Genomic DNA, 64,734 nt, shown 5'->3' with positions numbered 1-64,734 from the left:
CCTAGGTCTACCCCTTGGTCTCTTCCCAGCTGGACGTGCCTGGAACACCTTCCTAGGGAGGCGCCCAGGTGGCATCCTAACTAGGTGCCCGAACCACCTCAACTGGCTCCTTTTGACACGAAGGAGCCAACTAAACTAAAGTTGCATCAAATCAAAAATTATGCATTTATTCATTTATTTAGTTATTTATTTATTCATTTAGTTCTTTATTTTAATATTTATAACATAACATAGGATTTCATAAAGTATTTTTAAAATAGTTTATACATTATTCGAATATAGGAATAGTAGATAGGATTACTTAAAATATAGTACCTTTTTATATTTCATCTTTTTTTCCTTTAGACCCTTGTGGTTTATTCTTAAAAACCCTTACCCTTACCCACCCCCCATTGTCCCTCTGCTGGTCTATGGCCTTGTAGAGGGTAACGGGGTACAGAGTCGCTTAGATAAGCGGGGGAGTGCATCTGACGAAGAGATAGGTTGTTGTGCTCCCTCTCTCTGTTTCTTATCCTATATCTTATAGAACTGCTCGGGTCTTGATAGATTGAGTGGGGAAGTTCATGAGATCTTTCTAGAGGGTTATCAAGAATAACTTGTATCCAATGACCTTTCCCCTCTCTGTCTGTGTCTGTGTCTTCTCTTGTTCCGATTAACCCAGCCAAATCTTTTTTCTTGTTTTGTATCTATATCCACGCCGGGATCCGGAGTCGAGGCTGATCCTCTTGCTGTAGTCCTGTGTCCTGGATCCTCTATCCTGAGTTCTGGATTAAGTCGTGGACTTCGGGTCGTGGCTGAACCTGTCTCTGCGGTCCTGCCTTGGGTCTCGTCATGCTGCTTCCCTGATGGCTTCCACAGGATTGTAGCTGACATCCTCGTGGATTCATCTTCTCATTACAGACACATGCATTTCCTAACATTCGGTCTATATGCTGTAAAATGTATTATCTCTTCGATTCACACACGGCATCTATTGCACGTCTGTCCGTCCTGGGAGAGGGATCCCTCCTCTGTTGTTCTCCCTGAGGTTTCTCCCATGTTCCCTTAAACTGTGGGTTTTCTCTGGAAGTGTTTCCTTGTACGATGTGAGGGTCTAAGGACAGAGGGTCTAAGGACAGAGGGTGTCGTTTTTCTCATACCGATATTCTGAACAATCTCTGTGTTAGGAACCTTGACTCAATAGCTTGGAGGACTGAAATGCACGACCCAGAGACAAAAAGGTTTTGAAGAAAAAATAGTCTTTACTTGCAAATAAACAAAATCACTCTTTTAGAGGAATGAACAAACTGACAAACGTAAAGCGCTCTCGTGGAGGGTAAAAGGCAAAACACTGACTTTCATTTAAACAATGGCTTAGATCTTACTTCTTGGAGCAATGAACAAGACGAACCGACAACTAACAAGGGGAGACAGGACAATATATACATGAGGTAAGTGGGCACAGGTGGAAACAATCAGGGGCGGGGCAGACACTGATGATGGCGGGAAAAGGAACCAGAGCAGGAAGTAAAGGGACCTGGAATGAGACAAGGTGAGTACAAAATAAAACAGGAAGTGGAACATAAACTAAACTAACATGACAAAACTTAACATAATTGACGGGACACAACACTGTGCTGTTGTATTTGCTGTAAAGTGTCTCTACTGTAGGCTATTTTTATTATATGTACAGCACTTTGGCTCGACCACAAATCGTTTATAAATGTGCTATATAAATAAAACTTGATTTGATTTAAAATATAATTTATATTTGATCTAATCGTCGAAATAGTAATACTATAACGATAATACATACTGTATCGTATAGTAATGAAACGTAACATAGCATTTAACTGTCGAGGTATTTTGCTGGTGAGAGATTTTAGTTGCATTAGCCTGCAAGCTAGTAAGCCTACTATTAGATTTGTTTTAGATAGGCACAGCATGTTTCATATGCAGACCTTGTGTTCCTGTTCCATGTTAAAATAAACCATTTTCAGTTGTACCGCTGAGAGAGTAATGTTTTTGGTCATGGAAAATTAGGTAAAGGTCATGGAAACGTCATTGAAAGTCATTGTTAAAAAGTGTATGAACCCTGTACAATAAATGACAACTTCTGACTTTAAAATGGTTGATACTACATTGTATTGCATTAAATGCTCATCCATTTGGTTCGTTACTCTCAGATTTCTGATATTTTTAGCATTCCTGCTGCTCTGTGGCCCCGATCCTGTTTTCATTATTTGAACTTCCCATCAAAGAAATACGGCGAGTTTTTTTTTACATCTAAGAACGAGATTCTATATATTCCTTAGGGCTTTCATATAGTTATATATAGGCGTAGAAACGGCCCTATTTACAATTCCTGATCATTGCTATATGCAGCAGCTTAGTTGATGGTTTTCGATAATGATCACACAACAGCCGCTCCTTCTCATTCTAGTGGATCAAAGCTCACCCATATCGTTCCTTATGAGAAAGTACTATACAATTTTCTTCTTTTGGCAGCATTGGATGCAAATTCATAGGCCGCACATTACCGCTAATCAGAGGTAAAACATGGCTATGGTACTTTAAGCATGTCCCTTTTCTGACTCTCTGGAGTTTAGTATGGAGAGGACGTTTATTTTTGGGTAAAGAGATGGTGGAGTCAGGCAGTTTATGAGCCTATTGGTCCAAAAAGAATCCCACAACATATACAAAGAAAAGAAGGCAGCGCCTGCAGAAACCTGGAGAGGGTCTGTTTCGGGTTTATAGTAAATATAGCACCGTATTTCAACCAATGTACAATATAGTGCTGTCTGTGGCAGGACATCAAGCTGATATGCTTACATTTAACCCTTTACAACAAATACAAATGTTTAACCAATTCTTATCAAAGCCTGCAAAACTGAATGGAGAAAATAAAACTTGCCACTCGTAAAAATAATGAAATTGTTAAATTAGACATCCAATTTTAGGCGAACCTTAGAGTAGACTCTTAATAATGACATTTCTGACCAACATATGATTCAACTGTTGTATTGAGTCAAACGAAATGTTTGTTTTTTTAACTTCTGATGACAAACATTTAATTACAGGTCTGAATCTGTTCAATCCAATTAACAAAAGCGACTGTATCGAGCCTTTCAGTCTATTTGTATTTATTTACATTTACACATACTTTACTATTTGTGTCACTTCATTCTAAAAGAATAGGTGATAGTGTTAAAGCCACTGATGATGCTTGGTTAATGTCTTACTACCAGATGTTCCCTGTCACTGTAACACTCAACGACTGCCACAGTAACGCTACAGTGACACACATGTTTTCATTTTAATGTCTACTTGGAGCATGTTTATGTTTAGTCTGCTACCTTGTCAACTCCAAGTGAGGTCCTGTTTCCATTTCTCTCCTAGCAGGTCTCTTGCAGCAGCAGAGTATTCAGAAGGTGTTGCTCGAATACATTATTGGACTTCTGTGTTGGCCTGACACTGATGATGCATTCAAAAAAACAATTAAGCTTGGAAGACACACTTCTAAAATAGCACACTGATTTCATAATAGTTGAGCAATTCAAACATCAATACTTGTAGTGTTAAAGAACAGTTTGCATTCATAAAACACTCGTTCAACCTTTCAAATTTGAGTACTTCAATTATGTATCTGACCTTATAGTAATTTAGCTGGTGTTGGAGCGGTGCCGTGTCACAGCTGAGTGTCTCATCATAAGAATGCTGTTGCTGCAAAGCCACTCAAATCTTTATCGCTGAGGGGCAGTAGATAAGACTTTGATTTAATAACTCCAATGTAAATGTAAAGAACAATTCTACAAGTTTTAAGAGTGGCAACCAGTCTGTTGCATGTGATTTGATCTATATAAATGATGTGAAAATAAGATTAATTTAATTACACATAATATGTTTAGCTTATCATATTGCAAGTCTGTTTTGTTCAAATCATATGCAAGTCACATAAGGCTAAGTAAATAGGAAATATATTGTCGGCCCTTCAAAATCTTTAGGGATATATTTTCTATGTTATGGAAAATAGCTACAGAACAAGTCTCTGTCTGTAATCTCATCAGAATATATTATATTTGTATATAATGTAAGGTAATAATTCCTTCACAGTTTCTATTGCTACTCAGCACTAAGAATGAATGATACTCGTCATGTAAATACCACAGAATGCAAACAAATCACCCCCCTTTCCCCTCAGAGACTCAGACCGAAATAGGGGGAATGGAGGGTGGTAGAAATAGTGGAGTCTATAGAGCATCAGGGGATAATTATGGTTAATTACTGCTCTCTGCATGTGGCGTCTGCATTCAAAGAAAGTGACTAACTATGGGCTTTGTGACTATAGAAACATTTAGAAGGCAGACGGCTGGCACAGGGGAAAGCTTTGAAATATAGGAGATGCTATTGAGTGTTTATGACAGGTAGGGATATGAAAGTGGCTTTGAAATTATGAAAGGAATGTCTCTTCTAAAGGAGGTTTGAAGTTTATGTGACAGTGGTTTGATATCTTCTCCGTGGCAAGAAGAATCCGGGGCTTGAAATTGAAAATGAAACCTTACTTGTCATAAATGTGTTGTTCATATTGTTTGTTAATCTTCAGGTTATCTCTTACTGACAAAAGCATGTTTCATACAGTGCAATAGGAACATATTGCGATAGCCTCATAATCCTGCTAATCCAATTCAGTACAATAATATGACTGTAAATAGTGCTTTTGTATAGCTTCTAATGTTCAGCTATTGTTGGGTCCCATATATCCTAGCCAAGAAAGATGCCAGATGATTTTCTGTAGAGTTTGGTTTGTCTATTTTGGCCTCTGTAGAAATATGACTCTGCTTTGTGTAGTGGTCATTCTAAACTACTAAAACACAACAATTCCTAGTTTCCGGTGATTATACACTGACAACAAAACATTGTTATGCAATATTATATTCCATTTCTGCCAACAGATCCCCCTAAAAGTTTAACTCCGGCTTAGTTACATTTAGTTCATTGTTAGTTAATCCAACTTTCAGTCTCCATCCTGCCTTTAAACAAGAACGACACTAGTATTAAAGTAGCATTTGCTAAAAAAACACCAAGCTCAACTGAAATCATTCAGCTTTTTTACCAGACAGTATATGTGTGGGTTGCTTTTAGATATGCATGCATAAAACAATCAGTAAGGTCCATGTTTCCATCTGCTTTTAACTTAACTCGACTTTTTTAACAAATCATTCCAGTATGTCTACTAAATGTAAAAAGAATAAATATAGGAGAGGAATGATTGATAGAAGTCTACTTGGGGTTGGCAAGCAAACGTTGATTACACACTACACACTGATTTACAAATGACTCTGTTTTTCTTGAGCCTTTCATATCTCTCTCTCTCTCTCTCACTCACACACACACACACACACACACACACACACACACACACACACACACACACACACACACACACACACTTGAGCTGATGTTGCAAAACAAGGCCACGTGGGACTGACCAATCAGGACGAGATGAAAGTTTCTCAGATTAGATGAAAGGGGCGTGGCGAGACGAGCGGACAGGCGCCTGATTGGCTGGCCGGACACTCACTCTTCTCTGCTGTTTCAGCGAGTTGAGCGATCCTGTCTTTTCTACCCGAACTCCCCTTCGTGGTTTATAAAACCGGCCTTTTCATGCCACAGATACTTAGAAAGAAACAAAAGAAGGAAATATAAAAGGTAAATGTTTTTTGTTCTGCAAGCCGTTTTTAGTGAATTGGGATTATTTAGACAGAGAGGAGAGAAGCGTTATGACTGACTGCTGTACATCCAATGATTACCATTAAACCACCAACTCACAGTTTAAAAGAAGGACGCAATTGTTGTTAGCGTGGGGTTGAAGTATTTGCATAGGCCTATCATTAAAAACGTTCTGTTCACACTCAGAGGCTCCTCCGTGCACGTATACGTACGTACGCCGAATGCAAAATTACGCACGCCCTTTCTCTCCCTCTCCTCCTTTGCCATTCACTCTCTCTCTCTCCACACACACACACACATACACACACACGTTCTCACTCTTCGTGAGAGTAAGTGTGTAAGTAAAGAAGGAAAATAGAGAGAAGGAGAGAGAGAGCGTGATTCCAGGTCTCTCTCTGCTGCTCTCTCCGCTTTGGGTACTCGTACCCAGTCTGACTCAATGGGGCTTTTTCACTAAGGGCTTACACGTTAAAAATAAAATATATTTTCACCCCAAACCCCATTTAGTGTTTAGGTTTCGTGCATGTAGATAGTCAGACATAGGTCACTCATTAAGGAAAGTCTCCGGGAGAGAGGCAGCGACGTCTCCAGAGGCGTGCCTTTTTGTCTGTCGCCTGGCAGAAGGTTCAGTCGGGTCCCTCTCGTCGGCTGGCTTTCTGTGAGAGGATAACTTCCACCATATCCTACATTTACAGCTCAACCAAGCCGGCAAACTACTGCAACACTATGGATACTGCAGATTGTCCCTTCCGGAAGAAACGGAGACCATGGTGCATGGACTTCTCATCCTTTGCCTTGGTAACCCTGGTGCTCGTTGTATGCCAAACGACCGTGGCCCGTGCAGGTAAGACAGTTTCTATTAGAAAGATGTTTATAATGTGTTCTTAAAGACTTGCTTACATTATTTGGCGACTTATAATGTTGTTTAACGTTCCAAACCTTGTCATTATTCGCTGTCTACTTGGATTTACCTTGCGTAATACCTCATCCATTATTGGCTATTTGCGCACCTGAACTGTTTCTTTTAATTGTTCCCGATAACTGTGGTAAACATTGGCCCAGAAGCAATGGCCCACAGTATTTCAGATATAGTTTGCATGTTAAGAAGTTTATTTCTTTTTCATGTTGGCACTGAATCAACTTCCTAAAGAAGTGTGACTTGTTTTCTTCACAGGTTCATAAAGGTTTGAATGGAAATTAGTTGAGACATAAGAATAAGTGATGCGAGGGACATCTAAGAGTTCAATAATGGGCCAATGGGCACTGCGTCTATCCCATTAAAACAAACGAAGACAAATAAGTATATGAAAATATGTTGCTCCTTGCAAATTAAGCTTTTCTTTTAGGGAATGGTGACGGAGAATGGTCGTTATAGAAACATGTTAATTGCGTTTCTCTGTAGGAAAACGTAAGTGCGTAATTATGGTTTGAATTAAGTTCTTTATTTGGAAATCATTTCCTCGGGCGTCTCCCCTTTCTGCGTGCAGAGCTGCTGACAGGTGTCATCGATTGTGCCCTCAGCTGATTTCTTTGGGTATCCAGGTGCTTTTTCTGTCATCTGTTGACTTTTCCTATTTATCTTCCTAAAACTCACTACTAAGAATCCCTTTCAGTTTTGAAATGACAGCTCATTGTACACCACACTGTGAATATGACGGTGCACATATTGCTTCGGTTGCATTATTAGAAGTTTGGTGAATTGAATATCCCGTAATGAAATCATATGTGTTTTGCAACTGAGTGTAAACGGGTCCACAGCAGCACCGTGTGAGGATGGCAGTGTTCACCAGCTCAGCCTGTGCACCAGTCCATCCACCACTGCCTGCCTCTGCTGCAGGGAGGAGGGATTTCTTCACCAAGTGTGTAGGATGGCTCAATAAGCCCATGGAAAGTTGAGCTGTTTGCCAACCTAGTAGAACAACATTTTCAGTTTGTATTCGAGTCATACCGAGTATGACTTTAAGGAATGATCTGTATGTGCTGCAGTTCCCTGACGGACTGTCTTTAGTTATTTTTACCACAGAGAATCCATTGATTCACCTGAGTCCAGACCAGTTCAGATCTGACAGGAGGCTTATAAAACGCAATGCCACACCAGCATGTCAAAGATGATTAAATAATGATCATGGGTGCAGCCACAGATATGTGAACATTTCGTGTTTGATTATAAGGTGTGACGTTTTTGTTAACCTTTTATTCATTAATATGACTCTTTTGAATATCTTACAGAAGGGGAACTAAACGATTTTAACACTTGTTATATGATAATAGCTGGTTAAGTAGAAGCAACGGATGACTGCCTTCGCTGATACCCATCATCCAGATTGTGAATAGAAACATGATGTCAGGTTTAACCGTTTAGTTTTGGAGAAGTACATTTGTTCAGAAGTTTCAGTGGACAGATGGATCAATGGCTCTTTATTCCTCTTGTGGAGAGCTTGCGGGGACAGCTTACGGACCAAGGGGGCTTTTGTAACATAAATTGCCCCGCTCCAGTGTATTCTTTGGCCCCGTTTCCAATTTCAGATTGCGAGAGGCGATTGCACCTTCCCGTCGTCTCCCGTGTGTATTTTGGAGGCGGAAGTCTGAGACATGTTTGCTTTTTATGAATAGGTTATTATGCGGCGGAGCACCTCGGTCACAGGGCTCTGGGAGTGAAAGCGTCCAGTGTCTCCGTGTCTATGTGCGCTTTGTACAGTTCTGTTTGTGCATACGCGTCTGTGAGCGATGGATGTTTTCCCAGTTCTGGGTGTGGAAATGTGAATGTGGCTCTGTGTCCAACACCTTGTGCAGGTTGTTCCCCATCTTAAAGGATGCCTCTAGAGGCGCTGTGCTCGTTTGCTTGGAGAAACATACTTTAAATCATCGGACCTTGTGATAATATCAGAGTGACACAAATACACTCACGTGCCGCGTTTTGCACAATAGTTCATGCGCATTGGCTAGACGGGCTGAACCACTGCGTCTGTGTGCGCGTTCCTGTGCGCGCAGTGCGGTGCGTGCGGCAGCCCAGATGTTAGTGTAAACTATAGCTGCGCCCCACCCTGCCAGTGAAAGACTGATTTAGAGAAGAAAGTGGATCGTTCCTGTTTATTCTGTTTTCGCTGGGAGAATGGGGAAGAGGGGAAAGGAGGAGGGACGCATGAAGCACCCAGAGAGCAGAAGGCCCAAAAGCCATGAAAGCAGAGTTGTGTTCAAAGGAGGAGAAAATCAGAGGGCAATATTGTCTTGACATGGATGTTCCTCAGCCTCATTTCAAAGCTGAGCCCTCCTCAAAGGGCAGTCTGTCTCAGTTGGCCAAACGTAACCCTGCTCAGGTTCTCTCTGCTGAATAGAGTGTCTATGCGTGTGGCGGGGGAGCAGGCGTTTGACAGCTCATTCCTACTGTATGGAAGTGTGTGGTATGTCAGGCTTCTGTTGGTCATGTGACCCAGTCTGGCAGCTTTAACCATGTCCCTCTTTATTTTCCCTTTGCTTTGTCATCATTTTCCCATGGGCCCTTGTGGCTCTGGTGATTCACCTCAATACTCTTCTCTTGCTTTTAGCACAGGCCCTGTTGTCCAAGGTAGTGTCCAGTTTGATCATGGTGTGTACATATTTATTTTATATTTGACTTTCCCCTTGAAAATTAAATGTAGCTGTTGCAAAAAGATCTTGCATAGCATTGTGTTGCCATCAGTTAAGTCTCCCGGGCAGAACTTACTCTCATTTGGCATTATAATTCTGCCTCCTTTTCCCAGATTGAGAAAAACCACAGCCATAGCTCAACCATAAAGTATCCATGTGTAATGTATTATGGCTACGTTGGAGGTGGACCTCCGCCAGGGAGAACAGGCTGCCTGGGACACTGAGTGCAGGGCAACATCTCCACCATCTGAAAATAGCTTGGTTTTTGTCTTAAAGTTGGTTAGCATGTCATTAATCTAATTCAGCTTAGCTACTATAAACAGCTGATGGTTTCAATGAATGTAAATGAATTAGAAAGAGTACTTTTATTTTCACAATAGAGACTTCTTCGTGTGAAAGCTGGTTTGAATTCCACACAAAAAAATACTTTTAGAGCCACTTGTTAAAACTGTTAAATGGTTCAGGTATCCTTTCTTGACTGTACACTACACTCGCAGTCTCTTAATGGCCTTCACCAAAGCTAAATGACACCATTTGCATATGAGACCCAGACTGTGGTGTTAAGATAAAACACACATAAGTCAAAGCTACACATACAAAACGTCTGAGGCCTCGGCTCTAAACCATGACATCCCCTCAAACTGGAAACTAGTTAAAAAAAACCTTCTCAGACAAAACCACGTTGGCACTGCAGACTTAACAAAGTGAGTTGAAGATAGCTCTTCCTTATTTTCATAGGTGATGATTTAGTGGTTGGTGGGTGTGTGTCCTTCCTCCAAGGCATACTGTTCTAGCAGAAGATGTACAAGGAGGGCAGGAGAGTGTGCCAGCTTTATAATGACAGGCTGTCTGCATAGGATGCTATTCCTAGTCACTGTTATTTCACCAGTGTAGGAGGGAGCAGCTGTGTGCCTTTACATGTAATGTTAACGTACAACTCTACCAGATCTTAATACAGTCTATCCATTTGAAAATAGTTTAAATGTAGGTAAAGATAGTTGTTTTCCTAGCATGGGATAAGGCGTAAGCATACTCTTCAGTCTATATTATCTAGATATATATATATAGATATAGAAGACAAAGGTAATTGATCACTGTAAAGCATGTACCTCTTTGCGCTATGTCATAACTTATGTGGGACTGTTCGAAGTGACCGTCTCCATACATTCCCAATTAACTAATAATATAAGTAGCATACAACGTTTTAGTGTTATTACCTGTTTCTTTCTGAATAAGCTCACAGAATGCGGCCTTTCCCAGCATGCATTAGAATTAGGGGTGTACCATGAACAGTGCCCTTACTCAACTTAAGATATGGATAAATCATGCAATATATGAGATGGGAATGAGTTAGTGCTGGAACAAAGACTCATATACATTACAAGGATAGCAGGATTTCTGTTATTAAATACCTGTGGGGTTTTTAAATTACACAATAAGACATTGGATTTCAATATCTAGAAAAACATTAGGTTCATATTAGTGTTGCACACACACACAACACATCACTCTGCTTTCAATCTTCTCAGACCTGATTGTCTCCAGCCAAATAGAATCTGTTGCTATGGACAGCGATGATGATTATTATGGGATGCTGACTCACTGCTCTCACTCTTGTCTTTATTATAAGTCTGACATCCCACTAGACTCTGAGATAAATGTATGTATACAAAAATATGTTGTCAATGCTAGTTAGATCTTTTATTTATGATAACATATGGTGTGCCGTACACTGTCAAATATTAGTTTGATTAACTGTTAGGATTGAACCAGTAGTTCGGTGCATGGACATCGAGTAGTATCTTTAAGGTTATTAAAACATGTTGTGAAAAGTTTATTTGACTAGTTCTAAGCTATGATCTATAAATGATGTTTATCATTAGCACTGCTTAGCTGTCCATTGGCACATTTACATTGTCTGAACTGTTATGCTGTACAGTATTCATGTTTTTAAAATCTCTACTTTTGGCAGTTTAAAATCCATTGTATTGGCAACAGTAACATTTAATACAAGTTGAATCTAAATAAAGTTACTATTTCTCTGTGAAATAATGCTTTTCCTTGAGAAAATCAAATGAATAATGTGTTCGTGTAAGGTTTTGTAACCTCATTGCAGTCGGAGCTCAGAGCCCTGCGGTCCCGTGCAGGGCCTTGTGGTGTCAGCATCCACCCTCAGGTCCAAACTGAGACTGTGGCCTCCATCCCTGAAACCACACCACCCCCAGAAGGATACACGTAGCACACAGACCACATCATGGAACACAGGGGACAGTAGAGGACTCACCAGGGAATATAGAAGTAAATACACAGTCTCTGAACTGAAGTGACTCATAAACCTTACTCTGGTCAATCAGCGCTGATGAAAGCAGGTGTCAGAACCTCACACAAGAAACAGAAGCCAAACCGGGAATCTCATGATAGATGATTGAATGTATATTTGGTGTTTGAACACTTGATGATGTGTGTCACACTGAGATTGAACTCACAGACATCCAGCAAGACTTCTTAAAGTGAGTGAAGCTCTCAGTTCCTTAAGAGAGCACACCTGTCACCTGCTTTTCAGATTGCTGCGTGGTGGAGGAGGTTGCTGTTAGAATTATTACAAATTGGGTGTTTGATCGTTTTTCCACTGACATGAAATTCTCTTAACTTCTTCTCAATTGCTTTTCCCAGGGCACGAGGCCTTCGCACAGCACACATCGGTGCTGTCACCATATGGTGCTCACTTCAACATCTTCACTTCTTTTACTTCATTCGTGAGGCTTTTGGCAACGCAGACATTTTATTTCTCATCGTAAACCAAAAACAGTTATTCTGTTTAAATACGTTGCAGCAAAAGCTGTGAATGAATGATGTGACTGACTGTGACTTCCCAGTTAGTTTTAGATTTATAAAATATCTTAAAATACTTCTGGTTTACATGCTGGTCTAAAACACCTGTGATGGCAGGATCTCCTGTAATGAATAGGTCAGGATTACCCTACAATAAATTCATAAATCATAAAAGATAGTTTGTATTTTCTTTCAGAGCAAGGCAAGTTTATTTATATAGCACTTTTCAACACAAGGCAATTCAAAGTGCTTTACAAAAAATGAAAGACATTAAGCATTAAAAAAGAAAAGTTAATAAAATAAACATTAAAAGAAAAAATACATAAAAGTTACAGTGCAGTTTAAGATATGAATAGTTCAATTAAAAGCAGCGACAAAAAGAGCAGATAGCCAGACACGGACATTGTGCGATACTTCTATGATAATTAACACCACAGTGACAAAGCAAACCCTCATGTTAATGCTTATAAATAATGTGAAGTCTAATAACCCATTTTTACTAGCATGGGTACTCATAATGGATTTTCTGTCTGTGTATGCGAGGCATTATAAATAAATCGTAACTACAGAGCACCATGTTGAAAATTACAACCTGCAGCAGCTCGTACGCCTATAGCAATCGTGGTCAGCTGGGAGGATGGGCACACAGCTGGCGAGTGAGGAGCAACTGGTGCTTCGTTTACGCTTTTCAGGTTTTAAATAAATCCAACTTTCTGAAATATATGACCCCAAACATCCTGCCATCTTTGTGTATTCTTCAAAATGCCAGGAGACTCAAATATTGACACACAAATGGGTGTTCAGATGAATTTGTGCTTCTGTGTGTGTTTGTGTGTGTGTTAATACGCAGGTCAATATTGCATGTCCCTCTTGCTCTGTGTGTCTAACAATGTGCTTGTTGTGTAGAGGTGAGAGGTGAGGGGTCAGCGTGTCAGCTGGAGTGTGTGTCTGGTATTTGGCACAGCTGTACCAAAAGAGGAAAGGACATATGTGCACACACATCAGTACATATCGTGCACACTGAAATTGTCCGTATGGCAGACAGTCTAGGGCCGAAAATACAGACTTTCTTCAAAAGTAAACTGAAAATCCCAAAGCTGCCCCCTCACACAGGTCCAGAGTGAGAGGTCTGAATGTGTGTGTAATTTATTCAAGTTTCAACATAGAACAAATTGCACAGTATTTTATTTGTAATACATCACAGAAGAGTGTATTTTTCAAGCTCAAGGAATAAGAATATATAACATATGTATTAAATATATATGGAATATCATAATTATATGCTACCTTTAATGTGAATACCCTTTTCTTATTATTAATGTGTTTTTTAAATTCTTCATGTGGTCTAAACGAGAAATGAAACAAGCTGAATAACCGTGTCAGCGTTATTGACCAGTTATTCTCATTGTTGAGTGTAATGTGTGTGTGTGTGTGTGTGTGTGTGTGTGTGTGTGTGTGTGTGTGTGTGTGTGTGTGTGTGTGTGTGTGTGTGTGTGTGTGTGTGTGTGTGTGTGTGTGTGTGTGTGTGTGTGTGTGTGTGTGTGTGTGTGTGTGTGTGTGCGCGCGTGCGTGTGTACGTGCGCGCGTGTGTGTGTCAAGCTGTTTGCATTCACACAGAAGAGGTGTGTGAGAGTTGCTTACCCTGTTAACTGACAGTATGTACAGCCTCTGCTTTATAGTCATTCATCCAGTAAGCATTTGCACCTCTCACTCATGTGAGTGTGTGACTTTGATTGCAATCACTTTTAGCTCCATCTAGTGGTGATAGAGGGAAACTACAATCATGCAAACGAAAAGTGTTGCAGTTTAAGCAGCACGAGCCCTTCTGCAGTGCGACTACCACCCGGGGTATCACATGTGTTTTCTATCAGCTTGTGTTAGGCCGGTGGTCTGCATGTTTGCTCACTTGTGGCCTTGTGCTTCTGAGTGGGTTAGAGTGTAACAATGATTGGATTGTTTCAGACCTGAGACACCTGTTGAAAACATGCAGTACAGTGCACCATTATACACCAACGGCATATCATTATTTTTGATTATATTCATACCACATTTAGTGGTTTGCATACTACCTCAATGAGAGAATCAAACACTAAGAACATTTTTACTTTATTCAGCATGTACGAAAGCCACCCCTGGTGTTTCTGAGTTCCTTGAAATGTTGGTAAATTGTAGATATGAGCTATATATTGACCATAAGCATTGATTTGAGCTTTTAAATACTGCAAAGAGTTTTTCAAACTTTCAAAATATACTGACGCGATTTCAAATGTGTATGCCGGCACATCTCATCTCACAATCCCTCTTTTCAATTTTGAGGATGTAGTTTAGTTTAGCTGTTTGCACTACACTAATACAATAAATGAAAATGTTTAGAAAGAAAAGTCTATACAAGATTATTCCCCGTATTTGAAAAATAAATTCAATTAAATCTCAAAAGCATCAGGTAGAAGTCATGAAGGCTCTGCATTAGTGTTATGTAATCAGTGTCACATGTACTTTACATGGTGTTTGATGTATTTGAGCAGCTGTCAGTGGGAATCACTGTACCGCTACTGTAATCTCCGCCTACAGCACCTGCCTCCCGCGTTTCCTGTCTTAATGACTGCAGTGTAACTGTCCCGCGTGTACATCAAAAGAGTTTAGCCATCTGTGAGCGCTTATGGCAAGAGAGGCCGATGGAGCAGGCCGAGGGGGAAAAGAAAGTAGAGAGAGAGAGTTTGTTCCCCCTGACTTTCTGTTTTTCTACCTTGCTTCATATGTGCCTCTCCTCATCTCGTGAGGTGTGTCGCTGCAGTCTGTCCTGCCCCGGCAGTGTGAGTGTGCACCTCTGTGGCCCTGCGTGTTATTTTTGTGGGTGTGTTTTTGTCGTGATTGTGGTCCTCCGGGCAGGAAGGGCCCCGGCTGCAGATGTGAGCGGGGAACAGAGCGGCACATTGTACTGGGTGTACTGGTGGGGCTCGGGCTGCAATCTGATCCAGTATCCTGCCATCACAGAACCACGCTGTCTACTGTCACTCCCTGACCTCCCCCAAAACACACACACACACACACACACACACACACACACACACACACACACACACACACACACACACACACACACACACTGCACTTTTGCCTGAACCTCTCTCTCCCTCCTTTCCTCCTTCGACCTCTTTCTCATTCCCAGCATTCCTGTGAAGATGTGCAAAAGTTAAAGGCAGGAAAACCATGAAAAGTGTATTTCTTTTCTTCTGTCCTTTTATAAAGGTTCCTGTTTTGAATATTATAACATTTGATGGACTAACTAGAGATTGACGCCTGGAAAATTCTCCCTTTTTTCTACCTTTGATAACTACTCATGTCTGCCTAACTCTACGGGTATTAGGGACGTGTCTGTTAAGGATGGCTAATGGAGCATCACATCACAGCACCACTCCATCCAACACACTTTCTTTCCTCCTTGCATGTTGCTTGCTCATACATCCATCTCTTCCTCCCCATCCTCTTCCTCTGTCTGCCTCTGGTGTCGAGTGACGTTAATAGCCTGTGGTCTCGACTCCATGAGAGTGATATGAACACACCGCTTGCTCTGTCTGAACGCATTTGACCGTCTGTGGGCCGATGTGACGAACCGCTAACCCTCAGGAACTGGGTGGCACCTCAACACGAGCACCACTGATGGCATCAGTGCGAGTTTCAGGACAAACAAAAGAAAACTTCAAAATGGAACCCAATATAAAACATCCTCATTGGATGAAATTAAGTTAGTTGCCAGATTTATAAAAAAAATCATGCATGTTAGTTTCTGTTTTATTATAAAGTGCTGTGAGTCTTTGATTGTGGCTCTATGTTGGTTTCTGATGACAGCTGTGCCTCCTGCTGACCTTTGCACTTTACAGCATTTCATGTACAAGTAGTTATTATAAAGTATGTAACAACAGTGGCCCAAGTGCTAATGGGCTCCCTGTGTCATTTATATGCACTTATATGATTTTTCCAAAATATTAAAGTGGCTGCTGAATGAAAGCAAACCGGTAACTCCATAGGCCGCATTGCAGGAGGTTGTTATGTTTTCTTTAGAGCTGTAGTTTGTACACAGCCAATGCGTCACTGCCACCGTCCATAAGTGTATTATGAGAAGGGCCATAGCAGGGCCGGCTGTAAAGGACTTTCATTGGCTGCTAACAGCTCTCTGGAGCACCTCAAACACTAAGGCTAGCCAAGAGGGAGGCGGGATAACTGAGTTGGGGAAAATATTAATACTGGGTGATGTTTCAAACCATAGGACCCATCAACATGTTCTAACTGTCATGATGACTTTGAATTACATTTAGACTTGGGTTTTCTGAGTTTGAAGCATTGAGCATTCTATTTTGAAATCTTGGCAGAATTTAAGTCATGCATATTGTCATTCCATCCTGACAGCAGCATCTGCTCGGCAATTTGGGAGGAGTTACACCATAAAGATGTGCAGCATAAACAACGCATTTCTGAGCAAATATCACAAAAAGCTTTTTACTGAAAAGTATAAAGCAACACACAGCCAGACTGAGCAAAAGTGTTCGCAACGCATGTGACATCCATTGTTCTTAAAGATTGAACTCCTGTGGTGAAATAAGTGCTGACAAGTATGTCACACTAAATGTATATTATGTTTTAAATGATCAGTGCATTCAATCCAAAACAATAATAAAGACTTAAGAGGACTTCATTAGTACCCGTGACTTTGATTTTCCTTCTTCCTCTGTAGTTTTGCTACTTTTAATTTCTATGTAATGTATAGTATCCCATGAAATGGAATATAACATAAGAAACATGGCTGCTTTAATCCAACTTGTCTTCCAGTTGAGTTTTTTCTGGTGGTCATAAAGGAAATGAAACCCTACATTTCAGAAAACACAGCCATACATTTCAAACTGAAACCCACAGACTGACGCAGTGCCTTTGAGCAATGTGAGAAAGCCATGGCGGTGCAGACTGAGGGCGGAGAAACAGACCTCAGCGTGTGAGAGTGGAGACAGGGTGTGAGGCTGGGCAGTTTGTGTGTGTGTATTTGTGTACACTGAATACCTGGAGTGTGTGTGCACGTTCTGTGTATGTCGTGTGAGACTGTGAGATGCTTGTGTGTCCTCAAATATTCACCTGACTCAGCACTATCACGTCAACAGCCACTTGTTGCTTGATACAAGTGAGCAGAATAGAGGCAGCTGTCTGCGCTCAGACCTAAACTCAGCTTAACTGTATGTGGCTTGGACGCTGGCCAGTTTACTTTGACACAGTGCTTCCTTTCTTACGTTATACATATATACAGTGGTTTCCATTGTGGACATCCCCTGTACCTGCGCCTATATCGCATTAGACCGGCAAGAACATTTAAGATCACTTGCAAGATTCACTTTTTGTATCCAAAGTTAGGCTTCTGCAGCTGCAAAATAATGGCTTTTTTTCAATCACTGTGTGTATTCCGTATGTCGCCTCCACATCTACAGACAGTGCTAATGGCCAGAAAAAGGTGTCAAAGATCCTGTATCGATGAATGCATGTAATCGACTGATGTTACGTTAGGCTTTACGTTTTGAAATGTAAAACAACATTTAATGACGGTATTTCTCTCTTCCTCAGACCCAGTGGATGTGTTGCGGGCTCTGCAGGTTCCCTCTCTCCCTGAGGGCGTGAAGAAAGTCCCCGGCTTCTGCGCGTCCCGCCGCTCCGGCACCCCCGACCATGCTTACCGCATCAGCAAGAAGGCCCAGATCTCTGCCCCCACCAAGCAGCTGTTCTCAGGTAGGCCTGTCAGCCTTCCATCGGGGCACAAACTTATCTCGTGCCCTCATTGGTCATGTGCGCGTTCGTGTGTGTTGGAGGAGGGGCTCTGTAAGGAAGTGGCAGATTTTCTCCGGTTGTGTATTTTCAAATTCTAGCGATCTCGAGCCAGTTTCTCAAATTGACCTACCCCACCTTTAAAGGAGTACATTATTTTTGCATTTACATCATGTTGGAGGACTTTAAGGAGCTCCAATCAGAGCCACAGAGGACATCATGATGTGTTTAACTGGCTGAATACTCCTGATTAGTAAACTAAATGATCCCTTTTGCTCAATGTGATAATGTAATTATGCATTTATTTTTACAGAATTGTTTTACTGGAGAGCAACTGAATGAATAGCTGTCTCTTTATTTGATTGTTCATTATTTTTGTTTCCTCTTTTTAACCTTCAAGTTCAAACGTAGCTTTATTGCCTTGACTGAAATGAGGTACAATATTGCCAAAGCAGAAAGGTTTACAATATAAGGCCGAAGTATTTTCTCAAGGGAAAAAGAAGAGAACAAATGTGAGGCTATGCAGTTTACTCTGCGTGATATAATACAAATAAAATCCAGCTATTAGAATGCAGTAATGTATTGTTTCCCTCAGGCTCGTGCATGCTGTGATCATGTCTTTAAGCCTCCCTTGAAATGTCATTGTAGGTCTGATAGTGGCTCAAATATATAACTTGTTTTTTTCTATAAAATGTTATTTAATGTTAATGTTTGTTTGTTTTAAACATGCATTCATGCATGTCTTTTGACAGACTTTTTGACTTTGTAGTAGCAGTAAAAAAAAAGGACAGGATAATCTTTATATTTAACATATTTACGATGCATTCCAGAGTGCAGAAACCTACCATTAGAATTACAGGTTGCTACTTATGTCTGGAGGTATTTTAAACTCAGCTCTCGTGGGTTCAGTGAGGCTAGATTGCTCATGGATATAAAGCATAAGTATGTGGTGCAGTGCAGGAGTTGAGTGAAGCTGTGTGGGAGAGCCCAAAGAAAGTAACTTAAGGATACTGTCTGACACGCTGGAGTGAGGAGCAATAAAGAGAAAGTAGCACTTATGTGGTTGTGAATAAATCCTCAAAAGACAATGTTGATTTCGACTCATTTTCTAAAGTTTAGTCTTCCATCTCTGCCCACCTGTTATTACGTGTCTTTATCACCTATAGGGAATAACACTGCTATTCTGAAAGCACTTTCTCCTGACAGATCCCCTTTCGGCTCATCACTGATGACTTTTCTTCGCAACATACATGTCTTATCTTGCACGACCATATTCCTACTTTAAACCTTTTTATCCTGCCTCTCCTCCTTTGCCATGATGAAGAAATGTTCTGGTGCAGTTCGGTCAGCTTTTCTTTCGGCTACTTTCTCTATCATTTGCCTCTTTCTTATTTTCTTCCTGTCCTAAAACAGTCACCCCATGTTCATGATCTAACTCTCTCTTTCTGTCATTGCCTCTCTCCTCCCTTCCCTCCCTTCCACCATCAATAGGTCGATTCCCGGAGAACTTCTCCATCATGGCCCTGGTTAAGGCCCAGTCTGGTCTCCAGGCCTTCCTCCTCTCCATCTACAGCGAGCAGGGCATCCAGCAGCTGGGTATTGAAATGGGACGCTCCCCTGTTTTCCTGTACGAGGACCAGAACGGCAAGCCAGCCCCTGAGGACTACCCGCTGTTCAGAGGCGTCAACCTGGCTGATGGCAAGTCAGTAACCAGCAACAACCGGCTTGTGACTGGTTGAGATGACATGTGTGGGGTTATTATAGGGGTGGGGCAGTGTGTGTGAGAGTTGGAGTGCATATGTGGTTTAAGGGTTGGTTTGAGACCTATCTAATCAGGCCTGTAGTCACAGTACAAATTTATTCGCCTTCGCTTCCTCCTCTTTGTCTCTAGGTGGCATCGCATCGCTATCTCTGTTTCCAAGAAAAATGTGACACTGCTGCTCGACTGCAAGAAGAAGATGACCCGCCCCCTTCCCCGCGGCAACCATGCCGAGGTGGACACCAACGGCATCACAGTGTTCGGAGCCCGTCTGCTCGATGAGGAGGTTTTCCAGGTAAGGCCATTTTTTGGGATAACCTGCGAGGGACGCTGTTCATGGTTTAACTGATTGTTCGACACATACAAAGTACTATCTTTGAAGTAAAGGCAAGGCAAGTTGATTTATATAGCACTTTTCAACACAAGGCAATTCAAAGTGCTTTACAAAAAGGAAAGACATTAGGAACATAAAACACATTAGAAACATTAAAACGCAAAGGTACCGCAGCATCAGGACTAAAAGCACCAGACTCAGGGACAGCTTCATCCCACAGGCCAGAAGACTATTAAACAACGTCCATAACATTCATCTGGCTGCTACTTAGAAATTATGTATCTCATATATCATTCCAATCACTTGCATATTCTCTTATGGCACTATTTCACTTTTTTACTATTTTTCTTTTTGTATTTACTATTTACCTGCACTATTTGTTTCTGTGTTTCTGTTTTATTGTGTTGCACTGTTTGAGCAGCCTGTGGCCTAAGATTTCCATCGTCATAACTACACTGTAGCCATGTTCGTACGACCAGTAAAAGCCTTGAACCTTGATAATAAAACATGAATAACACAGGCACATGAATACAAGTTAGAGTGCAGTGTAAGATGTGAATAATTAAAAGTAAGTAAAAGTAAAATAAAACATTAATATAATATGTTCCTCCATAGACGTTTACATAATGCCCAGTAATAGATGATGCAGCTGGGAATCTGTCTGTTTTCTTCCATAGGGAGATATCCAGCAACTGCTGATCGCCTCCAACCCCCAGGCTGCCTATGACTACTGTGAGCACTACAGCCCTGACTGTGACTCCCCGATCCCCAAGACCCAGGCTCAGGACCCCAACACATACGTGAGTAACACAGCCACAACACAAGTCCATCCACAGACTGATGGAAACCAAAATGTGGTCGTTCACACGTATGAAACTCGAGTTCCCACAGGCTACAAAAACTAGCCTCTACATGTTTGACTCACACACTTTCCCCTCTCATTGAGGTAACTGGAGATGAGGTCTCTCAGTTGTTACATTAAATATTAATCCCATAATTCTAACGAGACTACTTACTAGCATTTAATACCGATCTAATAACATAATAGTGCTAAGTGCTAAGCATTATGCTTACACCACTCATCCCTCAAGTTGTAGGCTCATCTGTAGCTCCGATAAAGCAGACCAAACGTGATCTGTGGACTTTGTTTTCCTTTTCTGTGGCACGATTCTCAATACCGATTCACTTGGAGAAAGATAACCTATTCACGGTGCTTAAATAATCTTAGTGTTGTCGTTGTATTTTCTTCCTTTCCTTTGATCAAGGAAAGATGTGTAGGAAAAATAGAAGATCAATTAGAAAAAGGCTCTCAAAGTGAAAAAATGAAACGAAAAGAAACCCAGATTCATGGGTCAAATATAACATTCGACTTTTATCATGGATGTCACGATAGACATTTCTGTGTCACTTCTCTCAATTCCAAGGCCCAAATAAGTGCAGTCTTTCTAAATGTGATGTGTGTTAGGAAAGCTATACTGCATGAACAATGTGGTCGAGGAGTAAAAGAAAGGCCACACTAAACGCACCTGTCCTCTGAAAACGAAAGAAAAGTCCTCAGGTTCAGTTTGTTACCTGTGGACGTCATCAAAGTGCTGCTCTCTCTTTCTGTCTTCCTCACGCATCCCCATCGTTAGCAACCGTTTGTATCCATCCACTTTCCTCCTCACCTCCCTGCTCTGTGTGTCCCTGAGGTAAAGAGAGAAAAGTAGAGGTATGGTGATATCACACCTTTGGGCACATGTCCACCATCTTATTGGAGACACATACGCTTGTATTACAGCAGTGGATTAAATGTTGCTTTTTTCTGCTATGGAACACAGAAAGGTAGGGGAAAGAGGATGATACAAGCCAACGTGTCTTTCCCTCATTGGACTGAAAGAAAGAGTTCATAGAACAAGCGAACAAAGATCCATTCTGATTGGTTCTCTGGTTACATTGAGACATATAGGCATATGACATGGAGATGGCTTAAGGTGGAGCCTCTTTGCTTACTGAGACTGGTTGTACACATTACACACGTCATAATCATGAAAGCTCTCTCCCTTTTTCTGTCAAAAACATAGTGATATTTGGGATTCCCTGACACCAGCTGCGTCACATTAGCATCCGCATTCATACATCCAAAGTACATGATGTTTATTTTATAAGCCTGCATTACGGATCAGGCAATACAATCATTGTATCAGTCACTGTACAGAGCGCCAACACTTTGCGTCCCTGTTGATGCTGTTGAAATGACTGCTTTCTGAATGAATATAAATCTGTGTGATTTTATTCATTGGCTTCACCCATCATGAGTTTCTCCTTCATCGAGGAGGTCTGTGCTTTTTTTAATATGAACCTACAGAAACCAGCAGCACAGACTCCTTCTGATGAAGGGGAAATAAAAGCTTAGCATTGTACTTGTATCACCTTTGCTGTCTCTTGCTGCCTACCACCATGTTCTATGTGTACCCTACACTCACCCCTATCCTTGCTACCTTCATGTATCTGACGAGCCCCTATTCACCTCTGTGTGGAAGTCCACCCCCCCTCTCCATGCATTCCTCTCCTTCCATCCCTCTTGCTTTTATGTCCCCCCCTGCAATCTCATTCCTCCCTCTATCCTTCCTCCATCTTTCAATCCTCCCCCATCTCTCTCAGTACTTTGATGAGGAGCAGTATGACCATGAATACCCCTATTATTATTATTATTATTATTATGAGGAAACAACAGGCATTCCCTCCTCCTCTGCGTCCCCTCTCCCCAACTTGGGGCCCTCAGTCAACGGGGAGCACGAGAGAGGGAAAACACCAGCGGGGTTATGGAAGGGGAGGATAATGAGAGAGAGAGGTATTGAAGCAATAACTGAGGACTTATCAATAATATAGGTTTAGCTTGCCAAGTATTTGAGTATCAACCAAATTTGTATTACATCTTCCCTAAAATATTTGGTATCAAATCTACATTTTCACTTTTAGCATTTCATATGCCTCTCTCGTCCCTCATCACTCCATACCTCCTTGGTTTTATTCACATTTCACCTTTTCTTTAATCCACATTGACACAATCACCTCGCTTCCACCGCCTCCGTCACACAGGATTACCTTTGCTCCTTGTGGTTATTGTTGTCCTCATGTCATTTACATGTTGTCGTATATGTGTGTGTGTTCAGATGTGGCCAAGTGGGGGCACGAGGGGGGTGTAGGTGCAGCTGTGTTGTTATACACACATGCAAACCTTTTCTCACATTCCTCCAGTCTGCACTCCTTCATTATATATCCTGTTTATGAACAGGTGTCACAAAATGTATTGGAATATACAAGTGCAAAGATAACAACATATATGGCACATAAAATAGGTCATTTGTTAATCAGATAAAAACAAAATGTATTTACCTGTTATTGAGATTACTTGATATCACATTCTTATTTTTAATTTGTAGATCTGTTGAAATTACAATATCAAACTAATGGATTACATGATTATTGGGAGTCTCCTTTTGTCTTAAACTGACTTGGTCTTATAGCCTTTGTAAATAAGTTGTGTTTTTATAAAATATGAATTGTACCTAACTTCGTCACACGATGGGTTTTAATTGGCTTACAAATGCTTTGTGACGGCAAGACACTTTTAGCATTCATTCGACTACACCCAGCTTTCCAACAGATACCTCAACACATGAGCACCAAAAGCACAGACATATTTGCAATACCATTTGACCGGGGCATGTGTCTGTATTGTCTTGTTACTTGCATGATTTCTTAATTATCTTAAAGGATGTCACCGCATGCTTGTACTTCTGGGTCATCGGTTTCCATACACATTTTCCAGGCAATATGGGAATGTCAATGCACGTGTTTTTGTCTTGATATAAGAATTCATAATTGTACACCTTACCTCAGTATGGTATACACATGCCACACATGTAGCCAAAGTCTCTGTCTTTAAGACTGTTTGTGCTCTTGCATATTTAAGGTGTTTAACTCACAATGATAGACATCTCTGCATACTATATTAGTCGGGTGAACTTTTTGTAAATGAAATGTTCATTTGCATGTATTTTCATTATAACAGCATGACTGGTTCAGTAGGAATGAATCATGTACTGTTGTTTTCATTTTTTTGTTTTATGTTACTAACAAGCATTTGCATGCTCCCCTGGCATCCATACTCCCTCTTGCATAGCTGAACAAGCAGTCAACCTCTTCGTCCTGCAGTTTGACTTGTCAGTGCATTATACAGTGTGTGTATGTGTGCATGTGTGTGTGTGTGTGTGTGTGTGTGTGAGTGTGTGTGTGTGTGTGTGTGTGTGTGTGTGTGTGTGTGTGTGTGCTTGTTTAGCACCAGCTTCACCTGACCAGTCACACCCGTAGTGCCTCTGCCAAACCACAGGCTCCAGTTCATATTAGCGCAATATGCTGCTTTTTAATGTAATCTTGGGAATGGCATTACTGGAGAAATCAGCAAAAACGATAAACCTCTTAAAATGTGAATTTTGAATTTTCTTATCCAGCTGTATTTTTGTTTACTGTTTTAAAATGTGAATGAATCCTTAGCTGTATCCAGTAATGCCTGTACAGTCTCAGTAAATCATCCAAGCCTTGGCCATCTTAATGTCATTGTTTCTCAAAACATCCACTCTTGTCTTTCTCTCTCCTTCTGTCCCTCCCTTGTTTGTGCTTTTGATCCCCCTCCCAACCCTTCCGTGTATCTTTGTCTTCCTCCACTCGCTCTTATCATTATACACTTTCACATACTAAACACCATCCCAACCAAAAAACAAAACAATCACGGATATTAGAAGAAGGTGATCAATGGAGAATCCGTCCCCAATAAATCCACTCCTGTCAAACCAAAACCAGCTCCTGCTAAGCCAGCCAAGACTGTTCCATCCAAAATTGTCGTCAAGTTGCCTATGCCTGCCAAAGCCCCCAAGACTGTTGCAGCCAAGGCAACCAAAGCTAAGCCCTCCGCTGTAGAGATCCTCTTGTCTAAGATAAAACCAACAGCAGCAGCTAAATCTAAGGCCGCAGCTGCTCCAGCTAAGAATGGCAAACCAACGGTGGAAAAGAAAGCAAATGGTGCAGCTAAAGCCAATGGCAATGGAAAAGCAGCTGTAACAAAAACTAATGGCAATGGTAAAGCTACAGCTGATGCCAAGCCAGCAGCTCAGGCCAAGGTGAATGGCAATGGCAATGGCAAGGTTGTAGCTGAGAAGAAAGTCAATGGTAATGCAAATGCAAAATCTTCATCAGAAAAGAAAGTCAATGGAAATGGAAAAGCCACTGTTGTGTCTAATACTAATGGAAACGGCAATGGCAAAGCTACAGCAGAGAAGAAAGCCAATGGAAATGGCAAAACTACTATTGAGGTTAAAGAGGTTAAAGTCAAAATGAATGGCAAAACTGAGATTAAAGTCAGCGGTGAGGCTAAAGCCAAGGCCAATGGCAAAGTTACTACTGTTGTAGAAAAGAAAGCTGTAAAGGCAAACATTGAAACCACTACTAAAGTAAAGACTGAAAAAGTTGTCAAAGTAGAAAAGACCGAAAAGGCTGTGGTCATTGCACCTAAAACAGATGCCAAAGTAGAAGCTACTAAGGCACCTAAACCGACAAAAGCAGAAAAACCTGAATCTCCAAAAGCAGCAAAACCTGAAGCTACCAAAGCAGCAAAACCTGAACCTACGAAAGCAGCAAAACCTGAACCTACGAAAGCAGCAAAACCTGAACCTACGAAAGCAGCAAAACCTGAACCTACCAAAGCAGCAAAACCTGAACCTACAAAAGCAGTGAAGCCTGTGGCCACGAAAGCTCCAGCTGTGAAACCTCCAGTAAAGGAAGTCAAAGAGGTCACCAAAGTGAAAACTGTTGTCACCAAAGTCCCTCTGGTCAAAACAAGCATCAGCAAAGTTTTGAAGAATGTGTTCGAAAAGGTTACCATCCAGAAGAAAGTTGCTTCAACATCTGCCCCTGTCCAGCCCACTACACCCAGACCTACAAAACCGAAGGTGGCGGTGGACAATAATGTCAAGTCCCTGCACAAACCATTCCCACCGTTTGGCAAGACTATGCTGGGTGGAACTTCAGTCCCAGCGAAGAAAAATACCAACGGTTATCAACAGGTACAACAAGAAGGACCATGTTTGGGTCAGAATGTCCGGAGTCGTATGTCCCATCTGTCCCATCTGGTTGCCAGAACGTTTCACCATCTAGGGTTTGCAACTCGTTTGCAGTCTTTTGTATGCATAGTTTCATCTTTAGATAGGTGGCTTGCAGTGCAGACGTTGAGTTAAATCCTGGATGGTGGACAATCTGGTCTTCAGAATGGAAGTTGGTTCATACCAAGCTGGGTGCCTTCTTATATATCATATGATCTTTACGATTGCCCCAACTTCTCCATATGATATGATACAGCGGTGCACATTGAAGCATGGCTTATTGTACGGTTTCATTGTTCTTTACTTCCCTATACTTCCTTCAAGCTGTTGAAGCTGGATCTCAGGAACTGAATACGCAGCACTCCACCTCTTTCTTTTCGGGGAAAACATTAACGTACCGGTGAAATGAATGAGCATGGATTTCTATGGCACAAAAACTAAACTTAAGAAACCACAAATACTATCACATTCTATATACAAGCAACACAACAAACCTCCTCTGTTACTCTGTCATTCTCTCCTTGTTTTGTTAAAGTACCTGTGTTTTCTCTCTCCCTGTCTTTGGCCATATTTTGTATCAAATACGAATAAAGCAGCCTCACAGAAACTAAAAAGCATGTGTGCTTTTGTAGAAGTTGAACTTCATGAAATGTCTACTCTATTATGACGCTGACCTGCTTTAAGGTTGAGGGACATTGTGAGGTTCATGGTCATTAGTGGGTTCTGGGAAATAGATGTAAAATCTGGAATTAACTGGATTGTTTTCTGTGAGGCTGCTGATTGGAGTTGTCTCTCTGTTTTCTGGTCTTGGGTGAAACTAAACATCCCAAAGCATCAAGTTCTGATGTTTGTATCTTAAGGGATGGATAGAGGCTCTCAGTCCTACTTCCAAAAAGAGGAGACTTCAACCTTTCATGAATATTGGCTTTGTGAACTTTAACAAGTTGTTGACCAATACAATACAAATAAATCTCAGCAAAGTAGACTCAATGACTCCCTAAATCTTGCATATGGCAACATTTATAGTTATTGAGATCCTGAAACCTGACATTTCTTTTGTAAAATGGATCTTTTACAACTTTAAAAATGTGAGTTGCCACTAAAAACGTTTCCTTCAGCACTGGCAACCACAGTTTTATGACGTGTTCCATTTTATTCTTTTGACTCATAACTTACAAGCAGAATTTGAACTAACCGCGCTCTTCCATTCAAATCTGCTTATTTCCTCCCTGCAACCCAATTCCTGTCAACTTGACCAATCAGGATGTAGATACTGAATATTCCGAGGCTGGCCACACCCCTACAGAGACTGATTATTACTATGAGGAGATGGTGCCAGAGGGTGAGGTGATTGGAGAGGAAGAAATCCCTGTACAGGTAAAAAAGAAGAGTACACACTGGTCAGTCACATAGATAAAGAAAAATTAAATAGTTCAAAAACATTTGATATCAACTTTCTAATTAACACATATGAAAATTATTGATTTCTACAGATAGATTTTCTTTTTTGCTCAGTAAAATATAAAGAAACAGAAGTTACAGATTAGCCCACAGTGACAAATACTGGAAGAAATCAGCGCCTCAATACAAGAGACCTCCATCGCCAAAGGAAGAAGACAGTGTAACACTTGTGTGGTGGTGAGCCCAGTCTTTGTAGTTTAACCAAGTAGTACAACTCCGTGTCTCTCTTCTAACCACACATAATGTTTTGTTGGCCCCGATGCCACATAACAAGAAACAAATCTTTTTCAAAGAGAATGACATTCATCTGCTTGTATCATCAAATATTCTTACGTGGCTCCTTTCCCCCCTAACAACAAGATTCCTGTTCTCATCTCAAGGTATTCTGTTGATCAGGTTGTTATCTTGACATAAGAACAAAAATCTTGTGGAAAAATGGATCCGCATAGGAATATTCGATATGCAGATTTAACCAAAGCAACAAAGGGAGATGAATATCATGCATTCTGGTTTGAGAGAAAAAATTAACTGAACTAAAGAATACAGTAGTTGCAGTGGCTAACCTAACAGCCCTAAACTATATCAAATGAGTTTCTCAGTTTTGATCTGTTTCTCACAGTTCACCTGTTTTTTGGCAATAAACCGTATTGTCTTTATAACCCTTTTATCATCCATGTATATTAGCTGACCTTGATGACTTTGTTTTGTTTTCCAATGTTCACGCCATGAATCTTTTTGGTGCCTATTATAGAAGGGTTTATTTTACGACCAAATACGCACATTTGTTTGAGTTTAAAACTCTTTTTGTATGAGGTAACGGTTCAGCCACTGGATTCATTTGTTTTAAAAACACCCATGGTAAGTAAAATAGAAAATAACATAGTTTTTGCTTTGCTAAGCATCGCGTATTGCAACTTGTTTTCACAAAGTGCTTCATATCAGTCAAGTGTGTTAGGGGAAAAGGCAAGCATGACATTGAGATTAATAGTGCTTTTGCATTTCTCTCTGTCTCTCTTTTTAAACCAACATTTCAAATGTGAAATAATATATTTGGAGAAGTCCCTCATCACACAAGCTGATAAGAATACGCTTTGGTGAAAACACATACTATTATAGTTTCAATAATAGATCATTAATAGGAGATTTGAAATGTCAGGAAAAACCTGCTAATCCGTAATTCAACTGAAAGAATCAGACTGAATTTACAGCATTAAGGGCTGAAAAAGTCCCCACAGCCTGTGAGATGTCTTATGTCTGTCCATGTGTCACTGTTTATTTGCAAAAGGTAAGACTCACTTCCTTCTACCTATGCCCTCTTCTTCCACTCCCCCTGTTGTTTGCTTCTATATTTCTCTTTTCTTTACTAACTATTTCCCCATCATACATACCTTTCTCTCTTCCTTCCTTCTTTCCCTTGACTCTCTATTTTCCTTCGCTTCTCGTGCCCCTCTATCTATCCTGTTGCGGCTCTGATCAACCAAACCAGCCCCAGGTGGAGACCACGTTGCTGGGAGAGGAGGTAGATGCCACCAAGGCCGGCGGGGTGCTGGAGGAGACCTTCACTGAGGAGTATGTGACTGGGGACTTGGGCCTTAAGGAATACGACTATTCCTACAGGGACTACAATGAGCCAATACAGGAGAATGGAGATGCCAACATGGGCCCCGCCCTGTCCGCTGTGACAGACGAGGGAGGCGTAAGTCGTTTTGCTCCTGACGCAAAAAAACTACAAAAGCAGTTTCAGCCAACTCTGAATACTTGTCTTGGTCAAATGTTATTCAATGTCCTCTCAAAGTACTTGTTTGAGTCTCAGGCCATTATGGATAAACATACTTTTTTAGGTGCCTGGAAAACTCAATCAATCACGGAGAAACAACCATTTCAATGTGTTTTAAATACCTAAATGAACAAGACAAGTGCACAAATCAGTGGTTGAAATTGGTTTTATTCTGTACGGTGTGTAGTGAGCAGTTCAGCACCCTAGGAATAATAGCTATTACCATGGTAGAAGCTATTGGGGTTCCTAATAAACATACCGATAACTTGAACTATTGTGTCCACTGCATAAAGAGGCATTTTGAAGTGCAGCAGTAACTGATTGCTGCATCCTTTTTCTAAAATGCCATTTATTGCAGTGCATGGCTTCATTAAGTGCTGCTAAGCCCAGATGATGATCGATGCTAAGTAATGGACCACAAGTGTGTAGAACTATTGAATCATCATCATCATCATCATCATCATCATTTCAGCCAAAGCTTATAACTCTATCAAAAGCAAAACAGGTTTTTATTTTTATCATTCTATTTTCTACACTTGCAAATTAATGTGGCAAACTATTGTGGGCGTATGTATATGTGCACCTGTTGCATGCAGCCAAATCTGCATTATATGAGTGTGTGTGTGTGTGTGTGTGTGTGTGTGTGTGTGTGTGTGTGTGTGTGTGTGTGTGTGTGTGTGTGTGTGTGTGTGTGTGTGTGTGTGTGTGTGTGTGTGTGTGTGTGTGTGTGTGTGTGTGTGTGTGTGTGTGTGTGTGTGTGTGTGTGTGTGTGTGTGTGTGTGTGTGTGTGTGTGTGTGTGTGTGTGTGTGTGTGTGTGTGTGTGTGTGTGTGTGTCTCTATACTGACTATGCTGTGTTGTTGGCTACATGTGTGTTTTCCTCAGGCCGCCGTCAGAGGACAAAAAGGAGAACAAGGAGACCCTGCTGTCTTGGAGCCTGTGAGTTCCTTATTGTCTTTCCCTGAGCATTTGATTTGAACTGGATCATTGAGGGACAGAAAGACAAAAGCTTACTGACTCACTTTCCCAGGAAGCTCAGCAGCCCTCTTGTCATAATCTTGCTTTTCCAACTCTCGAAGTTTTTGCCACATCAATTTGAGGGTGTCATTGAAAGCCACACCTACTCTGTTAAAAAACAAAACAACATATAAACATCGGGCTATCTTACATATCTTTGTCTGTCATTGTGTTTGGCTGTGACCTACATTATAAACCATCTTACTGCTCCAGTTGGGAGCTTGACGAATTCCCAAGCTTAAACAGCTCGTCATTCAAGTAACGGAAACCATGTCCATCCAAAGACTGAAGGACAAACCGTAGCCCGTTGACCTTGCAGTAAAGCCAACACATTTCCATTTGTCATCTGAACTGACTCATGTATTTTTCCTTTGCATCTTTTACCTTATAACATTGTCATTAGTTATTATACATTTGATGTAGCCGTTGAAAAGGAACAGACCCCCACAGTGGGATCCACACGTTTTCTGCTTGAAAAAATAGCACTACAATTGTACTTTCAAATACACAACAGAGTCGCCTGATTGCAGGAAATATTGTATATTTGCACTGATCTCCATTGTATGTTTGTCAGGGTTTTTGTGTTCCCTTTCGTTACATTTCTAACTGTATTGTGTATTTTGCAGGGTATGCTAATTGAAGGACCTCCCGGACCTGAGGGAGCTGCTGTAAGTACATTGTGTTTATGTCCTTGTTTTTTATTCTACACATTTTCCGGCTTCCAAGCATGTACACGTCTGTAGTTTACTCCTTTAGAGTTATTTTGGCAGCACTGCCATTTGCTTCATGCAAGTGTTGTGCTTGTGTACACTTCTTTTTGAAAGGCTATGATAATTACCATCATTTCTTATGTTCGGCACCATTATCACGCTGTGCTTGACGCTGAAATAGAATATGACAGCCTCATGGAGTCCGAATAAGAATACTCAAGTTCCCCTTCCCATCTCCTTCAGGGTCCTACAGGCCCACCCGGCTCTTCTGGACCTCCTGGTTCTTTCGGTGACCCCGGCGAGAGGGTGAGTGTTTCACTTTATCTGAAGAGATACAGGTTGGTCGTGTCTTTGCACTGGTCTGTGTAAAAGAAGTGTATTTAGCTTCCACTCTCTCCTTGAACCTGCCATCTTCACCCCTCCCTCGCTACATCCTGCAGGGCCCTTCCGGTAAGGCTGGTATGCCTGGATCTGACGGAGTCCCTGGACCTCCTGGAACATCTGTCATGCTGCCTGTGAGTCTCCCTAATGCTTTGAAAAGGAATTAGAAATGTCTGAATATGAGTGATATTCGCCCCAACGTTTGCATTTTGTGGATAGCTTTAAGATTTAACATTGGCCCTTGTTCAATATTATTTTAAACATTTGTATCATCATATTTAGATTTGTTTAAATTAATTTGCCAGCGTTGTGTTGATAAATGATATTAAATGTATCAAACACTCACATGTGTTCTTCTCTTTTTTCAGTTCCGTTTCGGTCAGAGTGGAGGAGATAAGGGTCCGTCCGTTTCCGCACAGGAAGCCCAGGCAGCAGCCATCTTGTCTCAAGCCAGGGTCAGTCCTCACTTTTACTTCACATTTCGTTTGCCTCAAGGATCCTATCAGTTGAGTCTTGACACTTTGACATTGCCAGGGATTGTTGCCTTTTTTTAAAACGATGTGGACCAAGGTGTAGCATGTGTATGCACATATGACTTGGTAGACATAAGCCTTTCGTTGCTCTATATTTAAATGAAGGGTCATCGTTTGTGTAGCCAATTGCCTCCATGATCATTGATTTTGAGATGTTACTGTCTCTAGATGGCTCTGAAAGGACCTCCTGGACCAATGGGATACACTGGACGCCCTGGACCTTTGGTATGTTTGCAATCATTGGGACCCTTACCTGTTTATAACAAGAGTTGGTGTTTTGTTTACATTTTCAAGGATTTTTATCATATAATTCTCTTAATTGCAAACACGGCTTTTTTCTTTTTTTTTTTTATATTGTATGATGGTGATGGTGATGATTTCTGTTTCAGGGAAACCCAGGAAATAATGGTCTGAAGGGAGACGGTGGAGACCCCGGTCCTCAGGTAAGAACATCCCAACAGAACTCTTGTTTCATATCAAAGTTATATCAGTAAGATAGTTTGTATGCAAAATCATGTAATGAACTCTCATTTTACAGTTACTGCGGTTATAATTAAACTTATACTACATTTATACTCAGCTCAAATAAAAATACCACAGACATCTAATTAAATAATCCATCCTTCAGGGCCCCAGGGGACCCCAGGGTATGCTGGGACCTCAAGGCAAATCTGGCAGAAGAGTGAGTATGACACGTGTCTGGTTTTCCTTTGTTTTTATTGTTGTCTAACCCAAAGTTAAAAGGGCATCACTTTTAACTTTGTTTCTCCGGGGGGGCTCAGGGGCTGCTGAAATGTATATTCTGTAATAAATGGTGTAGATGTTTAAACAAATAACAATTGTGTCATCAGAATGTGCTACTTCCTAAATCCTCCAGGAAAGGTTTTGTCTTCTGCATCACAGACAAGGAATCATCTATTTGCACACGCCTCCAAAGTCTTGTTTAGGATCTCTCTGTCTGTTAATACCCTGTCAAAAACAAAACAGGCGTTTGTGGTACGACTGTGTCTCGTATACGGAAGCCCCTTTAAAACGTGTTCTTCCTCACAGGGCCGTGCTGGAGCTGATGGAGCCAGGGGAATGCCAGGAGAGTCTGGAACAAAGGTACGCTTTCTCTGGTGTCAGTCCCTTATGGAGATGTTTGCTGAAATGACATTGTGTTTAAAAGTCAGTTAAAAGATAGGGGAAAAATCTCTACTGAAGTCATCTAAGTGTAAATTCACACAGGCAGTAACTGTGGTGTTTGGATGCATGTAGCTTCATTATTTTTACTAATTTGTGTAAATGTACAACCTGCTAGGCTTCACAAGAACACGATAAGGTCAACTTGTACTTGGTCTTGCTGGAACAATAAAGTCCATTGAGACATCTCACATACTCTTGTACCCCAAAATCACAGCTACTGTATGTGCAAATCAAACTTTGCATTATGAATGCATCAAATCCACTACAATGCAGCAATTATTCCTAACACGTCTTTTATAATGTGTGTCTCTTTCAGGGAGACCGTGGTTTTGATGGCCTTCCTGGTTTGCCCGGGGACAAAGGACACAGGGTGAGTCCAATGCACATTACAATCAAAATGCTACATACAATTCACACAGTAATTCAATTAGTAAGGATATGTATGAGATTTTAATACTCTCTTTGTTTGAATATCTGTTTGTTAGCAGCTTTGTCTTGTTTCCTCACTCCTCTACTTGTTCTTCTCCCCAGGGTGACACAGGATCATTGGGGCCCGCAGGACTCCAAGGAGAGGACGGAGAGAGGGTAGGAAGATATGAAAAACATTTTGTTAATGATTCCAGGCACCCCTCACAACATGTCACTCCGTAAGTAATATTCACATCCTTGGTGTGTCTGTGTGTGTTTCCAGGGAGACGACGGAGACATTGGACCAAGGGGTCTCCAGGGTGAATCTGTGAGTGTTTCCATGACAACATCTGATTTTAAATCTCTCCCGCTTTCCCCTATCTCTGTTATAAGCAGCATCCCAGAATGCATCTCTGTGTATCCATCTGTAGCACTTCAGTTACCTTCACACCTGCTGTTTCTCAATGATACCTGACGGAGTTATCTCCACTGTTATCATGTGTAAGGCAGTGATAGTAGATGCAGCCAACTGCTGCCAGGATCACAGGTTTATTGTGCAATATTATTTGTTTCTAATGACTACAGTATGTTTGGATCGTACCTGGAACTTCGTCAGATCAGAATGTTTAAAAAGTGGAAAGCACACCCATATGTATACTTCATGATAACCAATAGGCAGACCAGCTCTATGGTGGCAGGCGTGGTTCTTCCCCAGGTTGACAGAACATCCAAAAACAATTCAGTTAACAATTCCATATATTACAGAGAAAAATGTATGCGAATGCCATACTTCTAAATATATGACATGTATATTAAACAGAAGATACATAAACATAATGTGCTGTATATCAGAAATGACATCGCTGTTTTTTCTGATAGCCGTGCACTATGTGAGGTTGGTATTATGTATTGTCCTTAATAAGTAAATACCATCTTCAGACTGAAATGTAATTGGATGGTTGTAAACTCAACATTAATAACATCAACGCCATGAATAAGTAAGAATAAATAAATAAAATAATAATGACATGGTCAACATTCTTAATGTAATCAAATACATTAAAGATACAGTATCAGGATTCGATGGCAGAACAGTTGTATTGGATTGCATATGATTGCACGGGTTGAGTTCCTTGTATAACTCAGGTGCCCCATTCAACAACAAAAACATGACCATCCCATACCTAGAACTGGCCCGATGCCTTCATTAATATAAAGGTGTCTGACTAATAAATGAAAATCTTTCTTCTTCACATCAAAAATGAAATTATTGTGTGTTGGCACACACTCAAGAATGAAGCCAAAGCCATCGCCTGGGCAACCCATTTCTTTGTATCCACCCACACACATGAGGACAAAACTATAATCAATTATTCGTTGTGTTATTCATCATTCTTTAATTAATAAAATGCCCATTTCTATAAATACCCTAATTCAAAATAATAACTCCCTTCAACAGACATTCTTTTTTATAAAAAATAGTGCGCCATTTTACAAATGATTGGAATCAGTCAATATAGTTTGTTACCAATGTATGTTATTTATCAATCAGTCATCATTACAATATATTAAACAGTTTACTTCTGCGTTTTAATTTGTCTGTTTATCCCAATGCTGAAATTGCTGCTTTAGTTATTGTCTTAATATTCTATATTGTGATTTATTCTAGAATATAATAGTTTAAATATATCATTTATGACTTTGATTACTGACTAATATTGGCGTGTCTTTGTGTGTGTGTGTGTGTGTGTGTGTGTGTGTGTGTGTGTGTGTGTGTGTGTGTGTGTGTGTGTGTGTGTGTGTGTGTGTGTGTGTGTGTGTGTGTGTGTGTGTGTGTGTGTGTGTGTGTGTGTGTGTGTGTGTGTGTGTGTGTGTGTGTGTGTGTGTGTGTGTGTGTGTGTGTGTGTGTGTGTGTGTGTGTGTGTGTGTGTGTGTGTGTTTTCGTCTCTCTCTAGGGACCTCGTGGTTTGCTCGGACCCAAAGGTCCCCCTGGGATCTCCGGACCTCCTGTGAGTAAAAACAATTTTGAACCACATTGTGGCGCTGGTATTTTTAGTGGCATTGTTTTATCCATCTGGAACCACTGAACACCCACGGCACCTCCTGAAACAACACGCTGAGACCTGATATAGACACGGGGATACCCAGTGATCTAAACATGTAACATGTAATGTTCCCACAATCACCTCAAAACAAAACAAACACAGCATTTTGGCAGCCAAGTCCCGAGTATCCATTCAACACTTTGTACTGGAGTTGTTTGGTGACAGTGGTTGAGGTCTGCCCTTAAAAGAGCACTGCACTGATTTCAATCAATCAATGTTTATTTATATAGCCCAATATCACAAATGTTACATTTGTCTCAGTGGACTTCACAGTGTGTACAGAATATCAGTATGACAATACGACACCCTCTGTCCTTAGACCCTCACATCGTACAAGGAAATACTTCCGGAGAAAAGCCACAGTAAGATTTAGCATGGCACTGAGATAACACTTTGTCCATTCCATTCCACACCTTCTTCTTCCACGACATTTCGTTTGGAGTTTTCGGTGTGCTATGCAACAAGCACGTGCTCACTTCTTTTTAACTTTACACCCTCAAACTCTTCAGCCCAAATCAACTCTCCCTCGAGATGTATCTGACTTCAACCAATTGTATTCCACAAGACATTTATGTGTACAATTGGGAGAGTCCCCCTTTAAGCAGCAAGCTTTAAGTACCTGCTGATTCCTATAAATCTAAAGATACACCTTAGCATTATCACCAAAACCCTTTGCTATAAGTGACATCAAAAGTATACTTTCCGCTGCAAATGTGCGTGGATAGAAGCCTTTACCATAGTGAGTGAGTTATTATTATTAAGGTGTAATTATATTGTGAAATATTTTTGTTAATTCGTGACAGATTCTGTTCAGAATTCCACTCTGATTTTTCCTTCTCACCCTCTTTTCTTCTCAGGGTGTGCGTGGAAATGACGGGCCTCACGGTCCCAAAGGAAACTTGGTCAGTGTTGGTCATAACTTATCTACCATGTTAACATGTAGCCATGTTATTGAATCCGCAGATGATTAATATCAGCACCCATTATTCTTCCTGTCTCTCAGGGTCCCCAAGGAGAGCCAGGACCTCCAGGTCAGCAGGGAACCGGAGGGACTCAGGTGAGACAGCTGGAAACGCATATGTACAATTAACACAGTAATGTTGAGAGTGAGTATTCATTCATTCATTTCTGTTTGCAGGGAATGAACGGACCTCAGGGAGCCCTCGGACCTCCAGGAGAGAAAGTAAGCAATACAAAATATACATAAAGTGACTCTGGATCAAAAATACAGAATGATACAGGAAGTAAACTCAGTTAAAGGAAATACATTCAACAATCAATATTTATAGAATAGAATCATCAGGATAAACTCATTGAGTGTACATTCTTTAGCCCCCTTCATTCATGATGGAGAGAGGTATGTGATGTCCACAAATATGTAATGGCAGATGTTCAAGTATAAGCGATTTCTGAATTAGTTCTTGTATTAAAAAAAGCTATTCTATTCTGAAAAATAGATTAGATGTCTAATCACGACCCCATGGTTCTTGATTTGCATTGAGAAGGAGCAGGGTTGCTTGCTGATTATTCTTTAATGATGTCTGTATGTATTGCAGACTTTTAAAGCAGCAGTCAATTAGTGAAGTATGCTCATTTGCTTTCTTGACAGAAGTTGAATGGGGTTAGGGTGTTTCAATCAGGAGAGACGGTTTTGATGTAAGAATACATATGTATTGCCAGGAATAAGCGAATGAATGTAATGGAGTTTTGGCGATTAGGCCCCGTTGTGCAGGAGTATCATTCGGGAAGGGAGAACCGATCCAATGAAACCCCCCGGGGTCTAGACACTGCTTGTGAGAATAGAGCGAAGTGATTGGTTAAGCTGGGGAGTGACGCCCCCGATCTCTTATTGAGAGGAGAGAGAGTAGTAACATGGAAATAGTAAATTGATGAGTAAAGAAGGTCTTCCTGGTGGAACTTGGGCTGAGCTTCATTAGAAGGATAAATCATTAATATGTCCACTAAATATGAGGCTGAAGCCAGCAGCTGGTTAGCTTAGCATCATGTTTCAAAACAGGGGAGAAGAGCTAACCAAAAAGATCCGCATAGCAGCACCTCTAAAACTCACCAGTAAACACTGCCCTGGTGGTAGTAGCCAACAACTGTGAACCATTAATTATATTCAAATGACATTTTCTCTAATGTCACATTAAGCATAGAAAGAAAGTGGCTACGGCAAATGTTACACTTTCTGAATTGGAGAATTGCAGCATGCTGATCCCTGATCTGTGCAGCCATTAGGATATCTGGTTAGCTTGGTAGCTACAACGTTTTTGGCACAAGTCATTCTTCTCATAGTGTTTCAGGACAGTTACCAAACAGTTACAGGTGCAGTCCCAACACTCTCACTCATGACCACCTTGCCTTCTCTTCCAGGGACCCACAGGAAAACCAGGTCTTCCAGGAATGCCCGGAGCTGACGGTCCTCCTGTATGTTTGTCTCTTCAATTTAAATTGAATTTATATATGTAATATGTTGAATACACCAGCACTGGATATCCTTCCTGATGTCCTTCATGATGCTTTCACTTTACAGGGTCACCCAGGAAAGGAGGGGCCTTCTGGCACCAAAGGAAACCAGGTGGGTGTCAATCATATCCCCATCACACCAGGTCCCTTCCAGCTAACAATATATATTGTATTAAGGTATTCATTTTCTTAATTTGCCCTTCTATTTTTGTCCTTCTCCAGGGTCCCAACGGTCCCCAGGGAGCTATCGGCTATCCTGGCCCTCGTGGCATCAAGGTCAGTACAGTTGATTGTTTTCAGTTAGTCGTGAGCACACTGTTTTTTCATTGTGAGGTTTTTATTTGCTGTTTAAATTACCTTCAGCTTTGAATAGTATTATAATATAGAATAACAGTGTATTGACCATGCAATGTGTTGATTGCAGGGAGGTCAAGGAATCCGTGGACTGAAGGGCCACTGGGGAGAGAAGGTAAGTGATTCCCTGTCCTGAAGATTTCAAGACACTCATAAATTACCTTGATTGATAAAACTTGATTATCAATTGTATTATGTCCATTTTTCATTGTCACAATAGCAAGGTATGAGAAAACAAAACAGCCATGGTCACATCTTCACGATCTAAAATATCGTAAGTCTGATTACAATATTTAGCTAAACATGTTCTGTATGTTCTTTTTCGTGTTTCTAGGGTGAAGATGGTTTCCCTGGAATTAAGGGAGATTTTGGTGCCAAGGGAGAGAGGGTAAGATGGTTTGATTGATCAGTTGATTTATACAATAATTTATGGCTCTTAATTGTCATTTTTCTATAAAGGCCATTTTTCCTGCGTTATTACTCTTGATTTATTCTCATATGTTGCTTTGTCTCCTGCTGACAGGGTGAGCTTGGAGTGTCAGGGCCCAGAGGAGAGGATGGTCCTGAGGGGCCAAAGGGTCGCGTCGGGCCCCCTGGCGAGCTCGGACCACTTGGATTGGTTGGAGAGAAGGTACATCCAGTTCAATAAGGACACAATTACATGATTGCTCTCAATAATATGAGAAAAGTTACTGATTCTTAGGGGAATCGTTTCCTAATTTATGTATTATTTATTTCACATAACATCACACATCAAGTAAATGTGTCCTCTACTGGATTATAGGTGTTTCGTTTTGCAAGTGCCAATTTTTCCCACATATTTACCCAAGTAGTCCCATGTTCTTTAAATAAGGTCAAGGTCATCTTTATGATCAAATATTAAGCAGGAAACCTAGCTGTGCTGCCCTCTTGTGGTTGTCCAAGTTTATGCATTTAAGTGTAAAAAAAACGTTGTTTACAATCATTTATAATTACAATACAAGTATAAGTTATTTATTTTTACTTAAGTGTTTTTTATTCTTTGTGTGAGTCTACTAAACCTTTGACATTTTGCTTTATACATGTTATTGTATGAGCTCCCATTTGCTCTTCTTATCATGGCATATATTTCATTATGAGCTAATCAACATTAACAGTCTTGTAATGGGATTTTTGTGTTGCAGTTTGGTAACATTTAAAAACAATTACAGATTATGTGCTCACTCTTGTTAAATGATCATGATTACAAATGTCCTCATTTCAGGGTAAACTTGGTGTACCTGGACTTCCTGGATATCCCGGAAGACAAGGACCCAAGGTAAGACAAAAACACACGCAGCATCAACCATCAGACACTTTTATTCCTCAGTATGGTGAGAAACAGTCCTAATATTTATTTGTATTTAGGGATCTCTTGGATTCCCAGGATTCCCCGGCTCAAACGGCGAGAAGGGAACACGGGTAAGTCAATGCCTCATTCGAAGATTTTTCTTTTTAATTTAAAGGGGACCTATCATGCAAAATGCACTTTTTGATGTCTTTTATACATAAATATGTGTCCCCGGTGTGTCGGGGAACTCACGCAACGCAGAAAATAAAACCCTTTCTCTTTTTCTCCGTACCCAAATCTTAAAAACGGGCGTAATCGGCGGAGGACCCACAGAAAGTTGTTATCAGAAACAATGCCTGACGTGTTTTGGACGTAATCTCGTCTTTGTTTACATTAGCAAGCCTCGCTAACACTCAGAGCTAACATGTACTGTAGAGCACATGCGTTTAAAAAGCAGGAAATAAAAAAAGGAACTCACCTTGTGATAAACCCGCAAGAGAAAAAGCATTTGAGCTCCATACTGTTTCAGAAATAATGCTTGATGTGGTTTAAACAGGATGGCGTTTTATCGCAGCAGAATTGTACTTTATCTCCGGTAGAATTCTGATCAGGCATTAGCTCCGCCTCCTAGTTTGTTTTTTTCAAGCTAAGAACTCAAAATCCGTGTTTCTCTAATGCGGCTTTCACACCAACGCGGTTCCAGGGCCGGTTCGGAGCGAGAGCCTGAAAAGCACAATTTGTTCCTGTTCACACCGCAGCGGAGCTGCCTCTAAGCTCCGAAACCCGGTGCTTTTCAAGCACCAAAATGTTTTCGGTCTAGAAGCAAGAACCGCATACGTCACCCTTACATCGCAGGCAGGGGCAGGGGCGGGATCAACCTGAGCAACAACAGTTTATGGCGAGTAGTACGGCAAATGAAAGTTGTAACAAGCAGTAGCGCTGAGCAAAGTGACTTGAACGCAACCACACACTTATTAAAAAACACACTTTATAAAGTCAGGCAACACTAACCAGGCTTCGTGTGATTCTGTTTATTTGTACCTTACTTTGACCATCCGTTCACTGTCATTGATCATTGTGGAGAGCAGGCAGGCGTTTTGTTTTGTATTATAGCAGCTATCGGATGGAATCAATACATGGGCTGCACAGGTTGTCATGTTCGACTATCACAAGTAGAATCATAATGACAAATGCGCCGGTAAAATGTGCCTGTAGAAAACGGCTTATGCCACAATAGGATAGCAACATGTAGTCAGTTTAGCTTTGGTTGCTATGCTAACATCACCCATTTTATACCAGAGAAACTTTCATAACAGCGTTGTGATGCCAAACAGCGGGCAGCACTGCAGCGGTCGGTAAATGCCGCTGAACACATTGATAAACAATGAACCACGGCACTCTGGAGAGAAGTACAAGTGTTGCGAAGTAGTTATTTAATTTAATCTGGCTTCGTATGATTAAAAGCAACACGATCATCGACCCGACGCCGTTGGGGAGAAAATCAGCGACGTAAGCGGTGACGTCATGACGCAGCAGCAGCAGCACCAGTCGGGCTCTGGGCGGTGTGAACAAAACGGGGGCTGAAAAGAAAAACCGGTTCCGAACCAGAAAAGTTCTACCACGGAGCTAGAACGAGAACCGCGTTGGTGTGAAAGGGGCATAACAGGGCTGCAAAAGAGGGGTATGAGCAGTATGAGGCATGGCTACAATGGGTGATCTGTTTGGTATTTTAAGCAAAAAGACTTCACAGACATGTTCTGTATAAGTATGGTCCTACAATATATGTTTCCAATATAGCATAATAGGTCCACTTTAAACTACTTTAAAAAATGTCAAGTGGAATGCACTGTGTGAAAGGAAGTAGCTGATTGATTATCTACCCATATCTGTCTGATGTGGCATCTAAACTTTATTTAAAAAAAATGTAAAGCGCGTTCCTCCCTGCTTTCTTATGGTCTTTTTACTGTGAAGAGCTTTATTTTGAATGATACAAATATATATTGTTTCTGTGATGACTGTTCACATAAACATGAGCTACTTTCAGTATCTAGAGAAAGACTTGAAGAAGAAAAAAAGCTCTTTCGTGAAATCTGTAAATATGTAATAATTCTTTATGCGAAGATAACATTTGTAGGCATGTTTTTGCTCCTTCTTTACATGTGTTGTACTACTTCTAAAGCATTGTTTATGCAATGAGATGTATGTATAATGGTGGGGTTTTAATTAAAATGTGGAATGGGCAGAATGTTCGGCATAACAAAGAAATACTCAATTAAATGAATGAATGGTACGCTAGACCTATTTCCCCTGTAGATATAGATGTTGTATAGTACAATAAAGTATTGTATAGATAATTTCTGCTCGACTTAGTCTGTATTTGTTTTCTGTTTTTCTTCAGGGTCTTGCTGGCAAATCAGGGCCAAGAGGACAAAGAGGACCAACGGTACCATTTTACATTTATTCATCTAAATGTTAGGTTTTATTGCAAAAGGACAAATGTCTGTTTAATCTGTCTTCAACTCATGATGTTGAGCAAAGATGGACAAAAAGTGTTTGTGTCTGTTTGTGGTATTTAAGAATAACTTAGCGCTGGGTTGAAACACACTGCCCTCTCTAGTTGAAAGCTGAAACAAGTTGTGGTTTTCTTCTTTGCTTTGTACCTGTAACCAGAGCCACCAGTAATTTCATGGAGTGAGACTATTCATGTATTCTTTAAGCACTGATTTAATATGATTTGATTATTTAACATCAAGGTTATCTGGGATAGCATAATTTCCATATTGATTCTAACTTATTCTAATCTCTTTGTGTGCGTTCAGGGCCCCAGAGGGCAGAGAGGACCGAGGGGCGCCACTGGGAAAGGAGGAGCAAAGGTTTGTCTACGCTGTGAATTTCTCCAGATTTCAGAATGAAACTGTGTCTCCAGGTGCATTGTGGGTGTCATTTTCATGATTTTGATAAGATTATTGTTGATGATCATGTCTTGTTATGGACCATTGTCTCTATTATTATTCACTTATCTGCCTGGGACCGTCCAACATTCAAACCTCATTGTAAATGTGCCATTGTTAGCCAATTAGCTATTCTGTAATCTTTGGGTAGGTTATTACAATTTAGTGGCTGGATAAGGTCATCAATGAAGTACTTCAGTATAACACAACACAATACAATGTGGTGCAAAATAATGAAATAAATATATACATTTATTTCAGACGTAGTAGAAGATATATAAGTGGCAGAGGTATAATTATTAGTTATGATTGCAAGTTTTGTTTTACTTAAAGCCATCTTTCCATTTGTTATCTTAGTTAGCAAAAGATATGAAAAAATGTCAGTTTGTTATCCAAAATATTATATCTTATTAACTGTGTTGTTGTTTTGTTTCTTGTTAGGGAACGTCAGGAAGTGATGGCCCTCCTGGTGGTTCTGGAGAGAGGGTGAGTTCCTAAACTTCATCACACAAAGACATTTTAAAGATTTTTGTAACACAATATTGAGAATTGCTAAATGTTCTGATCATATCCTATCTTATCATCTCAACAGGGATTGCCTGGACCTCAGGGAGCTAATGGTTTCCCTGGACCAAAGGGACCTCCTGTAAGAATATGTTTAATTTAAAATGTATGGTAGATAATAGTAATAATATACATTATTTAGATGCGCCTTTCAAAGCACCCGAGGACGCCTTACAATTCAGAAAATACTCTTAAAAACTGAACAAAAGGACAGGGAGCATGTAGGATACTATATATTAGAGATGCTTGGCCACTCGTTAGAGAATTGTAGTACAGTGTTACAACATAGTGTTGTATTTATCAAATCAAATCAAGCTTTATTTATATAGCATCTTTCATACACAATGGTAACACAAAGTGATTCACAAAAACGCATAGACAATTCACAAATAGAAACAATACTAACTCCCCTTTCCCGGTTAATAATCAGTGTAACACATAGCTTTGCGATAAAAAAAAAATATATATATACATTTATATGTATGCATACACACTGTATATATATATATATATATATATACATACGTATATACATATATACACATACACACATTCAAAATACAAACAATTCAAAGAAGAATAAAATACAGGTTCATGTTGCCTCTTTTTCTTGTAGTAAAAGCTCTTGTATGTTGGATTAAATGAATGTTGATGGTTGATTGGTGTTTCCTCACAGGGACCCCCAGGAAAGGACGGGCTGCCTGGACACCCTGGGCAGAGAGGAGAAGTTGTAAGTTGTATTTTGGAAAGATAGATCAGCTGTTTAAGCAGATGCAATTAAGATTCTTCCCTGTTTCCAGTCATGGCTTTCTTTGAGGATGAAGCAATTACAAAATATACCTAAAGAAGGTGAAACAGACTGAAATATGTTGGGTTAGGGCAGTGCTTCTCAAAGTGTGGTCCGCGGACCATTGGTGGTCCTTGAGCGCCCCCTAGTGGTCCGTGCGTATATTGGTAACATTTCACATTTGAAATAAATCAATTAATTTGAGTTTTCCGCACTCTCCCGGGAATTTCTCCGCAATGGAGCGAGCTTAAGTTTCACTTTCGATTGTATGATATAGCCCCGCGCAACACCTTCATCACACATGTTGCCACTTGTTTGTACCATTTTCAGGCAATTTGTAATCTGTTCTAGAAAAACGATGTGATTTTGGATATTTGTGGAGTTAGGTGGTCCGCGAGTGTTTTTTTTTTTATTGGTTAAGTGGTCCTTGGTATGAAAAAGTTTGAGAAACACTGGGTTAGGGTAATAAATGTACAAGCAGTAAGCACCCATTCTCATTTTTAATCATGGATGCAGTCACTCAGAAATGCTATTTACCTTTAGCTTCTGATGCTGTGGGAAAAAGTATGAATAATTTGTCAAATAAGTAGTTTTTTTTGTTAACTGAACTTCTCTCCCTAAGGGTTTCCAAGGTAAAGTGGGTCCACCTGGGCCTCCTGGCGTCGTTGGACCTCAGGTGAGTTTTCCCATTCTTGATGCAGAATTTTCCTATCATTTATACAACTTTTATTTTCCTTGGTTTTCTTCTCTTTTCTTTTTCCTCACAACATCTTGTTTCCTATCTGCATCCTACCAGGGTCCATCAGGAGAGACTGGCTCCCTGGGCGAGCGCGGCCACTCTGGACCCCCAGGTCCACCTGGAGAGCAGGGACTTTCTGGTCCCTCAGGCAAAGAGGGCACCAAGGGAGACCCTGGACCCACCGGAGGCCTCGGTAAAGACGGTCCCGCAGGACTGAGAGGTTTCCCCGGAGAGAGAGGACTGCCTGGAACCCCTGTGAGTATGACCACGGAAAATACTCGTCATGCTTAATATTATCATTATTTGAACAGTAAATGTACCTTTTAGATCAAAATCCCTTGCATTGTTGAGGTGAAATATTACTGCTAAATCCTTTCTTCTGTTTCCTTCCAGGGAGGTGGAGGACTGAAGGGAAGCGAAGGACCTGCCGGACCCCCTGGATCTGCTGTACGTTCAAAATCTTTCTAACACCCTAACCCCAATTTACGGAATAAAAAGAAAACAGTGATATAGTTTGTCCACTCTGTTAAAATACTAACAACAAATATTTTAGGTTATTTTGAGATAGGAAATATTTATTTGTATGAGTTTCTTGTCCCCTTATTGTGGGTTGTCTAATATTTCAATATGGGTTGTGGTTATACCATGTAATAATAATAAAATACTCAGTCCATCCATCTAAGAATGAAGTATGAACTTGTCTTTATGATATTGTTCCTGCCTAGGGGTCTCCTGGTGAGAGAGGACTAGCTGGCACTTCTGGACCTGTTGGACCTCCTGGCAGACCAGGTCCCCAGGGGCCTCCTGGAAGCTCTGGAGAGAAGGGAGTTACTGTGAGTTTCTGGAAATATTCAGTTGTGCATTTAACAAAAAATTCTGAATAAGATTCCAAAGACATTGTCCATCCAGTCAAAGACAAATGACCAACAATTGCTTGTCCTCTTTGTTCTATTCCTCCTGTTCAGGGTGAGAAAGGCCCTATTGGCCCGGCCGGTCGTGATGGAGTGCAGGGTCCCGTGGGTCTGCCCGGCCCTGCTGGATCACCTGGAGTATCTGGAGAGGACGGAGACAAGGCCAGTAGCTCTAAGACTCCAAAACGTCCTTTTAAAAATCACCATTGTTACCGTATTATTCTACGATGAACTTAACAGGGAGCTTTGTCTCAAACGTGTCTCCGCTGTAACGTGATGTGTCTTTGTTGATGCAGGGAGAGGTCGGAGAGCATGGACAGAAGGGCGGCAAGGGGGGCAAAGGAGAGCATGTGAGTGACACTGACCTCCAGCAAGCCCTAAGATTTATTTCTGGTTGGAAATAATTTGTTTGAATCACTGCTGTTTTGTAGTTTTGCTCATTGTTTGTATGTTTGTTTGTTGGTAGGGTCCTCCTGGTCCACCCGGGCCAATGGGTCCTGTCGGTCAGCCTGGTCCTGCTGTGAGTACAAAATGTCATTCTTTGAAGACAAAACAGACAGTTTGCCGTGCCAGTTGGTTGTACTTGTTCCTCATTGTATACAAATGTATTATACTGCATTTGGTGCCAGTTTAGTTTACTGTTAAGAAACGGAGGTTGTCAAACTCAAAGTTCTTCTATTCATTACAAACATTGAGTTTATGAAATATATAAGCAGGGGGGAATGTTCCCAAGACAACCACTATTGTGTTGCAGCTTTTAATGTAAAATATGAATATTTAGCTAAATAAGGAAAACTATAAACACTATGCAGATCGTTACTGAACATTTTATCGCGAGTCTTCAATTCAAGCTTTCAATGTATAGATGAAGTTTTCTGCTAATGTATTGTTACCTCTTATTTGATCAAGCTTTACATCTGTGTTCTTCTTCTGTGGTGCAGGGTGCTGATGGCGAGCTCGGAGCAAGAGGCCAGCAGGGGCCGTTTGGAGCTAAAGGAGACGAAGGAACCAGAGGATTCCCAGGGGCCCCAGGTCCCATCGGACTTCAGGTATCATAAAAGACACAATCACTTCATCCAAATTGTTATTAAATCTTTATTAAAGACTTTATTTTGATCATCTTTTTAGCTAAACCTTTCTGCTAAGTTGCTAAGCTAAACGTATTCTTTGTTTGTCACCTCTGTCCTGCAGGGCTTGCCAGGACCACCAGGTGAGAAGGGAGAGACGGGAGATGTTGGACCTCTGGTGAGTTTCAGAAAAACATAACATCAATCATAATGACTGCTTCACGAATTCATTCCATAAAAATACAATCATAAATGTTGATAAAAGCGTGAGCCTCCTTATGTTTCCAGGGTCCTCCAGGCCCTCCAGGACCCCGTGGCCCTGCTGGACCCAGCGGTGCTGACGTAAGTGTGATCAGCTCTTATTTACAAAATGACAACAAATATTCAATCTAAAAACAGCAACATTCTTGGGTATGGTTTTTGGACAACACTTACAAACCAGTTTAAGTAGGGCGAACTGGTTATTTACTAGTCATTTCTAGGTAGGTAAATACAAAAGTGAAGTCGCTTTTTTCTGATGACGATTGTTCAAATGAATTGTTTTTGTTTTTTAGGGTCCTCAAGGTCCTCCTGGTGGTTTGGGTAATCCTGGACCTCTTGGAGATAAGGTACATTTAACTTACTTCGAAGCATTATTTCTGCATGAGTTTGATAGTTTCCAAATAAATAACACTCTGAAATCATTTTAATTTGTCCTAACACCTAAAACAAAATACTGTTTGCTGCATAGGGAGAGGCTGGTGAGGGCGGACCACCTGGAATTGGAGGAGAGCCCGGAAAGAAGGTGAGCGGTTGAGTGTCCGACCCTAACACTTGCTGGATCACGATATCGAGAAACTGTGGATTTACTGACTAGAAAAATTGTATCAATGAGTTAACATGAGATCTGTGCTCCTGTCGACAGGGTCCCCGTGGAGAGCGTGGAGAAAAGGGAGAGTCCGGACAACCTGGAACAGCTGGACCTGCCGGAGGACGAGGACGAGCCGGAGATGACGGGCCCAAAGGAAACCCCGTAAGACACCCACCATGAAACAAACACAACCATACACACAATGATTGACACAGAGACTCAAACGATTCTTCCTACTCCTAATCGTATGGTCATAAAATCTGATTTTGAACTCCATTGTTTAAGTAGAGTTTTGTTTTGTCTCTAATGTCAGGGTCCTGTTGGTTTCCCTGGTGATCATGGTCCCCCCGGTGAGCTTGGACCCAGAGTAAGTACCCTGTTTTGAAGAATACAGCATTCTGTTATTTTAGTTTTCAAAGCTATGTTATGATGTGACTGCACGCCTCCAACAATTCCGCTTGTTCCACACACTTGTTGTCTTTTTAACTTAACTGAACATAAAGGGAAAATGACTAACCCTGATATGCTTTACTTCAGGGTCAAGATGGTGCCAAGGGAGATAGAGGAGAAGATGGTGAACAAGGAGAATCTGTAAGTCAAAAAATGCAACAATGCAGATATGTCAGTTAAGTGTAATGAAAGTGTCTCAGGGTCCTCAATCTGCTGTCTTTGCCTCCCAACGCAGGGCTCCCCTGGACCTTCTGGTGAGAACGGACCCCCCGGCCCCCTGGGAAAGAGGGTAAGGTCACCAACCTCATTTAACGTGCACCTGTTCCTAACACAACGTTTTTAAAAGCGCACAGTGGCTGTCATGAATTCAATCATGCATCCATTCTGCTGTTGTATTGTGATGTAGAGTTATGCTATGTCAGCCTATGTCGTATGCTTTGAGAATTGAGAGACAAATAACTGCAATACAAGATATTATTGTCATTTTTAAAATAAATGTAGGATCTCGTAAAAATGCTATCATAATAATGCAAGAACATAAATTCAAAGATAAATTATCTTTTATTCTTAAGAATATTCACATTGGTGTTGAAATGTGAAAATATATATTCTAAATAAATAAAAACGAAATACAACCAAAAACTATTTATAAAATGGACTCTGGCTCTGTTTACAAAATGGCCTCTTCTCCACAGGTCTGATAATAGTAGCCAAAACCCTGCTGTTTATTCTGGCATCATGTTACCTGAAATGTTGTGACATCAACATGTAAAGAAACACGCATGTAAACACAACGGGCAATAAGGAAGCCAGCTTAGTATATATTATTGATGTAATATATAATTTACAATAAGATGATAACATGACTATCAAGACAGGCTTATAGTACTTGGTAGAGCTTCAGTAGTCTATATCGGTGTGTTGAAAGGCTATATTTGAGAGACAAGTAATTCAATTTCATTACAGAATATAGTCGTCATTTTGTGTTTTTTTATTCATCTTTTTCCAGGGTCTTGCTGGAACAAGAGGACCAGAGGGACGTCACGGAGAGAAGGGAACTAAGGTGAGTCCAGAGCCTTTACCTCCATTATTAAGCTCCCTCTCTAACTCGTGCCAATCAATACAAATATACTGTCAATGTACCAAATTGGCTTTAGATCGCTGTCACACTTCCCGGTAACGATCATTTCCGTCATTGATCCCGGGTTAAATCACATACTCTGCCTTTTGCCTGAGAATATAGTATTTTTCTCTGTGATATATCTATACCACCAGAGTTTACGGTAATGCATGCAACAACTTTTTAAAAGATGTATAACCTGTTGTCATCATCGTTCACAGGGAGACTCAGGAGCTGTCGGGGCCCCAGGAAAAACTGGCCCCGTCGGCCCTCAGGGTCAACCAGGAAAACCAGGAACAGAAGGTCTCAGAGGACTCCCCGGATCAGTGGTCAGTAAAGAGTTGGATTTCATGTTGTGGACACTGTGGATAAAGCCATTTTCATTAGTAGCAAGTCTATGTCATATCTGTTGGATGTCCACCACCTTCCTAAAGTGTGTCTCACTGTGTTTCAGGGTGAACAAGGAACTCCAGGACTTGCTGGACAGAAAGGACCAGCTGGACCTCTTGTAAGATCCAAATGCCTTTTTTATTTGTGTGTTTACTTCTACTCTGCACTTGGACATAGAGTACATTCAGTGCCCTTCTCATCCAGTACTGCCACTTCCCTCTTCCTGCCTTCCATCTCCCTCACCCTCTCTCATCCTCAACCGTTTCTTTTGTTTCTAACCTCCTGAACTCTTCCTTCTCTTCTTCTATTCCTGCAGGGACCTCCCGGTTTGCCTGGCCTTCGTGGAGACCCCGGTGGCAAGGGAGAGAAGGGACACCCAGGTCTTATCGGTCTCATTGGACCCTCAGGAGAGCAGGGAGAGAAAGGAGACCGAGGTCTTTCTGGGCCTCATGGATCTCTGGGATCTAAAGGAGAAAATGTAAGTCTGACCTCTTTATCTTTCTGATCGAGGGCCAAATCAACCAGCATTATCGACCTTCAATTGTATTTAGTTGTTCTTTATCTAATTAGACATGTCTTGTGTTGTATTACAGGGAATGGCTGGAGCCTCCGGACCCTTCGGCCCTGCTGGTCCTCCTGGTCTGCCTGTGAGTGATTGCACTTTATGTCCCATGAACTTCTCATTTCCTGTTTATTATTTCCAATATGTTCTTAAGTGCCCTAATAAATGACAGCAGAAAAACACTCAACAATGGTCACCATCATTAAAATAATGCCTCATATCTTTTCCAGGGTCCTCAAGGTGTCAAAGGCGCCAAGGGTTCTTCTGTGAGTATACTTTAAGGATGTTTGTTCCTAAAGGATGAAGGAAATGTTCTACAAAAAGTGAATGAACTGGGACCTGTTGCAGTAATGCTTCTTGAATCTTCCCCTCTCTGCTGTGTTCAGGGAGGATCTGGTGCAAAGGGAGAAAAGGGTGTACAAGGACCTGCTGGAGCCCCTGTAAGTACTTCACTTGAATGTAAATCACTGCTTTGTGTTGGGGAAACGTTTTCCTCGACCCATAACTTTGACCCAGTGATCAGTGTGTTGTCTTCCTGTTCCTGCCTCTTGGCATCAGCTGATAGAGGTGTTATTGTTCCTGTTTGATCTTGCACAATGTTGATTATTCAGAATCAGAATACCTGTATTAGTCCCACAGAGGGGACATTTACATTGTTACAGCAGAAAAGAGCCAAAGACAGCTTAATGTTACCTAAGAAGCATGCATAACAAATTATTTAAACACAATTATAATAAAAAAAAAGTTACACAATTTACAAAATACTCATCCTGTAACAGTTCTGAGTATTAGCAGCCAGGTATATATTGCACAGCTATTAACGGCAAATATATATTGCATAATTGCATATAATTGGTTGGTATTTCACAACAAGGGGTGTTATAGTCTGTGTTATTGTTTGTGAGGGGGGGGGGGGTATTGTGTGTGTGGGGGGGGGGGTATTCTCTCAGAACCAGCTAAATACATGGGTCTGGGGTAGAGATCTTCAGAATTGGTTTGGCAGCCGCTGTGTCACCTCGTGGCAGATCCGGCTGTTTCCTCTCCATTGTTCAGACGTTTCCATCATACTCTGCACCTCAATGTTGATTGCCAGCTAGTTGATTACGATGTTCACTCCACAGGGCCCACCAGGAGAGGTCATCCAGCCCCTGCCCATCCAGAGGAGTCCCAAGTCCAAGCGCTCCATCGACGCCAGCCAGCTGCTCTCTGAAACCGACTCAGAAATGCCTGCATCTGACGCCACTGGCGCTGAGTTCCTGATGGGCAGCGAAGGCATGGAGGAGATCTTCGGCTCTCTCAACTCACTGCGACAGGAGATCGAAACCATGCGTTTCCCTCTGGGCACCCAGGACAGCCCCGCCCGCACCTGCCAAGACCTGCACCTCAGCCAGCCTGACCTCAAAGACGGTAAGGGGATTGTCCCACACAGTAGAGATAGTTCTTAACTTAACTGGAGTCTTGAGAGATTTAACAGATGCTTTGACATTGTCTCTCTTCAGGAGAGTACTGGATTGACCCTAACCAGGGCTGCTCCAGAGACTCCCTCAAGGTCTTCTGCAATTTCACCAGCGGAGCAGAGACGTGCCTGTACCCGAGCACGAGCATCAACTCGGTCAGTCCAGAAAATCAGTCTCCTAAAAATACTGTGAAATGTAAACACTAAGCAAGTTATAAAACCATTAAACTAAACATTGTTAAGAGTACAGTATGTTGTATCAGACCCCCCTCTTTCCAGAGCTGGGGTGTCCAAACTACGGCCCGGGGGCCAAATGCAGCCGGTGGGCCATTTTGAATCAGCCCTCAGCAAATTATAATACAATATATCATTATAAGTAATGAAATATGGCCCACACCTGAAACTTGTGCTTGTCTTATATTGTACTTCTTAAATATATATTTAAAACATAGATTACACATAAATTCTAAAGTTGGAAACATTTTCTAACAAATGTAAGTTGATAAGAAAAAAGCCCAATGACTTATTAACATAACAAGCTTAAAATACACCCTTCCTATTTCTCCTTATTATAAGCAGTGTGAGGCTTTTGTTTTAAGGGATGCAACACTGTTTGTAACAGAATAAATGAATCCCTACGGAGAGCTTTGATAGGCTGTTTTTTTCTTAAGGCATTTGAAGTATGAAGCATGATTTACCTACATTTGATTGATTTTGCTAACTTATAATTGAGCTTATGAGGCAATATACTGTAACTCACCTCTAGTGAGTGGCCCAGCCCTTCGTATATTTTTCTGTATGTGGCCCTCGGTGAAAAAAGTTTGGACACTCCTGTCCTAGAGACTCATGTTCTTGACTGTTCTTCATTTCTCACATAAGCTGTATTTATTTATTGTATTGACAATGTTGACATTTCTTGCGGCAGGTGAAGATGAGCTCCTGGGACAATGAGACTCCAGGATCCTGGTACAGTCAGTTCACCACTGGTAGTAAGGTTAGTAACCCTCTGTCACATTAAGACAGATAGTAAACCTTGTGTTTATAGTAACAAAAAAAAGAATTCTTAACTTGATTACCGTGTATTGGTTCTCACAATCTGTCTTCTCTTTCTGACTTCTTTTCCCATCCTATTATCTGTTTTCCCCTCCTCACACGCCCATCAAATACCTCCCCCTCTTCACCCTGCCACCCCCTCCCAGTTCTCCTACGTGGACTCTGCTGGTGAGCCAGTGGGCGTGGTCCAGCTTGGCTTCCTGCGTCTCCTGAGCGTTCAGGCCCGCCAGAACCTCACCTACCACTGCCACCGCTCAGTGGCCTGGGCCGACCGCAGCGCCAAGAACAACCACAACCGGGCGCTGCACCTCCAGGGGGCCAACGACGAGAGGCTGACCTACGAGACCAGCCCCTACATCAAGACCCTGGTCGACGGCTGCTCTGTGAGTGACATGGAAAACTGATGCTGTCCTGTTTAACACATATGAATGATTATTGGTTTACAATGTAGAATATCTTTCAATCATGAAATATTCCATGCTGCACTATATAACAACAACAACAACAACAACAACCCATTTCTGAACAGTCTGCCATTCTTCCTTTCCTATCAATTAAACTGGCTCTCCCATTTATATACAATTGATTTGTAATGCAGTCACCGCTGCCTGGTAAGCCGGTCGAATCCCGAGCTGGACCAATATTTCAGGCAATGTCCACCCCTCTGTCTCCACTCTGTCTCCCCTCTGTCTCCCCTATGTCTCCTAACCTCAAATAAAGGCCCTCTTAAACCAAACAACACTTGGTTTGCACTGTAGATGGATCCCTCCCGTCTTACGTCCCTCCTAAACATCATGTTTCAAAAGATAATACATCACATTTAGAACATAATGAAACTATTTAATAAGACCTTGAATGTTAATAGCCTCAAAGGGCCCCTTACCTTCCTCTACAACCATTCGACGTGCTTCTATATTTGGTTATTAACATTTGAGAATGAATACGTTGACTTCCTTCACTTTGGCATCACAATAAAGTGCACTTGAAGTATGCATTTAGCTTAACTTAAGACTCTTGAGAGTTGCCTTTTTTGACCTACTGCCTGTTGGATATATGTTTCTTGAAATCACACAAGATATGTTTTCATTTATTTGTATTCATTAATAATAATAATCTGTAGTGATTTTCAAGCATCGACAACCCAGATCTAAAGCGCATCAGTTATTATGTTTAACTCTCTTTCCAAGTTGTTTAATTCAAAGTCATGATACACAGATGAGAAAAATGACAATTATACAGCGTTGTATTTCTTTGAATACTTTGATACCAGTTTCTGACCGGTGTGTTCCTTCTGTCCCTGCAGTATCGTAAGGGCTTCGACAGGACAGTGCTGGAGATCAACACGCCCCAGGTGGAGCATCTCCCTCTGCTGGATATCAAGGTGTCAGACTTTGGGGAGAGCAACCAGCAGTTTGGCTTTGAAGTGGGACCTGTCTGTTTCCAAGGCTAAAAACACACACATACACACATCATGCAAAGAACAACACGTGCAAATACTCACGCACACACACATGCACTTAGAGACACACTTATATATAAGAAACATACATGCCCAGTAATTTGTAAATTAACTTGTAAATGATATGAAACACACACACAAACCCACAGACACACACACTTACACACGCGGATGCTGTTGTGAGACAAACACGCCCTCACACTCACGTACGTGCCTGGGGAAAGCAACATCCTCCCGACAAATAATGGACGTAAAAAAAAAAAGTAAAGAGGAGAGAAGAAGAAAGAAACTCGCGGAGAGGAGACCATCGTTTGGGCGCACGACCGCGAGGAAGGACGGAAAAACCAGGAGAGTTCTTCGGAATAAAACAGTGTTTTCTTTACCAGCCGCGACAGGGGCCGGCCTGAGACAGAGGGCAAGCCGGTAGCCTGAGGCCTGAAGCCCCCCGTCTCCGACCCCCTCTCACTTTTCTCTCTTCCCCGCTGTCTCTCTTTTTTCCCACTCATCTCACCCGCTCTACCTCCCCCTCCTCTTCCCGAAAAAGGGTCACTCTTGGACATTATTTAAATTTCTTTGATTCCGCGTTCCCACTGCGAGCAATGTGTTTGACAGTCACTCCTTTAACAATAGGTGCAAGACGCTCCTATGTAGCTGTCTGCATCTACGCTGTGTCAGCATCGTGGCTTTGGTTCACTGCTTTGGCCGTTAGTCATTCGGATAGAAAGTTACTCTGGATTTAAAGTTTTGAATCAACTTTTCATCACTTGCCTTTTGACTCATGAACCAAATTCCAAACCAATGAAAAGAGTCGAAACCAAACTGTGTCGCAAAAGTTCATCAGCGGCTCAGATCAATGTTTCTTCGTAAGCTCTTACTCATCCGGTTGTCTTATTGTGAAATCCAGTGACTTGTCAATCATGTTGCTCACAATGAAAACTCAATGATCTCCCTAGCTTTTATCTTACTACACAGAAAAGAACCAAAGAATGAAAGCCACCAGTTTCTACCCAGAAAAAAGGAGAGAATTAACCAAATGATAGCAGCTGGCTGTTTTTTGTGTATTTTAAGCTGCCACTTGTCTATTGTCATATTCTTTTAATGAACACCTCGCAATTTGAATAATCAAATGTGATTCAGGCCAGTATAATGCAATCTTTCCGCCCTGAGAGCAGCAGAAACCTTAGTTGGATTGTTCACCTCTAATAAAGCATGCAGTGAGGCAAGAAGAAGATCCTAGATCAGTGAATAAAGCCATTATTTTGTAAACTGTGCTGAACTTGACACTATTGTAATTGCATGTTACTTGTGCTTTTCAAAAAGAGCTGATTCTTCTTCAGATCCAGGGTCAGGCTACCAGGGTCGCTACCACACACCAGTCCAGTATTTGCTGAGTCACTTTCTGGGTCCTTTGAATATTGTTTTCCATCTGATTTCTCAACACAGCTCAGAACATCGTCAGGGTTTAAATATGTATATGAGATGAAAAGGTCCCGCCTTCTTTTTCTTAAACAGCAGTGAATCAAATGCCTGCCTTGCTAAAAGAAACTGTGTGGCAAGGTGTTACTTATACCAAAGCATAAAAGTCTTAATATTCACTTTGAGTCCTTCATTTCCTTTATTCTCTTTCCATGAAGCTTTAACTGGGGGAAATGTGCATTACATTTGTACAGAAATAGTGATATTCTATTGTATTTATTTAAAAACAAACAGGGTGCTTTGAAATTAAAAAATACACGGACCACCAAATATTCCAGTCAAATGTGGTATATTTCATTGTATTTATTTCCTGTAGTGCCTCACATGTTAGACTCACTGCCAGCCTGAGTTATGGTGCTTCTGTTCACGCCCTGTCCAAACTCCTTTTGTGGAACCAAAGAATCTGTGGCCATATTTGATTGTAACATCCCTTTATAGTGTTTTCAACGACTGTACTGTGCTTTTACATTTCGCTTCCTCTGTAATGATTAAATGGTGACTCTCCAGTTCTGTCACATGTCCTTGTCGTTGCTACTGTTTGACTGGTGGTGCATTGGTTTCAGGCTCAGATTATTGCGTAACAGGGCTTTCAATTGCAACACAAGAACAGTTCTACATTCAGGAGCTGAAAATACTCTTCTGATCTTTGACGTTTCTATCTGAGACCACAGCGGGGAGGAGAAAGGTTGTGAGAGGGTGGAGACAGCTCTGTTAGCCACCAGTGGATTACAAGTGATTCATAAGAGTATTGTTTATAAGTATAATGTGGCTATGGGGTGATATCATACGAGTTCTGTTTTTTCTATTTGTCTTTTTTTACTATAGCAGGGAAACCGGGCGGGATGGCCTAAACCTAGAAAACGAAAAAAATCTGACCTTGAGATTCTCCAGAGAGAATTACCTCAAATATTTGTTTTATTGTGTTGAAGACAAATGTTTTAACATAAGAAATATGGTGCTGAAAAGAGAAAAAAGTATTATTTTATAATGTGTGTAAGTAATTTTTAAAAGAAGTCTTGTTTCTGTAATATATCATCTTTTGAAAAGAGCTGCTTGACTCTTGTTTTCCTTCCAACGCCCCCTAATCTTTAGTTGCTGTCGATCTTTTTGCATTTGTTCAGGTTCTTTAGAGCGGGGGGAAATCACAAGACAATACATAATATTCTGTTCAGTGGACAAAACACTGCGGAGCCCTGACAGGAGGAGTGTGTCAGGTTATAGGACACTGTGTAAAGCTTATGGGAACATTGTGACACCTTGCAAATGTATCTTAAATGCTACTGCTGTTAGAGAACTGTAGCAATTTGATGGAAATATCAGAAGTTAGAAGTGAAAATCAGATGGGAGGTAAATGATATAGAATGCCATCATTTATAGTATAGCATAGTAGAGTATAGTAAAGTATATTATAGTTTGTGTGCTGCAAATACTTCATATCATAGTATAAAGTATGTCTTTAGTATAGAAAAGTAAAAAATGTCAGTGTTCCATAAGAACATCACAATACAGTATATACATAGTATTCTATTCTATGACTTGTTGACATGCTGTACCTGCATCTTCTTCATATATCAACAAACTATACTATGGCATTTTATGATATGTTTCTCACATACTATACTATCTCGTTTTTTATAATATTTTCAACATACTATATGTTTTTTTTCTGATATTTTTTACATACTATACAATCATAATATAAATGTAAAACATTACATTCATTTGACACACTTTGTTGTTTTTCATTACATTTTTGGACAAAGGTTTCAATGACTTTTGTTCAAAATACTGCACTATGTCGTTTTTTATAATATTGTCAACATACTATACAACACCTTTGTGTTTTTTTTGAAAATTCCGACATTCAATGTCATGTCGTTTTTTTCTCATCATTTCGATTTACTATAATATTTAGTTGTTTCTGATATTTTTATTTAGCCTTTATTTATACAGGTGTACAAAATCTCATTGAGACACAAGGGCCCTTTCTCATTTCTCGAACTCCCCTCCTCGACTCCCCTCCTCGACTCCTATCCTCGATACTTAGTCCCGCCCACAGGAGATGCGAGCGGAGGAGCCGAGGAGGGGAACCGAGGAGAGAGGAGGGGAAGCAGCAGGCCGTTAGAGAAATGAGAACTCCTCTCCTCTGAGCGGTCATTTTAAAGAGATGTCCATTAATGATGACAGAAGGCACAGCAGCCCTCTGTCTGATGGACAGATGTGTTCATGACCACTTATATATTTACTTTGATTCATTCACAGTGCGTATAATGAGACAATAACAGGCTACAGATGCGGACACACACACATATGTATATATTTATATAAATATATACAATTTCAGAATCAAACAGAGCACTCATAATAACGTAACACTATCAGAGACTGGATATATCCCCCCCTCTCCCCTCTGGTCGCAACAATGAGGGAAATAAATTACGGGCCAAAAGTTGTATTTACAAGTATTAAAAGTAAGCAGAGGACACCAAACCAACTGAGACCTGTCTGTCCGCTGCATCTATGCACATACTGTACCACACACACCTACACCACACACACGCACATACAGCTCCTAAAACAGGCTACAGGCAGCCGTTGTGTATTTTATTGTGAAGCACTAAATGGTTTTAGAAAAATATCGACTCTTTGTTTGTAGATATCTACTAAACTACAGTAAATACAGAGAGTAATGTAGGCCTGTTATACTGAGTGATATATATTATACACACTGCTCTGCTTTCTGCACGGACCTCACAGCTGTTCTCACTGTAAACATCGCGTCGCGATGAAAGCAGTTTCTAAAATAATATCCAGGGGATGCATGCAGAGCTGTCATTGGCTGAGATAAGTCCGGCCGTGCGTCACGACTCTTTGAAACATCTCTGTTGCCGGAAATGCATCCATGAAGGAGCCGTGGAGGACCGTGGAGGACCCATCAGTGTATCCTCGGTTATAGCTCCTCCAGAGAGCCTCCTCGACGCTCGATCCTCGGTCCTCGAAATGCATTTAGAGAAATGAGATGTCCTTCAACATGGCGCGCTAAAATTCATTTCCAGGTCCCTACCGGAGGACCGAGGAGTCGAGGAGCGGGATTTGATGAAATGAGAAAGGGCCAAGGTCTCATTTTCAAGAGAGACCTGTTCAGTGGTAACACGACCACACAAAGTTACAGACAGACAGGACACTAAACACAGGCAGAGGCAACACGACAAATACAACATCGTAAAAAGTAGTAATTGAAACATACTATTCTGTGTCCTTTTTTTGGACACACCATACTACAGTATGACTTTTTCCTGATATTTACAGCATATGGTGATATTTTTGGTGTACTATTCAATGCTGTTTTCTGATATATTTGACACTCTACCATGTATTTAATTCAAATACTGTAGTCTGACATCTATTATAATATTATATATTTTCAAGTTATTATACCATTATGTCGTTTCCGTTATTCTTCAAAATACTAGAACATTAATTAGACAAACTTGTTTATTTTGATATTCTTTTTTCCAAAATGCTATACTGTTGTTTTTTATGATATTTTCGAGGTACTATTCTATGGCATGTTTTAAAAATATTTTGGACTTACCATAGTGTGCTTTTATTTGATGTTTACAGTAAACTATGCTGCAGCGAAAGCAGATGAGCTCATTATCAGAGTGGAGAGCTCTGGTCCAAAACCTTTTCAGTGCTTTAACTTAACCAAAAGTGTTTCCATCACCAACCTACAGAGGATCAGAAGAAAAGCTTTGAAAGCACAAAGATAATCCTGAGAGGCTCCAGTGGTGTGACAGAGCGGGCTGAAGATCTGGAGTAAGTTTGATTCCGGTCCGCCCTCTGAGCGGGGTTAGGATGAGAGTTTAGGACAGTGCAGGCGTCTGACGGCTTTAGTTAAACACTTTATTCAGATCTTTCAAATCAAAACATTCTGTACAGATATATTACAAACAGGTGTTTATTGGCACAACCACAATTTTAAAACATAATTATCAAAGTAGTATAATTTTCAGCATTTAAATGAACTACGAAGAAACTGGCCTCCCATTGGTCTTCATCGGTGTGACAGACAGTCCATTTACCCAATGAAGAGTCCACCTTACAAAGAAAGAGCACATGTTGAAGACGATGAAATGACAGGAGAGTTTTTACAGAAACAGCTGTGAGAGAACTGAGTCACACCACCTGTCACTTCCAGGCTGACTCCGGTGATGTATCGAGAGTCGTCTGAGGCGAGGAATGCACAGACATCAGCGACCTCTAGAGGAGGACAAAGAGAAGGCAGGTCAATCTACATCCCTGTACTTCATTTCACTTAACAGAACAAAAGAATCAGAGGTCTGGGGAAGTTAAGAAGAAAGAAGTATTTACAAAAAACAGCATTTCAAATGGTTTTGTGTCCAACGGTAAAACCTTTTTCTAGTTTAGATTCATGAGCTTAGAAAAGTTCCTTTTCCTATACAGTGAAATAAAGACTGAAGGTCTGCGGTGAACACAGTGATGTTAACATGAGCCAGCACTGACCTGCAGGCTCACCCATTCTTCCCAGAGGCACCAAGGATTTCATCTGAAACACAATGACAGAGCAGATTTAAGGCTGTATCAATAAAGGTTTTTTGAATTATCTTATCTGTAGGGAGGTCAAAGTGACTGCATTTTAAACTCAAATCGAGGCAAGAAATGTGTTTACTAAAAGAGGTGTTTAGTGATGAATTATACACTGGAAACATTTTTATTTTCATGTTGTTTTGACTTTATAATAAACAATCAGCAATACCCTCTTGGCTTAAATAACAGTTTGTGTTTGGTACATCTTGGACTTCAAATGGCTTCACTTGTTGAAATGCACAAAATGTAATTTACAGCACAAAATATAAGTAGTTTTATAAACTGCATAGTAATCACTGTTCAGAATTAGGTTACAATCTGAGTCAGGATCTTAAACCTAATAGATGTAGTGTTATTTAATCTGTGTGTTCTCGTGCGTGTGTGTGCGTTACCCTGCTAATAACTTTCTCTGGAACTTTATCCGTCATCGGAGTCAATATGAAACCTGGCAGCACACAATTACACCGAATGCCAAACCTGTAGCAACGGACAAAGAAAGCAGATTATTATATTGTATGACTCTGTCCTCACCATCACTGTGGGTCAGGATGTGTTTGTTGCTTCAGGCTCTTCTCACCTGCTGAGCTCTTTGGCCGCGGTCCTGGTCAAACCCTCCACTCCTGCTTTAGAGGCGGAGTAATTGGCCTGTCCGATGTTTCCCACCTACGAGCATTAAGGAAACCGACACAGGGATACATCAAGTTCAGCATCACTTAAGGTTTTGTTATGGAACATCAAAAGGTCAAACCCCCCCCCCCCCCTCAGAGAGGACTGAACAACTCATTAACCAGCTCCTAAAAAATAGTCTGGCATTCCTACTTTATTTAAGAATGCAAATATATTCTTGATAGGTTTCTGAAAGTGTATTCTTGTGTCTTCTGCTTTGGAAAACTGCTATAAAAGTTCAGAACCACAATTGCCACTAACCTGTAGCTTTAATATTTGGGGACGATTCCAATGTCACTTTTATTGTTTTACCCTTCTGGATAAAAACCTTAAAGCTACTTATTAGAGAAACCACGCTCCCACCTTTCCCACGATGCTGCCCACGGTGACGATGGATCCTTTGGGTGCTCCGCAAGCCACCAGAGCCTGAGCCACGGCCTGAAGGACCAAGAAAGAACCCTGGGAGGGATGCAGGGAGGGAAGTGCATTTCATATTCATGCTCACTTTCACGCTGTGTAAAACAGATTTGACTTCACTGAGAGGGCGATGAAAGGAACACTACAGAAGATTGTATTTCAATCTCTCACTACGAATGACCTTCCATACGAGAAGAACGTTTTTTTCTCACAAACCTCCACAGTGAACTCATTTTTTAAATGGGAAAGTCTTGATGAATTGTTATCAATCCGGGCCACTTTAACGTTATGAAAACATTAGATTACCAACTCTGATGCAGTACAATACAAGTCTCCCTCTTTTCGTCCCAGACTCACTACATGCATTGTTACTTAAACCATACCTAAATGTTTAACACACTTTAATTGTTAGGTTATCTATAGTTTAGCATTTATTTATTTTTTAAACACGCCGCAAATGTACTTAAATGCATTAAGAAATGTCTCTGCTTTAGGGTTTTTTCATTCACCATGCGAGAAAAACAAAGCTTCCGTCAAGAATTTAAAGTAATACAAGGTGAGTAAATGGTAAACTATTTGGAATTAGAAACCAACATTTTCTACTAATAGTAAAAAAAAAAAAAAAGCTTAGACTATATGTGACAAATACAGTAGTATTATATCTAGAGTGAGTATTGATGTATTAAGATAAACTATTATTATTAAAGTTGGATGCACATTAAAAAATATATATATAAGATATGCTTTTCTGCTGCCAAGATAATAAGAAAGATAAGGGTAGTTCCTGCCTGGTGAGGTCAGTCTGATACAAATGGGGCATTCATAATGAAGCTAGCTAAATAAATGAAAAATATTTTTAAAATTAAAGACAGAAATGTTGTTATTTATTTTTAAAAAGTTGTCTGATGTTTTGGAAACTGCATTGAGGGAAGAGAGATCTTAACAGATCTCTGGAACATCTAAAAGACTCTACCGACCCATAAGAATATATACCGCTCTTTATTGGTTAAAACTTTATTGGAAAATTAGTGCTTTTGATCCTGTAATGATCCAGCAGGAATGATGACTACATCTTTCCAGTGATCTGATTGGTCAGTAGTCAAACGGTCTGAACCTCTAAAGTGTACCTATATTTTAAATGAGTTAACTCACGAACCTCTACGATAAGCTTTGCGGTACAGGCTGCGTACCTTCAGGTTGACCCGGATGACATTGTCAAAATGATCCTCGTCCATGTTGAGCAGGAAGTCGTCCTGGGTGATGCCTGCTGCGTTCACACACACTGACGGAGGCTGAAAGTAGTGAGTCTGCAGAGGGAGAGCATTGACTGTTAACAGAAAAGATAGAAGGGGAAAATTGAATGGAGAATGTTGCAGCTTGACTTTAATTAAACACACAGTGTGTTGATTGTTTTTGGGCAGTAGTAAACACCTGTATTCTTGTGACAAGATTCTTTACACTCTCTTTTGAAGACACATCCACCACAGCCGCCATGTGACCCTGCCCTCTGAGGTCCCTCTGCAGGCTCCCCAGGGTGTCATGGGCCGACTCCTCGCTGATGTCAGCGACCACCACGGAGGCGCCCTCAGAGGCGAGGCGCTGACACACCGCTCGCCCGATCCCACTGCCTCCTCCTGGGTGGGGAGAGAGCAACAGGAAGTCAGAGCAACACCTGAGACGGACAGCCTGTGTCGACCAATCGAGTCACTTTTATTTAGATGTGGTGTGGTGTGCAGGAGGAATAATGTCTGTGCCAGGACTTCCTTTATCGAGACATTTGATTGGGAAAAGGTCAAAAGTTAGGGTTCCATGTTCAAGCAACATCAATGTGCATGTCTTGCTTTATGATATTGACAACATTTATTGTTAAACTTTAGTGACTTTTTGTGTTTGCACATTTGCACTTCCTCCCTAAAAACTAAATAAACCTACGTTGATTTTTATTTTAAAAAGCAATAGCTTCCGCTGTCTGTTGTTGTAAAAGACCAATGATACTTCAGCTTTTACATTTAACCTGAAATGACTACAGTCTATGAATCACTTGAATGAATGGTAGGATAATCTGCTTCACTGTTTTTTATGATCTTTGAGTGTTGGACTTAGACAAAACAAGACTCAGGGAAAGTGTACTCATGTTTTACTATTATTAACAATTTGATCATTCATAGAATTAATATATAATTAGTCATAAATATGATTTAGAGCCACAGTCATACTTTGGCTCTATATTGAAATGACTGAATGTAAAGCTGGTAGGCTAATCCTTTTTCAAAGTCATGGATCAGAGCTCAAATGTAAATAGGCAAAAGCAAAACCCAAGGGCTCTCCAACTAGTTGTGAGCCAAGAGAAACTTATAATAATTTACTTTAAACTTCCCCAAGGTTATTCGGGTAGTTTACCTTTACAAAACAGTTGCACGTAGCAAACATTTGTGGGTTTAAACAGTAAAACCAAGTGAACTGACGCCCGCGACTAACGAAAAAACATAAAGTCCTGCAGAGATTAGCACACTGCACGTATGTCTCTCTGTACCTATTAATACACGGTGAATGAAGAAGGGGAAATTATAAACATACCAGTGACCAGTGTCAACCTTGATATGAGTCTTGTGGCGGCCGTCATGATGGGGTTGCTTCCTTTAGGTAGCCTAGCCTAGCTACCTAGCTAGGTATATTAGCCTCAGTTTGATGCCTCTCGTGTTACTTTTGATTCAAGTAAAGTGCACAAACCACAAACATAGGGTTGTATCGACCTAGCAAAACTCAACCTTAAAAGTTAAATAACAAAACAAAAAAAGTCTACAGGAAGTTTGACCTGACGACGGACGTAAAAGAGTAATAATAACAAACGGCTTCCGGGCGGCTTTTACAAATTATGTATCTAATACAAAACTAAAAAAACATGTTGCATAGTGAAATGTAAATAGAATAGCAGTTGCAACCTTCAATTGTGGTCACTCACAACCATAGACTGTGGTCACAGAGCTATATATGTCAATTGTAAACGTTTTATTTTTTAAAGTATTTAGCGGAAGTGTTGCAGTTATTGAGTGTTTAACTCTAACTTGACACTAGTGGTGTAGTTACTTGTTGTGGCCACCGGAGGGCATCTCGATTATAAATACAGTCAGTCTATGTAATACTCTGATTATGTTAAAACAGTCCATGAGTTAAAAGCTAAATAGTGGTGGAACAACTGAGATATTCGGAGAAATGATAAACAAACCGGAGTATTTTATATAGGGATTGATTTAATTTCATTTAATTTCATTTCAAACCTTTATTTATCCAGAT

General features: G+C 40.8%; 2 protein-coding genes across 2 annotated transcripts; one reads left to right on the top strand and one right to left on the bottom strand.

Annotated features, from left to right (window-relative positions):
• Nucleotides 1–17,747: 17,747 nt before the first annotated feature.
• On the top strand, nt 17,748–54,295 carry col11a2 (collagen, type XI, alpha 2). The gene is made up of 65 exons (XM_071204910.1): nt 17,748–17,934; nt 19,462–19,672; nt 19,862–20,024; nt 20,741–20,863; nt 22,707–22,896; nt 24,909–26,167; nt 27,467–27,574; nt 29,151–29,360; nt 30,326–30,379; nt 31,084–31,125; nt 31,411–31,473; nt 31,608–31,682; nt 31,917–32,003; nt 32,250–32,306; nt 32,471–32,524; nt 32,710–32,763; nt 33,132–33,185; nt 33,583–33,636; nt 33,798–33,851; nt 33,958–34,002; nt 35,630–35,683; nt 36,637–36,681; nt 36,783–36,836; nt 36,918–36,962; nt 38,156–38,209; nt 38,316–38,360; nt 38,471–38,524; nt 38,673–38,717; nt 38,937–38,990; nt 39,126–39,233; nt 39,846–39,899; nt 39,989–40,042; nt 42,310–42,354; nt 42,731–42,784; nt 43,304–43,348; nt 43,455–43,508; nt 44,103–44,156; nt 44,836–44,889; nt 45,010–45,207; nt 45,346–45,399; nt 45,678–45,785; nt 45,918–46,025; nt 46,160–46,213; nt 46,330–46,383; nt 46,805–46,912; nt 47,055–47,108; nt 47,219–47,272; nt 47,485–47,538; nt 47,661–47,714; nt 47,835–47,942; nt 48,094–48,147; nt 48,318–48,371; nt 48,466–48,519; nt 49,240–49,293; nt 49,572–49,679; nt 49,805–49,858; nt 50,057–50,218; nt 50,334–50,387; nt 50,533–50,568; nt 50,689–50,742; nt 51,424–51,709; nt 51,802–51,914; nt 52,684–52,752; nt 52,958–53,194; nt 54,115–54,295. The coding sequence occupies exons 1-65, from the start codon at nt 17,748–17,750 to the stop codon at nt 54,259–54,261; spliced, it is 6,660 nt and encodes a 2,219-aa protein (XP_071061011.1). The 3' UTR covers nt 54,262–54,295.
• A 5,396-nt stretch (nt 54,296–59,691) lies between these two features.
• On the bottom strand, nt 59,692–64,268 carry hsd17b8 (hydroxysteroid (17-beta) dehydrogenase 8). The gene is made up of 9 exons (XM_034094614.2): nt 64,018–64,268; nt 62,872–63,074; nt 62,631–62,747; nt 61,387–61,482; nt 60,935–61,020; nt 60,750–60,834; nt 60,274–60,316; nt 59,935–60,009; nt 59,692–59,847 (listed from the first exon to the last, which is right to left on the bottom strand). Exons 1-9 carry the CDS (start codon nt 64,061–64,063, stop codon nt 59,828–59,830), a joined length of 771 nt encoding a protein of 256 aa, XP_033950505.1. The 5' UTR covers nt 64,064–64,268; the 3' UTR covers nt 59,692–59,827.
• Nucleotides 64,269–64,734: the final 466 nt, after the last annotated feature.

This window comes from Pseudochaenichthys georgianus, chromosome 11, assembly GCF_902827115.2.
Source record: "Pseudochaenichthys georgianus chromosome 11, fPseGeo1.2, whole genome shotgun sequence".
NCBI lineage: Eukaryota > Metazoa > Chordata > Actinopteri > Perciformes > Channichthyidae > Pseudochaenichthys > Pseudochaenichthys georgianus.
Note: the sequence above shows the minus strand (reverse complement) of the source record. Positions and strands in the feature narration are given on the sequence as shown.

What these genes read in the sequence shown, in the direction of transcription:
- hsd17b8 (XM_034094614.2), bottom strand. Translation starts at nt 64,063, where the DNA reads ATGACGGCCGCCACAAGACTCATATCAAGGTTGACACTGGTCACTG. An exon ending in AAGGTTGACACTGGTCACTG is followed by an intron (nt 63,075 to 64,017) that starts GTATGTTTATAA and finishes CTCCCCACCCAG; the next exon opens with GAGGAGGCAGTGGGATCGGG. An exon ending in GCGGCCAAAGAGCTCAGCAG is followed by an intron (nt 60,835 to 60,934) that starts GTGAGAAGAGCC and finishes CCGTTGCTACAG; the next exon opens with GTTTGGCATTCGGTGTAATT.
- col11a2 (XM_071204910.1), top strand. Translation starts at nt 17,748, where the DNA reads ATGACGGTATTTCTCTCTTCCTCAGACCCAGTGGATGTGTTGCGGGCT. An exon ending in TCGGTCAGCCTGGTCCTGCT is followed by an intron (nt 46,384 to 46,804) that starts GTGAGTACAAAA and finishes TCTGTGGTGCAG; the next exon opens with GGTGCTGATGGCGAGCTCGG. An exon ending in ACGGGCCCAAAGGAAACCCC is followed by an intron (nt 47,943 to 48,093) that starts GTAAGACACCCA and finishes CTCTAATGTCAG; the next exon opens with GGTCCTGTTGGTTTCCCTGG.